This window comes from Lygodium microphyllum, chromosome 23 (assembly GCF_053477565.2).
Source record: "Lygodium microphyllum isolate KBCC chromosome 23, Lygodium_microphyllum_v1.1.10, whole genome shotgun sequence".
Classification (NCBI taxonomy): Eukaryota; Viridiplantae; Streptophyta; class Polypodiopsida; order Schizaeales; family Lygodiaceae; genus Lygodium; species Lygodium microphyllum.
The window spans coordinates 113,166,032-113,238,120 of record NC_141157.1 but is presented as its reverse complement, the minus strand read 5'-3'; the positions used below and the strand labels follow the sequence as shown (position 1 = coordinate 113,238,120).

Below are 72,089 nucleotides of genomic sequence, written 5' to 3'. Positions count from 1 at the left end.
GCACAATATTCACAAATACCCATATGAGAACGAGCTTTCAATTCCATACATTAAACAAGGTCACACCGACAAAGATCGACAAGCTTTGAAAAATTAGAGTGAACAAAGCGATGATGCCATATTTTGTTGTTAAGATCGCCAAGAGCTGTAACAACATTTGCAACATCTTCATTTAAAGATAACTCAAAAAGATTACCATTTTAAGGAGCAAAAACTATGCTTGGCCATCTTTCTCAATGCCACACTTGATATGGTCAAAACAGACAAAGAGTTGCAACTAAAAGAAGATTCCTTTGTAGATATGGGACTTGTAAAACTCCATGCAGAATTCTTGTTGAAGAAAGAGTACCGAGATATAAATCACCTATGCCTTTGACTTGGCAGGTTGTGTCATCAACAAGATAAACCAATTTCTTGACAGGCTTAGAATGATAATTATGTAACCATTGGGACTGATATGTCATTTTTTTGTAGCACCAGAATCAATAATAAAAAGAGATCCATCAAAAACATAAAGTATCCTTTCCGAAGAGATAGAATAACTCACACAATTTTCTTATTCAGTAGTGTTGTCATGTGTAGCAACATATACTCTATTGCGATCTGAATCATAACATCTCTTGAAACATAAATGGGTTGCATGATCACTCTTTTTGCAGCAGTCACAAGGAGAATAATCTCTAGATAAACGTGATTGTTTATTTGTAATACCATGTTCTTCATCATATTGTTTTGCCTCGCAATCATATGTAGTGTGACCATTTCTATTGCAATAAGAACAGTGTGTATGAGGAAACTTGAGACGAGAGAAGCTACCACCATGACAACTCCTATGTGTAGAGTTTGGAAAGGGATGCCTCTTTGAGCAAGTAAAGCTTGGTCGATTTGTTATGATTGTGTATCCTCTTATGAGATCATAACTATTTCTTGATTTGTCTGTCGTCGTTCATGTCGTTGTGATATTCAATCAAAGATATACAAGCTTGATCAAAATTGATCCCATCCTTGTTAGATAATATGGTAACAATATTATCATAAGCAGGATCCTTTATAGTATCAAGAAGTTGTGTTACCAATTGCTTTTTTGGAATAGAATCACCAACAATAGCAAGTTGATTGATAATGTTCTTGAATGATTTGATATGTGTTGTCATACAAGTTCCGATGTTGTATTGTAACTCAGTGAGCTAACTATGAAGATAAAGTATTTCTATAATAGATTTCTTCTCAAAATTTACTATCAAATACTCCCATATAGCTTGTGAGGTTGAAAGATTACATACATCAAGCATAAAAGATTCTTGAAGAGCAGAAAGAATATACTAACAAGTTGCTTTGTTGCATCTGACCCACTCATTATAAAGAGTTTTCCATTCTTCAAAGATAGGTCCTTCAGTTACAAGGGTATTATCATGAACCTAATCAATTGGTTGAGACAAACATTCATAATTACCAAGAACAATATCATGCAAGTCGTCACCTTCAAGAATTAGTAGAATCTTTACTTTCCACCTAAGGAATCCTTGCCCTTGAAAGTGAGGAATGGAACATTGTCTAGAAGGGAACTCCATTGATGATTATCAAATTGAACATAGCTAGCTGAGAGAATACATACAATATAAGATCACAAAATCTGCACACCATGTACGAAAGGATGAGACAAAAGTGCAAGACAACAAATCATACACATAAGCTATGTTGTAAGAAAAGATGTTTAGTTCAAAAAACATACTCCAAAAGAAAGATACCCAAGATAAACAAAACATGGCCAAGAATAAAACGACCTAAAATAGACAAAACGTATGAGAGAGAAAAAAATCAGTCCAACATAGACAAGAAATATGAACAACACTCAAAACGTTATCGCTTTACTTTTTGGCCAAGAATAGATAATGATTTAGCTAATTTTGGAAGAAATGTAGAAATGCAAGAGTGAGTAATCATGACAAAACATGTGTCGTAGAAGTCTGCACAAAAAATTATTGTCTTGTTTGTTATCATGTTTCAAGTCTAGTTTACCTGAACTTACATAACTTTTGACATAGAACTCCGAATTCGGCATAGATTTGCTAGGAAGAGTTTCACAAATAGAAATGTTTAGGGTGTCCAAGCAGAGCATATCTACAATTCAACATGTCTGCAATCTAAATGATGATCAATGATGATTGAGTGAATTTCTTCTATGCTTAAAATTCATAACATAAGATGCTCATAACATACACAATACATCAAATTTAAGCATGAAAAGAACATGAATCAATCGTTGAAGAGATACTACATAGATAAACTTCATGATTATCTTCTTCAAGGAATTGGTTGTAGTCGATTGTGATAGCTCTAATACCATGTTGAGATGTAGAGAGAGAATATATGTAGAGACGCAATAGGGAGAGAAGAGACACACCATATACACTCCCAAAGACTACATCATATTGATCACAATCTACATATATATAGGTGAGACCTAGTCTAGATAGGGTGAGCTATATAAAGCTTCAACAATGCCTAAGTTCTGGTGGGCCAATTCTTTCCTCATCACACTTCTTGCCTAGTGAGAGTCTGCTTATTATCCCCTTTACTTGTGATTTGGTGGCCGTGGATGTTGGATCCTTTCCTGAGGGAACATACCTAATTGATATACATCATTTCAATTTATCCATCCAAATAAGAGAGACCTTTGAAGAAGAGATAGGACTTAGCCTAGAGAGCACACCATTTGGCGGTTTACACATATGGGTGAAAAAGAGAAGGATATATCCTCAAAGACGCCTCTGTTCAACTAGATTTAGCATGGAATACTTTCATCAAGGAAGAATTACTATACTAGGTCCTGTATGAAACCTACTAAAATGGACCCCCCTCGGACTATTGGGGACATTCTGTCACCACTACAGCTCCTCACAAAGAAGAATAACACTCCTAAAATATGGGGTATCATTACCTTTGGCCAAATATGGAATGCTCTCTATGAGAAGATGAAGGGAAATAACGGCCTAAGGAAATCCTGCTATTTCAATCCCTCTTTCTCTGCTACCTACCATTGGAAGCTCATAAAGGGATGAGGATCTATTACAAATACTAGAGAGGCAAGGAGAGAAAGGCGGCCTTATAGAGCTAACCAATGAAGAGTCCTTGGAAGAAAGAGCATGTAAGGAATTGACCACAAGACTTAAAAATAAGTGGATATATAGGCTTCCTGAAAAGGAGTGGTATAGCTACTTAGACGAGAGGTGGTATATTTACTCAGATGGGAGATGGTATATAGGCTTCCCAAAAAGGATTAGTATAGTTACTTAGACAAGAGATGGAGGGGATTGAGTACAACATCCTTATAGATATACAAAAGGAGATTGTTGAAATAAAAAAGAAGGTATCCCTAGAGCATAAAAAGATAATGAGCACCCTACAATTTAGAAAGCTTATGGAAGAGTGCCTAAGGATAGAGTTTCACAAAGTCATTCATCCCTAAGGGGGGTACATTTTACTAATGATATGTTAGTCGTAAAAATGAGCATAAGATGTTGTAGTCCCCCCAATCCAAGTTGATGGTTATTCCATCGAGGGGGCATAAAGCTAGACCTGTGTCCAACTTTGTATGAAACACAGAAAATGTTTCCACTTACTTTGACAGGAGGATATTCTCTGAAGCTTAATGTGATCAGGGGTTTTTGTGATTACTTTTCTTTACAAATGATAACTGCAAATAGTTTTGTTTATATCTATGGGGCCTGGGAGCGACTACTAAGTCTACATTTGTGCAACTTTTGGAACATATATCAGGGGATGCAACATGTTTCTTGGATTTACTTAGATTAACTAATCGCTTTGAAATGAAATTAATATAGGATAAAATATTAATTGCACAGTAGTGAGCACTCCTCCAAACCTTATGTTGGAGGCCTTTGCTATTGGCTTCTTCCTTACTGTCTTCAGTATGGAAGCCAGAGACTCTCCACTTGCTACTCTAGCTCCTGTGGCTAGCACTTTCACTAAAGATTCAAAGGTCTTATGCACATAGTCATTCCAACTGATTTCATCCAGAGACATAGCTATGAGGCTCTCAAGAAGTGGTAGTCCAATCCTACTCATCAAGGCATTGTACCTTTGAATGGAGAATAAAGCATGGATTGTCTTTACCTACAGTCGCCTAATGTTGAGGTTGGGGATTTCAGCTAAGCCGACTCCATCATTTGTGTATACTTGGACCCTGTCCATCCATAAGATGATGAAAACATCTCTCTCGGGCCATCTCTTGGGCTTGTTGACCAACCTGAAAGCTCTTTCCACCATTGCGGGACTAAACTCAACTTCTACTCAATGAGTCTCTTCTCTTTGCCTCATGTCATAGTACCACAGTTCCTATCAACATCAAAAGTTTGTGGGAACTTTGTGCACTTGCTATAGTCAATGGTTTGGCTGACCTTCTCCATGTAGTTACTAAGATTACACTCGTCGATAATCTATTTTACTACTTTCTCTTCCATCACCATGCCTTCTAAGTTCTTAATGCTTTTGAACTCAAGTTGATTAAAGACCCTTGTTTATGTCATTAGGTTGTATTTGTCTTGCTCTTCTTCTATGAATGGAAGCTTGCTGCCTTTGTCATGCCGCTTTCCATCTTGGGTTCCTGTCATGATGCAACAACTAACTATTAGCTTACTTGAAATTACCTTTTATAAAAAGATAAGGGGATCATAAATATATGCTATGGGAAGGTGAAATGCTCAAGTACAAAATGAAAATTTTTGCTTCTAGCAATCCATACATTTCAAAAAAGAATTTCATGAAAAATTTTCTTAAACACAAATTGGATTTTATATGTCCTTTTCGCTTTTAAACTTCAATTTAAGGTTCAAGTCATGTCTTCTTTTCCATCTCACCCCCTCCCCCCAAGAGTGATGAAAATCATTCCTAGGATTGGAGGATGAAGGGTTAAGGGCATTAAGCATGTGCTTATTGTGCTCTACTTTGTTATGAGCCAATTGTAGAAGTTTTGGTTATACTCCAAGTGGGTGTGATGGTCCATATCATGAGGTCTAATGCGCCTACATGTGTAATGTATATCAAGATATCAGTTAGGAAGTCACTAGAGTTTATTATGCTAGCGATGTGCAATTCTTCCTCGGTCAAGATTTGATCTAAATAGGGGTGGGCCATAGCATGTTCATCTAATAGTTGATTGGGACTTATGGCCAATATTCTAAATGAGGTAAGAGCCACATAGGTTAGATTGTACTCAGAGGTTTTGATTGTCGATCTCTACTCAACGTTGGACATAATTTAGCCGCCCTCATGTTTCCATTGGAGATGAAGAGCATACCATTTACATAGAATTAAAGAGCCAAAGTCGGCTAGCTTTTTTTAGCTCTTCTAGGTCCTGGCTTGTTGCAGAGAATTTACTCCTGCTATAGGATATGATCAGCCATTGTTCATGAGATCGGTCTCTCGAGAGATCTCGTTGGTGATCAATTCCTCAACTACCATGGAAATGTTGACAAACATGAATTTAGATTCTTAAGAGATGCATGACAAGGAGCGTACATCTACTAAGACTCTTGAGGTTGTTGAAGTTATTGTGTTCATTGGCATTGTCTCTAGACTAGTGTACCATATTCGTCCTTTGTCTCTTAGGAAAATTTCAAAATCTTTTGCACATTGAGCAGGGTCCACGAGGCTGTTGGCCTCACATACTTGCTTAAACTGTTCAACAAAGCTATATTGGTCATTATCGAGTTGATACTTGTGGACTTGCTTAGCAACCACAAGTATCTTGGTCTAGCTCTTAGAATTCAAGGTGATTTCTAGTCAGGAGTCCTGATAGCAACGAAGTTACCAAGGCTGCTCCACTCCATTCTATAGCCGTATTGTCTAAGAGTTGCTTTATGATAAGCGTGCTCAGCATAAGATCAACCTCTAGTACTCTCTCCCTCTCAGTGTTTGGTCTTGTCCTATTTCAATTGGTGAGTGCTAAGATGTATTGGACTTAGTGTATTCCTATGTCTTGCCTCAACTTTTGAGCTCATTGTTCTTGGTTGTAGGTAGCTATGCCATGCAATGCTTTCCTTGCCAACTTTCACTCTTCCTCAAGATTGGCTATGATATCCTCAACTAGTCTACCATGATGCTCCATTTTGGTTTGCAGGTCATATCAGGTTATCATTCGTTGGATGTCGATTGGGAATTCTCTCAAGTTAGCCTCGTCATTTCAACATTGGTGTTGGCTACTGACATGTTGCCGATTTCTTGAGCAACTAGGGTGTTAACTAGATTGATCAAGCCGAGTAGAGTTGCATCCCTAATCATGTCTGTTGCTATTGCTCCCCAAGCAGCTTGACGATTCAAGTCTCTTAGTATTCAGTGATTGGTGTCCTTTGCCACTATTCAATGTCTGGAGGTCTCCTCCTACTAGTGGATTCATTCAACTTATCTTATCTTGCTTGAACTTCTTATTATTTAAAACAATCCTCAATGTTACGGGCACTCAAATGCTAGTGAGATACTTCTCAATGTGTGTACTCGAACCATCCAAGTTTGAGTGGTCTCCGAGTGAATGGGCGCTTGGTCATCTGAGGCCGATGTTTGAGTGGACTTTTGTGGGAGTTTGTGACTTTAGTCGTCCAAGGCCAAGGTCAGGGTCCTGTTGTTTTCAAAGTCTAACTAATATGGTTCATGTGATGTGGACTAAGGACTCAAATTATTTGAGATGTAGCAGGACTCAGATGACTTTGACTGCATTCGAGCACAACGTCAAAATTTTGAGAACCACAAAAATCATAATGAATCTCACACGAACCTTGATCAATCTCTCAATTATGATCCTAGAAGCAGTTATCCAACATGAAGGCATACTCAAAGCTTACTTGCGAAGCTCAAAGACGTAGTGGTAAATATCAACAAGAAGAAAATGGTTTTCAATCCTATAGCTCACTATGTCTGTTGAGCTCTCTCCATGAACTCAGAAATGAAAAATGAGCTATATCCCTGCCATCTTGGTGACTTCTTAAAACCCTCTCTCTTTGCTTAGTCCTTTACCCCCCCCCCCCCTTCTCTCTCTTTGCCATCTTAATGCCTTGAAGCTCTCTTTTCTCTTTTTTCCCCCTATTTTGGGCCTGCTATTATAGCATAAACCCAATTGTGTGTTTCTCTTTTTCCTTGTTTTTTCCTTACCTAAATGCACCCATATCACAAGCAACCACTTACACTAATCCAACCTACTTACTAATTCCAGAAAAACAAAAAACTTACTTGCAAAGGAGATTGAATATCTCTTCAACTCCCTCGCTTTCTACCTATCTCAAGAACCGGTTTAGGGCAAATCCTACTTCAATGCTTGACTCAGAGTGCGCAAGCACTCAAAGCTTGAATACATTGTCCTAGCAATGGAACCAAAATATGGGAGCTCAAGCTCAACTAGCAAGACCCATAGACCACTTATTGTTTCAAGCATTTCAAGCCAAGTGCAATGGCTACCTCTCACATAGTCGTGCGTACTCTCACACATATAAGTGTAGTGAGCTTACCTTTATGCTCAATCGATTTGGCTCCTCCCTCAAGTACTTCAGTAGCTTCAAGATCCAAGGTGTAAGCTCAAGAAAGCTTGATTCTCAAGCTCCAAGCTCCATGAGAGTAGAATTTAAATACGGAGGACATGTAGAAAAAATGAGAAAATTGATGCCAATTTTACACGATATTTAAAGCCTAATAGAAGTAAAAGATGCGGATTCGACGATTTTATTTGACCGTGGAAGATGGGAATGCAAATTTCGACCTTTGCGGTGGTTGTGGATTTTTCATAAATTTTCTAAGTTTTGGATGGAAGTAAGACAATTTCTTAGTTGTTCAGGACATCAAGCCAAACATGTCGGATTTTTCGGATCACAAATTGAATGCTAAACAGGGATGAAGCGAAAAGCCAGGCACTATGAAGGTTAAATTTGAGTAAAATTTTAATGGACATGGCCTTTTGGCTCTGTGGGGGGTCTTAAGCCCCAAATTTTTTATGAAATTAGGGGTGTGTGCGTTTTTATCATGGTGGCAATCAACAAATAGCAATGTCATGCTGCTACACAAACATAGTGTGAAAAACTCTAGAGTCCATCGTCATTTGGCTTTCTTACTGATCTAGAGCGTCAATGCCATATTAGTCATTAGTGTCAGTGTCCGTAGTGTGGATGGCTTAAAAATACTAGATTTTTGGACAAGTTTAGCCTATTTTTGATATTTTGGATATTATTTCTTGTAAATATCCAAAAGTTATAGATAATTTCTAGAATAGGATGACATGTAAAAAAAGCAAGTGGCTCTCAACCATTTTTTAGGGATTTTATGCAAAAAGAAGGATTGGCGAAATCGTACAACAACTCTATGTCTTTGTCAACCTGCATCAATGCTTGCAAAACTTCACCATCAAACTGTCTTTCTTGTTTCAACATATCAATGATTGGATCATGAAATTCACACTTCATGTTTCCAAGAACTTTGCCAAGTGTGAATTCCACTCTATTGCCAAGTATGTGATCTTCTGTGACCTTTTCAAGGTTTCTAGCAATCTCAAGATCTAATTGTAACCAATAACTAGGTTACTTGCCCCTTTTCTTCCCTTCTTGTTTCTTCTCTTGAGATACATCCTCCATAACATGCTCAGTTATGGCTTTTTCAACCTCTTTCTACTCCATATTCGAATCCGTGGTTTACTATTCCAAAGAAGAATGATACTTTGAGATTTATACAAGATTTACAACCAATTAATAAAGTCACCATAAGGAATGTTGAATCAGGCTCAATAGTGTGAATTTGCAAAAGCATTTGCAGGCATGGAAATTTATTCTATGGATGATTTATATTCAGGATATGATCAGTTCCAGCTTGCATTGGAAAGCCAAGATATCACTACCATGAAGACACTACTTGGATTTGTTAGGATGTGTACACTTCCACGGGGAACAACCAATTCAGTTGCCCATATGATGAATGCTATGCATAAAGTTTTGAGGGAGTATATTCCTCAATTGACCTTACCCTTTCTTGATGATGTGCCGATCAAAGGATGTGATATCTATGAGAAGAATGAAGAGTTGAATGAGCATGGATATAGAAGATTTCTGGCTGATCATATTGTTGATTATGACAAGACTTTGAGCCGTCTTGAAGAAGTGCATTTGACTCTATCAGGAGAAAAGTCAATTTTTGGAGCGGAGGAAGTATTACTTGTTGGGCACATGTGTAGACCATATGGAAGAAAGCCCTCACCAGTAAAGATTGATGCCATAAGCAGGATGTAGGAGACATGTTTGAATGTATCTGAGGTAAGAAGATTTTTGGGTGCATGTTTCTTTTACTTGATATGGATTCCACATTTTGCTCATGTGGTTGAAATTTTATATCAGCTCTTGAGAAAATGGCAAAATTTTTTATGGGGTAAATAACATACGACAAAGACAGTTCAGAAGTTAAAGAGCTTATTGATTTCAGCCCCAATGCTAAAGAGAACAAATTATGAGAATGAGCAGCCTATTATTATCACCATGGATACAAGCATAATTGGCATTGGTTGGGCAATGGGTTAGGGTGATATTGATGGAAATAGGTATGCCATTCGGTTTGGAGAAAAGGTCCTCAATGAACGATAATGATGGTATTCTCAAGTCAGAAGAGAGCTTTGGGGTGTAGTGACAGTCCTTAAGTATGATAGGAAGTATTTTATGGGAGCTTATGTAGTGGTAGAGATTGATTGTATACCTCTATTGGGCATGATAGCAAATTGCTCAATTCCCGATATTGCCATGTTACGGTGGATTGTATATATAAAGTCACTTAACCGTGATTTTCAGCATATTACAGGTAGAGAAAACCTCGTGAGTGACATGCTTTTGCAAGCAAGGTTTGAAGATGAAGAGGACAATGTGATAGGTGTTAAAAATGACTTTATGATAGCAGGGAATGATTATGCAACTACTGTTATTGTAGGTACAATTGTTGTAGCAGGGATTTTAGCAGTAAGAAAAGAACTTACAGCCATGAAGAAGAGATGGGCATCAGAGAGAAAGAATCACCAATGTTATGAACACAATTTTTGGAAGAGTTGTATGAGGATGATTGGCTGAAAATAGGCCAATATCTCAGCCTCATGAAAAAAAAGGCTGAGTGGTCTGAAGCTGAATTCAAAAGTATTAAATAAAAAACTTATGGATTTTTCTTGAAAGACAGATATTTATGGAAGAATGCAAAGAAAAATAGAGGAGCTCTAGTAGTGTATTGGGAGATAGGGCTTCTCAACAACATGTAATGTAGGAGTTTCATGAAAGCTTATGCCTTGGACATAGAGGAGTTTGGGGCACATTTGCCAAGATCAAAGAGAAGTATTAGTGATAGAACATGTATAAAGATATGGAGCATTATGTGGAATCATGCAGTGATTATCAGATGTATTCCATGGCAAAGCATAGAGATGGATTGCAAAACCGACCTATCCATTGTCTATGCATTACAAATGGGTAGTTGATTTGGTTACCATGCCTACAAGTTTATGGAATATGGTATATCTTGTGCTTGAATAAGAAGACTTGACAAATCAAGTGGAAGGTCGATCTCTTAGTACAAAGACTACTCAGGTAGTTTGCATGTTCTTATTGGAAGAAGTCTTTTGAAGGTATGATTGTGTTGGAAAAGTGGTTTGCAGATAGAGGAGAATTGGATGTGGATGAGGCTTGTGACTTATTTTTATGATTGAGTATCAAGTTGTCTTTAGCTTCAGCCTACAATCCTGAAGCAAATGGCAAAAGTGAAAGAGGTCATTAACCTATCATTAAGGCATTAGCAAAGTCATGCAAGGGCAAGATGAAAGAGTGGCTAAGAATGTTACCCTTTGCTTTATGGGATGAAAGGACCACTCACAGTGCAGTTACAAGGTATATGCCTACTGAATTAATGTATGGACAATAGACAATCATGCCTATTGAGAAGACTATTGCTACTTGGAGTGTTCTACCATGGGAAGAGAGTCTAAATAGAGAAGAGTTGTTGGTCCTACATATTAGACAGTTAGAAAGAAGGCCTGAAGATATTGAGAGAGCCATGAAAAATATGAAGACTACAAGGATCAAGAACAAAAGAGGTTTGACAAGCAACATAGACTTTGACCACGAGCTATACAAGAAGGGAACTAGGTGTTGGTTTATAACAGCAGCTTAGAAAATCAGCATAGTGCCAGTTGGAAGATGGCAAAGCGGTAGTTTGGTCTATATGTGGTAAGGTTTATTTTTTACAATGCCACCTATGCATTAAATGAGATGGATGGGACAACTCTAAGGATTCTAATGGTTGGAAAAAGTATCAAGCTCTTTAAACGTAGGGAGTCTTTAGCATATGAGTTAAAGGAGTTGGATACTAAGCATGAACATGAGAATATGGAAGAAGAAGAGGTAGAAGATGAAGACATTGACATGGCAAAGGATACTTCTTCTAACACTGCAAATCCATAAAACTTTGGCACATGCCACATGCCGGAGGATGTACATGTCAAGAGGGGGTGGATGACGTGCCACTACGCAGACATAGTGTGAAAAACTCCAGAGTGTATAATCATTCGACTTTCTTATTGATCTAGAGAGTCAATGCCATATTAATCATTAGTGCCAGTGTTCGTAGTGTGGATGGTTCAAAAATACTAGATTTGACAAGCTTAACCTATTTTTGATATTTTGGATATTATTTGATTTAAATATCCAAAAGTTGTAGACAACTTCTAGAATAGGATGACATGTAAAAAAATCAAGTGACTTTCAGTCATTTTTGGGGGATCTAATGCAAAAAGAAGGATTAGCAAAATCGTGCAACACGTGATCGTAGTTTACAGGCAGCAAACAACACTCTGAAAATTGGGAAAAGGAGTGATCTAGGAGAATTCTAATCAAGCGTCTTGGTGTTTTACTTCCCTTTTGGAGCCAAGGAAGCATCATATTGGTAATCTGAGCAGCAGAGAAGAAGCTACTGTTTGATGCACGTTTTTTGTCTACAAGGGATTTATCTTCTCAGGATGCGAAAATAAATTGATAGGCTTTACCTCTATGAGTATTCTTCTACATCTTCTATTTCTTCAAACCCCTTCTCTTTCATCAATTGCTCTCCCTGAATCTCCCTTCACCCTATTGTCTCTTACCCCCGTGGTAGACTTTTGTAAATCCACTAGCCCAAGCCTTTCTACTGATATAACCTCGATATGGCCTATTCTTCCTTGGGTACCATTGGCTAGGTGAGTGACATCATTAGGCTCGCATGTCCCACATTTATTGTCATCCAAATGAACCGGTTGTTCAAGTGGCTTAGAGGCTCCTTTTGCAAAAAGAATCACAGCTTGGTGCTCATTCGAACCTTCTCTATTTGGGTTTTGACATAAGTCAGTGTTGCAACCCAAACTAGGTAGGGTTTCAATTCAAGAACCATCACATAACTGTATCCTAGAGTGGTGCATATTGTCAAATGTATCATTATGGCCTTTTATCACACCTATGTGGAAATTGATCACAATATATTTGCATGGTGTTATTGACCTTGTATCTAATGCACCAGCCACATTTTGAAAGATCTTGGGTTTCCAAACCCATCTCACATCCCTTCTTACATTCTTAGGCTGCCTCGACTGCCCACATTGGTCCGATGGACTCACTGTGGATTTATCACTATTACCAGATAACCTCACAGCCTTATGACTTCTATTGAGCACAGGGTAACCTTTGGCATCATGCATCTTTTTCACACAAGATGTCTTTACTTGCCTTTGTCCACTCTGCAACTGCTTAGCCATAGGAACCATGCTTTTACTAAAAGGAATAGCATCTACCCGAAAGCATGATTCATCACTAAATTGAAAAGGCTTCTCAAGAGCCTTACTAGCATCACAACTAGGACCACTCATAGCACACTTATCCATACTCATAGGCCCGATTGTCCTATCAATGCCGCCATCGCAACTACCTCTCATGGGAGCATTTCAAGCCTTGATGGGACTTACTAGGCTTGGAATATTTTCATCCCCAAGGGGTATATTATCCTTACTATTGCCATTTTCTGCTTGGAGATTTTGGCTACCAAGGTTCCCCTCATAGACTGCCTTGGTATCAACAAGTGAGTTGTCTCCTTGTAGAAATTGTTGGAAGCTAGGATACACTTGTACTGAGCAGGAAAAACTCCAAAAGTTTTTCCAACATCTCTAAATATGTCCCTCATAATCAATGGCATGCATCTTTGCTTCCCTTAACGACTTAGGATTCTGCATTCCCACTTGGATTTGCATGTTAATCTCTACGCCACTTAAAAAGAGCTCGCATAGCACATCACCTGGCAATGCAGTAGCTCTTCTTGGCCAAAGCCTCAGAATATCATCAAAGGCTCTAGCGTATTCCTTAACAAAAGGAGAGGACTCTTGTCTAATCTGTATAAGTTGCCCTGAAACTTGGATCATAGGCACCTTCTTTTCATATTCATCTAAAAATTTATCACATAGCTCCTCAAATGATTTAATCAAACCTCTTGGGAGGCTCCAAAACCATTTCCTAGCTTCTCCCTTCAGGGTGCTAGAAAATGCAAGCATCCGATGAATATCATTGAACCCACTTGCGAGGCAAGTTAGGCCATATTCTTGTAAATGCACCATCGGATCCTCATTAACCAACCCATGAAACACTAGGAGATCCCTATAAAGAGGAGGGCATTTAGTCCTTTCCTTCGGGATCAGCATTGGGCATTAAAATCCTCATAATCATAACCTAGCCATAGTGTCTTAGGGTCTCCAACCTCTTCCATTTCCACCTTTACTGGTGTAGGGAGGTTAATATTATCCTTAACGTCCCTTTTTGCTAACTCATAAAGTGGTCCAGGGAGTTCTATAGCTCTTAGCATATCATTCCGATCCTTTCTTAGAGGATCTTCCATATCTTGCCCCTTCCTAGGTAGTTCCATGATGGCTTTATCTAGAAGCTTTTTCCCCTCATCAAAAGAAAACTTATCCTTAGCACTTAGGACCTAGGGACCGTGCCTCTTAAGCAACAGTTTTCCCTTTACAGCTAGGGCTTCTAACATCCTTGTGATACCTAAAATTTTGGCACAATGCCCCACCACATGGGATGTTTCAGTCATAATTGCACTCCAATGTCTGTTGATTTGTTTCCATGACACTACGGCTTTAGCATAATCACTTGTTGATGCCATGACCGCCATAGCTTCCAACATAGTGGTCCCATGCCCTCTAGGTTGATGGATGGTTATACATGATTTCTCTTGGCTAGAGACCACACCAAGGCGAACCTCGATCCATGCCATCGTGCTAGAGGATAGGGTAACCACTAATTGGTTGCTCTTCTCATCGCCTAAATTATCTTCTATAGAGGACTCATGCTCTACATAACTAACTAAGTCCATCAGTAAGTTTTGTATAGGAAAAGCCATGGTTTTCCATCCTTGAACAAACCCCATTTTATGGGCAGCTTAGCACACTACTAATGGAAATTATAAACTTAAGTCCCTTTACAACCTAGATTCAAAAACTGCCACTTATAGGCAACTCCTGAAAAACGCGCCACTAATGGAACCTAAAATGGACCGGCATTGGCTATGACACTAGCCGGACCTCATGCACACAACAGACAACCCTACCACACATGGCCTTACGGACCAAGAACATCTGAGACTCACTCTACACTAAATGCTAATGTCAATTTTATGTTTGTATTAGGACCATAGTCCAACGTTTACATTCCCTTCTCCTCAAAGGGAGATCCCATAACATATAGGTATAACACCCCGTAGCACAAATATAAGAAAACACCTCTCTGACTGACTATTGTGGCTCCACTGCGACTCTCCTACACCTCGAGGATTGGCCCTAAGATGTGTCGCTCCAACATAAAGTACACACGATATAAGCTCCGCTCTTTCATTTTGAACGTATTCCAAGAGATACCATGTGTTCTTACCAAATAATTTTCAAAGACCGATCAACTAGCCTACAGATTAGATTGCCTCTCACACACTCGAGCATAAGTCGTCATAACGAAAAACATGTGCTATGTATCGAGTTCTTCATATTCAGATACCATGGTTGATATACACATGCAAAAATGAATGATTCTAAGGTACTCGGACATAATTTTCAATCAAAAACGTGACGTACACAACTAGGTTTTTCAATGCTCATTTACTAACTCATTGCGACGATGTAAAGATAGCACCGAGCAACGAACTCTATATCATGATATGCATTAGAAAAATCAACAATAAACAACACTCAAGTCGCATCATTCAAATACTCCATCCCCTACTTTTAAGTATTACTTTCATTTCATAGGTGTAAAGGTTTATTTTGTCATGTTTTAATATATAAATAATAATAAATTACGAACTTTGATAAAGAGATAAGACAAACTACGACTAAACCTCATGCTTCACCACTACCATACATTCACAAACACTCGTGATTTTTTTTTTAATCGTAAAAAACTTATCTTTTATTTTTCTCTATTTTTTTATTTTTCTTTATTTTTTATTTATTTATAAAAAATAAAACATTTACTAAGTTTTTTTATTATAAAAACTGAAAATTACCCATTTTTCATATTTCATCTCACATGCATCATTTTTATCTAACCCAAAATGATAAAAAACTCTATTTTCTATGTAAAATACGTGTTTTTCAAATTTTAAGTCATTAATTATTACCATAAATTATTATGTGTTCTGCATTTTCCCATGTGCAACCCTCAAACATGATACAAGCAAGACTGAAACAAATTTCTAGCTCGTGCACACTTTTTTCCCATTGAAAACACGCAAAATCCCATTTTTCCTTTGTAAAATGTGATTTTTAGATTTTAGAAAATTATTTTTAGTATTATGGCATTATGTATTCTGATTTTTCTGACATAAAATCATTAAACACACAACAAACAACATTCCTACCAATTTTTTAAATTACGAGTTAGCATTGTAATTATTATTTCTTAATGTAATACTTGATAGAACATGGACTCATTGATCACTTTTTCTAGGCCCAATAATAGATCTTAGGTGCTAAAAATAGCTTTTAAAAAAGAGAAAAAGTAAGGCTCCCCTTTTGAGAGAGACATTCTTTCCAACTCAAATTTTGAGAAAAATGTCTCTATTATTAAATACCTTTTTAGAGGTCCTTTAAAAGCAATATCCCGCAATCACAAACCATTTTCATTTGTAACCTTTTCTATATCCATCAAACTAAATCTAGACTCTCATGTGCTCTATCCAAGGCAAAGGCAATCATATACAACCAAATCAAACATTATAAGTGGATAAACTAACTCTTTTTTACTCTCATAAAAAATAGAATATAAATCTTTTTTTCTCTATATACCATTTCCTTAATTATTATTATGTTTCATCCCATCAATAGGTATATCAAGGTGCTTGTGAATGTGTCATATGATACCCGCACTCAGCAATGTTAGTGACTCCTGCAGCTTATAAAATCATATTCTTACACCTAGACTATATTCGATATTGCATGGTAAGTCTATCTCTTTTAAGTTTTGAAGATCAGTACAAGTGTTTTATGATAGAATCAATTTCCTGTTTTCTACTGAATTTCATGAATAATATGCACTAAGACCTGCTGATATATTACATGGCACATTAGCCATTGCAAAGTGCAACCATTCTTTGTTCATGCTAAACCAGGTAGAACCATATACAGATAGTGTTACAAATGCAGTTCAAAGATGGATCATCTCCTGCATAAATAGGTGCGTGCATGTGGATGTGAAAATATGTAGTTTCCTTCAGCAACAGTGAGCATTTTTTGCTCTTAAAATGTTGTATATATGCATACAGCTATGCACAAGTCCCTTCAGCCAAAGCGCACCCCATCATGCTCGTTCTTGAACTCCTATTTTTGCTAGCTAATAAAGCCACATCTTCCCTCCAGTATCACAGGATTCATAAAATAGTTGTGCCAAAACATCAGATCAAAGCCTCTTCTAAAGAGGTTTTGGCCCATGTACATGATTGTCAAGCCAAAGATTTAATATCTGAATATCACATTCTGGTACCTGTGCCAAGTAAAATAAAAATCAAACAGATCAAACATACAGGGTAGCTACATTTCTTTCCAAGCATATGGTAGGTGGTGGTAGAAAGTCTATATGATACACAAAAGAGAGAAATGACAGTAAACCAAGAGGTAAAATTTGCCTACTTAACCTTACATTATTTGCAGGACTCTCGATGCCCTTTTACTCCCTCTTGTAGATATGAGAGGCCGCTTTTGAACCCTTCATCTTTCTATAAGCACTTTGAACAGTGCGCAGGAGAGTGCAATAAATCACTCTTCCCTCTTGTCATATTGATATGATTGGGAGCTGTTTGTTAAAGAGAAATAGGAATAGGCACTTAAAGAATCTTCATGATTAGGCTTCACTAGTGTTTGACGGACCAAAGTCTATTTTGTGTACACTGCATGGCTAAATGACCAGGAATCTTAATGACCAATACACTCAGGATGATATCTTCCAAAGTCACTTCAGGTGTACTTGGCTCCTGTACTCACTTCTGGGCTTCACAAGAGATCTCAGACAGGCAACCCTCCAGACTAGAGGCCCAACCTTGCCCACAGGAGCACTAGGCTCCCCTTCTAGAGAAGAGCTCAAAGCAGAAGTACTCCTGACTAAGGCATTGATACAAACGAAGGGATATGTTGTCACACACAAGGCCCCGATGTACAGAAGATCCACAAGCTTTTAGAGGCACATTGGAAGACCATCACACCCAACCTTTTTACCATCCCCCTTTAATAGATAGACTTACAAATCTACCAAACATAGGGGTCATGCATAAAAAATAAAGAAACTAACTTGGACAAAACTATCATATGTCTGACCTTGCCATGATCAAGCCTCTTCTGGCTTTGGTAGAATAAACTTGACAACGAGTGCTCCCCCCAAATAAAGACCTATCAATGGCCCAGCCAAAAGCACTTGAGTCAAAGGATCTGTGGAAGGGGTCAAAATTGCGGCTGCTATGACAGCACCGACAACAACATATCGCCAGATGGACAGCATCTTATCACCCGAAACCAATCCTGTTTGTCCCAAAAGCAGCTGTATAACAGGCACCTAGTGTATCCAAGAAACACATTCGAGAAGTATGTAAGCTATTCAGAATAACTCTGTTGAAAATAGAAATTTGTCTACAAAATAGTTTAATGTGTTATTAAGCCTTACTAAAAGTCTCAGAGCTTCAGAGGTATAGCAGAAGATGTATCAAGCCTTTTGTCAAAGTGTAGAAGTCTTTGGAACAAGAAATATAGAAAGCTGACACCACTGAGGCCTCAAGTCTTATTTCAAAAGGAATACTAAAGAACATATTATTTACTTATCCACAGCATGCACATAGCTTAAAAAACTGGACACTCATACAAAACAGGAATTGCCCACACATTGCCTAGCCTATGCTCCTAGTCAACTGAAAAAAGAGGAGCAGATACTCTGTAACATGGGGACTGCCCCACATGTCCATATCAATACACCTAGCCTACACTCCTGGCTTATATTTGCGAGTACAGCATGAGTCTAGTCTCACCTTGATTTTCTTGCCAAAATAAACTGCATCAAAGCTAGTCCATGAGAAAAAAATGAGAATGAAACAATGCATATTCATTTTCAAAGAAGTGAAATTACCACAACCATAAACAGATGCTCCATTTTCTCCAGATTTCCAACCAGCACATGAAACTACTTCTACGTGGGTGCCTAGACTGTTGAAGGCGCTAAGTTAAAGTGGACTTTGACTACTGTACACCTAAATGCTGTGTAGTACTAGCTCAAAGAGCTAAACCACATTGGACACTCACTGTTTGTGTTGTAAAGAATGAGTTGCATGCTTTAAAATTATGAATTCTCCTCTGCTTTCAGAACCTCTTGGCAACATCAGGACATGTGCCGTATGCAAATGAAAGAAGATGGTGTAGATGTTGACTATTACCCACATGAACCACTAAGTACTCATGGGAATAATAATATGACAAAATTGTGTGACGAAGTGCCTACATCCCTAGAAGGCGAGTCAAATTCTAACTAGTTAACATGTGCAGGTTGAAACCCTCCACAATGTTACTTTTAAATCTAATCTTTACAAAAAGCTTTCAAGCCTACTTACCTGAAAGGCCAACCCAGTGCTGAACATAAGAACGAGAACAAACTCAAAATACTGATCAATTGACCAAAGTGATTCTACTGCTCCTTCTGCATATGATACAAAAAAATTGAGTGCTGCTGGCACTAATACAGTATATGAAAAGGCAAGCCCAGTATAGAAAAGTATGGATGAGCCGAAAACTATAGGCCCCAGGAACTTTCTTTCACTTCGAGTCAACCCAGGAAGTACGAATGCTATTATTTCATAAAGAATCACTGGACTTCCAAGCAAGAGACCACTATAGCCAGACACCTGCAGAAAACAAACCATGGTTACTTTTGACTTCATAAGACTTATGATCCCATCAAAATCAGACACCGACGAAAAGACTGAAATCATGTGAAGATATACCTTGATAGTTGTGAAAAAATATTCGCCCGGTGAGAGCTGTAAGAATCGCACACCTTGTGAGTACACAGGTGCTTCAAGAAATACAATCAGATCCTTGGCAAAAGCAAAGCATCCTAAGATAGCAACACCAACAGCTAGTACTGAAACCAAAATCCTTTCCCTCAGCTCCTCCAAATGATCGAAAAGGCTCATCTGGACATCATCTGGAAGCTCCTCTTTGGGGGGATATAACCAAGAAGATAGACCACCAACTGTGGATTCAGCTTCATCCTCTTCATTTGGAGCATCACTGGACACTGCCAAGTAAAAGGATGCTCTTAGAATAACAAGGAAATGTGCATCAAGAGAAAGTCAGAAAGATATATTTGGAGAACAAAGTAGAATAAGATCCTATATGCTGCATGTTGCAAATGCTTCCAATAGTCGTAAACAGTGCAAGTTACTGTGCTGCTATGATACTATGGATATTTGGGCAATTAATAGAATCAGATTCTATGTTAGCACGTGAGAAGATTCAAAGGCCATACAACTGATTGGCCTACAGCCATGCATATTGGGGGGATATCAGCTCATCAAGGTAAAACTCCATGCTCACTTTGACTCATTGACTAGGAAATGAAAACCTGCTCAATAGAAATTGCCAATCAATAATCTTGATGGAGTTACTACAAGCATTAAAAGACCAGGAAGTCAAGAATAAAAAGGCCATTCAATGAAAGCCAAAAGAATGAGATATTTGACCACCTCTAGCAGTGGAGAAACTTACAAAATTGCCCATCACCTTCAAACAGTCAGGGCTGACCTTGGTAGTGCTTTTCCTTCTGCTCATTTGATGATTGTCGTTCTATTTTAGGCATACAAAGATGGTTTGACACTGTCAGTATACTATCAAAGAATGTTATTGTGGAGTGGTAGAATTGGACTAACTAACAGGGAGATGGATTGGACTATGCATAGGGTGTTGCTTCCTCTTTTCAGTTAAGGCAGTTTGTACTACTGTTCATAATGTAACAGGTCTCCTAGAGTGCTCGTGACAGCTATGATAGATTAAATGGTATCAAACCATTGATTGCCTTGTAAACATGATGCTGATATTCATCCTCTCTATTGGGAATAAAGGGCCATCGTGCCTTTTATATGTGCACGGGTGTGAACACACCCTTAGCACATTTGTACTTTCATATATATATCTATCTAAAAACCTAAAAAGGTACACTCGTCCTTGTACCGAGCATCAAGTGTCGTGATCACTCTCTCCTCTCTCTCTCTCTCTCTCTCTCTCTCTCTCTCTCTCTCTCTCTGTGTGCTGTGAGGAAGCATTGCGTGAAGTCATAGACTGCAGAAGGCAGGCTGTTGGAGAGTGTGACAGGCGACAGTTGCTGCAGGTCGAAGGGGCAACAGTCGTGACTGCTAGAGTTGCTGCTGGAGAGCGGGCGACCTATGTGACGGGTTCTTCAACAGGCAGCTGGACGGATTGATGAAGGCGTGTGTGGCCGGCGACAGGACTGTGTGACGACTGGTCGACGGGTGACCAGGACCAGGCTGGATTCGACGGGCTGCACGCAGGTCAAAACGTCAGGCGTAGGTCATGTGAGCTGGCAACGGACCAGTGGGGCAGCAGTCCCGCGACGACGCACTGCGAGCGTAGGCGAGGCAATAGTCAACAGGCGACTAGACAGCCAATAGGCGCGTGGCATGACAGTGACAATGGGAATGACGTACTCTTTGTCTCTTCACACTTTAGTGCACATGCTTTACTTGCAAATACGGATGATGACATGCATACTTGGATTCTAAATTCGGATGCTTCCTTTCATGTCACCCCTCATTGTGAGTGGTTCTCTGACTATACAGGGGGTTGACATGGTGTTGTCCATCTTGGGGACAACTATGCATGTGACATTGCAATTGGCAATGTACAGTTGCAGTTTCAGTATGGTTCTATCTTCACACTTCAGCATGTACAACATGTACCTCAGCTCAAGAAGAGCTTGATTAGCACAGGGCAGCTAGATGATGATGGATTTCATACCACCTTTGGTGATGGGAAATGGAAGATCTATAAGGGATCTATAAGGTTGTAAAAGTGATACCTTGTATCCTCTCCATGTATCTCGTGTGAGTGATCATGTTGTTGCCGTAACCAAGCAATCAAGTGTTTCTTTGTGACATGGCCGATTGGGACACATGAGTCAAACTCAAATGAAAGTGCTCTCTCATTTGGGTTACTTGCCTTGTCTTCGTTATGCTGATTTTGAACGTTCCATTGCAAGGCGGACTCGGGAGACCCTAAGCGACAAACCCCGGAACATTCCACGGGAGTGCCAACTGACGACGCTTATATTCGTTTCCCGACAAACCACTAAAGCATACTTAGGTAGCCGAAGACGGACACGTTACAATTGGTATCAGAGCGAACCAATGAATAGAACAATCCAGATAGGATTAAGCCAGGGAGAGTGAAGCAATGTTTTCACTAGGAAATAATTCTTTTCTTTTTTTTTCTTTTCACTCACTTGTGGACTGTTGCCGCTTCCAGACCTACGAGGCATGGAGCAGGTTCCTTGTATTTCACATCATGTTCAAGACGGCTATGAACTCTTCAAGTTATCACCGACGATCCAACATGATGAGGATCCTGGATCGACTTTACAAGCCTTCACCATTATATGTGGAAAGGCGTTGGACTTGGAGCGCGGGATATTGCTATATAGATGCCAACTGACTCGCCTATCTTCAAAACAACCTGAAGAGGCTAAAATGGTTGTAGGACTTGAAGGTCATCAAGTTATTCATCTTCCATGAGGCTCGTGTAAATTCCATCCTACACATCGAATCCCAGCAAGTAGAACAGAATCGCTACATCTATGACCAGGTGGTCAAAGTCTTGCCAGCTGATAGAATTAAAGTAATGAGGTGAAACAAACATCATGGCTATCAAAAATGGGGACTTCCCGAACTTCCCATGACTTATCGCTTCCCACAACCCGTTCGCACAAGACATCTCAGCCAAAGCTGTCCATTGCTGTCTACATTAGTTGGCACCTGATTTCCAGCCCTCTTCTCATAGTTTGTTGGAGCTAATCCTAACCAAGCGACTACTGTTCCTGCGCAGACCTACTGTCGTACTGCTTGCCACATCATCTGCAGCATGTGTTTGGCAGTTTTCTCTCTCCTCCAGCTATCGCCAAGCTATTCTACTTGCGTTTGGTACTTTTCTCTCTCCTACAAGCTATCCAGCCTGCGTTTTTAGTCTCTCTCTCCTGCAAGCTATCCTACCTAAGTTTTTAGTCTCTCTCTCCTGTAGTCTTGTGTTTTTAGTCTTTCTCTCTCCTCACTATCATCTACATCAGATCCAGCTTCTCACTACTACGTTTACTGGTGTTCAACATCCGGAGGCTACCTTGCTACAGTATACCTTGCTATGAATGGAGTTGTAGAACTGTCGAATGGATTCTCCATGTTGGAAAAATTTTTCATATTCGAGGATTTCACATGCTAGTTTATGCTCACTTAGCATAGATTATGCGAGCTGAAATTGATTTGTGAAGATAATTTGCATGTGCTTGGTCTCTGATGACTATTGTATACTCAAAAGGTAATTGGAATACTTGGGACAGCTTGCAAAAAGTTCATATGCCTTTGGGAGTGCTAAAATATCATTTTTACATCAGATTTATGTAGGTTGCCATTTTTTGTGTGCAAACATACTTTTATCATTATGGCTTCTTCATCAAGTTCAAAAAGTTCATGGTTCAATATTGAAAATATTGATGGTACAAACTTTTCATATTGGAAAGACTCCATACATGGTGTTTGCTCATGTTCAATGGTTGAAACTTGCAATTTCTGCACCAAAGAAGAGGAGGATGACTGTCTTTAAACTTATCTTGCTCAAATGAGAGAAAATGAGACCCCAACAAACCAAAATCAACTTTCTAAATGAGTTACTACTCATTAATCAAAATTTGGATTTGATTAAGAACTAATTAATGAATGGCTGATTAATCATAAGTGAGCTGCTCATTGGACTAAACTTAAGCACTGAGCCTACTCTACATCTTAAGTGAGCTGCTTATTGGTGAAACTTTCAAATGATCGTTATAAGCTTAGAAAAAAATTGTGAATTTTTAAGGCTCCTTTGGAAATTGCAAATTTCCCAAGTTACTTTTGCTTTGTCTTCACACCACATAGATAGTAATTTGTCCATTGCATGCACTATGCCAAATTCTTGGTTGGTGATGCAATCACCAGGATAGGAGCTATAAAGAAATACCCTAATACAGAAACCGTACGACAAAGCACAGATTGATAAAAGAACACAGTTAGGGTTACGTTAGCTCAAAGACAATGAACATAGTGAATGTAATATGATTACTAAATATATGATGCCCATGCAGCAGACACACTATGCAGTGAATGAATACTGAACCTCTAACTCCTGTATCTCAAGGATCAGGGCAGGGGTAATGAGCTGAAGAGTGTGTCGTACTCCGAATGGATCCTGAATATTCTTTATCTCAATATAATTAAAACAGATTATTGCAACACACTCCAGCCTTGTACACTTTCTATACAACTTTGTCGAGAAGAAAGTGAATTTTCGTAGTTTCATTGTGAGAAATCCCTCAACTTATGATAGGAATAGTGTGAGATTGCATGGGGACAATGTATGATAATTGTCAAAGAAAATGCTCCTTGAAATTGGGCTAAAATGCTAACTATCATTTTTGGGATTATTACGTTAACATAGTCTTGGATATTTCTAAATATTTTAAAGTTGATTGGAGACCAACATCATGATGAGCACGAGCACAAGCAAAGAGAGCATGCACATCAATCGAGGTGCTGAACAGTGAGAGTGTAAGAGTAAGAATCGACCGATAATTGTGTACCAATGTGGTACACACAAATAATAAAATAATGTACTTATACTTAGGGTACGGTACACTTACACCTGCTAGGATGAGTTCACCTGTGTGAAGTAATATATACACGGGAGAGCGTAAAGGGTGTTTACACCCAACAACCTCCCACTTAAAGGTCTGAAGTGAACCTTTAACCAACTCCCACAAGTCTAATGCAATGCTCATGTTGAGCCTTTGCAAGAGTTTTAGTGAGAACATCTACATGGTTATCTTATGATTTGATCTTAGTCAGGGTGATTAGGCCATCATCCAAAACCTATCTAATAAAATGATACCAAACATCAATATGTTTGATACATGCATGAAACATGGCATTCTTAGCCAGGCATACAGCACTCTAGCTATCACATCTAAGTACAGGTGTTCTAGTAGGCAGCCCAAAATCCTTGACCAAACGACCAAGCCAAACTACTTTTGAAGCTTCAATGGCTGAAATATATTCAGCCTTAGTGGTAGAGAGTACTACTATTTTTTGCAATCTAGAGCACCAAGAAACCGCCCCACCAGCCAAGGTAAAGATGTACCCGCTAGTAGACTTGCAAGTATTCAAGTCACCTGCCACGTCTGCATCACAATACCCTTGCAAATCAAACATACCCTTGCCATAGCAAATAAATTTTATTCATGTGCCCTTAAGGTACCGTAAGATACATTTCACTGCTTTCCAATGTGCTTTGTCAGGATTTGACATGAACCTATTTACAACTCCCATTGCATAAGCAATGTCAGGTCTAGTGGCAACCGTAGCATACATGAGTGAACCACAAGCTGAAGCATAAGGAACACCCTTCATAGTACTGGCTACCTTATCATCTTTTGGGCAATCTACTTTGCTAAGCTTAAGATAAGGTCGAAAAGGTACACCAAGAGGCTTAGCATCCGCCAGAGAAAAACGATCAAGTACTTTGCTGATGTACTTTTCTTGTGAGAAAAATAGGAATTATTGCTCTGTTGGGATAAAGTCTCAATAACCTCCGTGCATAGTACACGCACATTGTACATGTGAACACACCCTTTGCATGCCCTAAGTATAAATACATTTTATCCTTTGTGTACCAACACATTGTTGGTTCACTCTAATCGACTCGTACCTTTCACTCTGCTTACACTCTCTCCAGTCGTCACACTCTCACGCTCACTCCAACTCGACCTCCTCTCTCTCTCTCTCTGCTATGCCCCCTCTTACTCCAAAAACTGGTATCAGAGCAGACTTAGAGCACGCTTCTCGTGAATAAGACAAGCAGCCGTACAGAAGACGAGCTAAATACTACTCAATGTGACCAGGCAAACGTGTGGCGTGACCACACTACAGACTGGCAACAGACAGGCATCGAATTGCTGCAACTAGCGAACGGCGTGACCAGGCGGACAATTGGGCGACAAGCAAGTGACTGGCGGGCGACTAGGCGATGGGCGCCACACGACAGGTCAGCGCGCTCGAGTTGGAGAGCCACATGACAGGTCAGCCCGCCTGCAACCGAACGCCACGCAACAGGCATGGGAGCACAGTTTTTCAAAATCTGTGCAAATCTAGCTAGAAAATTTAGGACTTTTCCTAGATTTGATCTCATCTAGGCCTGATAGTGACATTCGTGTCAGAAATTGCTAACATTGCGAGTGGTGACCTCAATTAATTTCGGGATTTTGCCAAATTTGTCGGATTTTCGCTCTTTTGGGCAAAATTTCTTGACATTGGACCGCAGAAACTTGGAGCTTTTCGTGTATTGGCAAAGCTTTACTCAGTTGGGTCAAATTGACTAACATTTATGCAATTTTGGACTTGAAATTTTGGGGATTTGCACAAAATTTGGTAAATTTCTGCATTTTTGCCCTTTTAGTGGCTGGTTCATGTACAAACAGCAGAAATTTACTTCTGCTTGAGAAAGAACAGCAATGCATTTTGCTGGTTCAGCTTGTGCTTTATTAGATTAGTGCATTTACTCTTGTGTTTGTGATAAAATGGCTGCAATTTCTTCCAACTCACACATCAAGAGTTTGATGGAGATCGAACGGTTTGATAGTCATGGCTTTGACCTTTGGAAAGACCGTATGCAGGGGATTTTGTTCCTAAAGGATTGTGAGGATGCTTTGCAGAAAGATAAACCCGCACTGATGTCTGATGCAGATTGGGCCAGAGTGAATAAAAAGGTTGTGGCTTACATAAAGATGGGTGTCACTAATGACACTCTGACAGACATTAAGGGTTTAGATACAGGTTATGCAATATAGGAGAAGCTGAAAACTACTTATGAGATCACCACACCTATTAATCAGGTGCATTTAATGCGCAAGTTGGTGAATATGCGACTGGATGAATCAAAACCTGCAGCTGAGCACTTGAGTGCATTTACAGGGATTCTAAATCAACTCAAAGATGCAAATTTGGACTTTGATGATAAGTTGAGGGCGATCTTTTTGATCATGACACTGCCGGACTCGTGGGAAACCTTGGTGGTTTCACTCAGCAATAACCCCAATCTCTCATATGATGGGGTGAGGGGTTCTATCTTGAATGAAGAAATTAGATGTATGCCTAGTGGAGAAGGCAGCAACTCAGCTTATAATGTAAGAGGCAGGGCTGAAAAGAAAAATGCAAATGCAGGGCACAAAAACAGGAGCAAGAGCAAAGGAAAGGATAAGAGTGACATTACTTGCTATCACTGTGGTCAGAAGGGCCACAAGAAACCTGATTGCAAGTATTACAAGAAGGAACAAGAGAGAAAGAAGAATGCAGGAGATAACAAGAAGAAGGAAGATAAGACAGATGCATCGGAACAACCAAAGGGAAAGAGAAGGCCAATGTGGCCTCTAACGTGGTCATAGAAGAGCTTTCAGATACAAAGGCTGATGTATTATGTGCAATTGATTATGATGCCCTTGTATATCACATGCAGCATATGCAGATTACCAAGGCTAATGTGATTGATGCACTCTTATTAGTTGATGATGGTGTCACTCAGACTTGGATTGTAGACTCTAGTACCTCTTTCCATGTAACTCCTTGCTTAGGAGTGTTTTGCTATGTTCAATGCAAGCAGTTATCGAAAGGTGTATCTTGGAAATAACCATACTAGTAGCATTGATGGGATTGGCACAGTACACTTGTTTTTAGACAATGGTCAAGAGCTTGTGTTGAAATATGTCAGATATGTGCCTAGAATTAAAAAGAGTTTACTATCTGTTGGTCAGCTTGACTTGCATGGCTACATCACACTGTTTGGTGGTGGTTTGTGGAAAGTGAAAAAGGGTTCCATGCTGATTGCAAAAGGAACCAAGAAGGGCACTTTATATTGTTTGCACTATAAAGCCTTGAATGGCAAGTTTCTTGCAGTTGCTGAAATTTGCAGCCACTTAGAGTTATGGCATAAGAGATTATGCCATATGAGCCAAAAAGGACTTGATGTCCTTACCTCTCTGAAGAGGATTGATGGAAAAGACTCTAAACTTGATTTTTGTAATGAGTGTCACTTTGGAAAGCAAATAAAAAATTCATTTTACTCTGGTGTCTCATGTTAGTCCAATGTCTTCTGATGTATGTAGTATGTAATATGCCCGTGAAATTGTTGGGTGGTACTGCATATTTTGTCTCCTTTATTGATGATTGTTTCAAGAAGATTTGGGTGTACTTGCTGAAAAAGAAAAGTAAAGTGTTTGCTGTTTTTAAAACTTTTCATGTATTTGTGACCACTCACACAGGTAGAAAGCTGAAATGCTTGAGAACTGATAATGGGGGTAAGTTCACATTGACTGAATTCAAGTCCTTTTGTGCCTTGCATGGTATTAAGAGGGAGCTTACAGCCCTTATAGCCCTTCTTCAAATGGGGTGGCTGAAAGATATAACATGACTTTATGTGAAAGAGTGCGGTGCATGCTGTCCACTACTAATCTCCCTCGTATATTTTGGGGAGAGGGACTCACAACGGCGGTTCACATTTGCAACCGCTCTCCAAATAGGTTCTTAAATAATGGCATCCCTAAGGAGGTTTGGTCTGGCACATCGGCCTCATATGACCATTTACGCATATTTGGCTGTGATGCTTTTGTGCATGTTAGGGATGAGCTGAGGAACAAACTTGACCCAAAATCCACCAAAGGCATCTTCATGGGCTATGGTGATGAGTGTGAATTTGGCTACAGAGTGTGGTTACCTCAGTCCAAGAAAATTATTCGCAACCATAATGTTGTGTTTAATGAGGCAAAATTGCTAAAATGCACTTTAGCCTCTAATGAAGATCTGAAAAAGGTGAAGTTTCTAAGTTTGCAGCCACCTATTACTTCAGAAAATGAGCCTCATGGTGCTGTACCACAAGCTGAAACTGATGATCAGCTGGTTATTTTTGAGCCACATGATGATGGACAGCAAATAGAAGCACAAGGAGGTCATGGACAGCAAGATAGACTTGCTGATTATGAAAATGCAAGTGCTGGAAATGAAAATGAAGGTGATGTACAGCATGAACAGCATGCTGAAAATGGTTTACAACAACCAATAAATGCTGAAAATAATATACCTCCAGATGTAGACCCAATTCCTGAAAATGTTGATGATTGGGTACGCAAGTCTACACGCGTAAGAAGGCAACCACATAGGTTTGATCCCTCCTTGCATTATGTGATGCTTACAGATGAGGGTGAGCCTCTTACATACAAAGAGGCCAAGTCATGTGAGTTCAACAGTAAGTGGGAGCTAGCTATGCAAGAAGAGATTAAATCTCTATATGCAAATGATACTTGGGATCTTGCGTCATTGCCCAAGGGAAGAAAGCCACTTCCAAACAAATGGATATACAAAGTCAAGACAGTTGATGGGAAACCCAAGTACAAGGCAAGGCTAGTAGCCAAAGGGTATGCACAAAAGGAAGGGATTGACTTCCAAGAGGTCTTCTCACCTGTTGTGAAGATGACTACTTTACGTGTGTGTTTTGCTCTTACTACTGTTTTGGATTTAGAGTTGTATCAAATGGATGTAAAAACAGCTTTCTTGCATGGTGACATTGATGTGGAAATCCACATGAAACAGCCCGAGGGCTTTGTAGTTCCTGGAAAAGAGCAAATGATGTGTAAGCTAAAACGCAGCTTGTATGGGCTGAAGCAAGCACCACGGCAGTGGTACAAAAAGTTTGACACTTTTATGCTATCTCGTGAGTTTACACGCAGCCATCCAGATCATTGCTTGTACATGAAAAAGAATACAGATGGCAGCCCCATCATACTTGTTTTGTATGTGGATGATATGTTACTAGCTGGGAAAAGAAAGACTAGCTTGGATGCTCTTAAAAATCAACTGAAATCAGCTTTCTCCATGAAAGATTTGGAAAATGCAAAGCATATTTTGGGCATGAGGATTCGTAGAGATAGAATGCAAAAATTGTTGTTTTAATCTCAAGAAAAGTACATTGGAAAGGTACTGGACACATTTAACATGGCTGAAGCTAAGCCTTTTGGGGTACCCTTACCTCCTTATCTCAAGCTTAGCAAAGCCAACAGCCAGAAAGATAATGTGGAAGCAAATGCTATGAAGGGAGTTCCTTATGCATCAGCTTGTGGCTCTCTTATATATGCTATGGTTGCTACTCGTCCAAACGTTGCTCATGCAATGGGAGTTGTTAGCAAGTTTATGTCAAATCCTGGCAAAGCACATTGGGAGGCTATCAAGTGTATTCTTCAATACCTTAAGGGTACACAAAGAAAAAGTATTTGCTATGGGCAAGGTGCACTTAGTTTGTAGGGTTATTGTGATGCAGACATGGCAGGTGACTTGGATACTCGTAAGTCCACCAACGGGTATATCTTTACAGTTGCTGGTGGCATTGTTTCTTGGTGTTCCAGGTTGCAAAACATTGTTGCACTGAGTACCACTGAAGCTGAATACATATCAGCTACTGAAGCTTCTAAGGAAGCTATATGGTTGAGCAGACTTGCACATGATCTCAGCATGTCTATGGGTACTACAGTTTTGGGATGTGATAACCAAAGTGTTGTGTATCTGGCTAAGAATGCCATGTATCATTCACGAACAAAGCATATAGATGTGCGATATCACTTTATCAGACAGATTCTGGAAGATGGTCAAATCACATTGACTAAGATTAAAACACAAGATAACCCTGTAGATGTCCTCACTAAAAGTCTAAGCAAAGCTCAGTATGAGCATTGCATTTGACTAGTGGAAGTTGGTTAGCTAGAGGTTCATGTCGGACCTTTAAGTGGGAGGTTGTTGGGATAAAGGCACGGTAACCTCCTTGTATAGTACACGCACATTGTACATGTGAACGCACCCTTTACGAGCCCCAAGTATAAACACATTTTATTCTTTGTATACCAACACATTGTTGGTACACTCTAATCGACTCGTATATTTCACTCTGCTTACACTCTCTCCAACCGTCACACTTTCACGCGCACTCCAGCTCGACCTCCCTCTCTCTCTCTGCTGTGCCCCCTCTTAGTCCAACATTGCTCTCTAACTCGTGTTACATGCATGCCCAAAATATATTCAGCTACACCTAAATCCTTCATGGAAAAGGCTGAATTCAGCTGTCTTTTCAATGCATTAATCTGGCTTTTATGCTTACCAGCAATAAGCATATCATCCACATAAAGCACAAGTATAATAAGGCTTCCATCATCAACCTCCTTAATATACAAGCAATGATCCGCACTACTTATTTTAAATACATGTGAGAGCATGAAGGCATCAAACTTTTTGTACCATTGTCTAGGAGCTTGTTTCAAACCATACCAGCTTCTCTTAAGCTTACATACCAAATGCTCCTTTCCATGTATAACAAAGCCTTCGGGCTATTTCATGTACAGCTCTTCTTCCAGATCACCATGCAAAAATGCAGTTCGAACATCCATTTGATCAAGTTCAAGATCCATAGATGTTACAATGGCAAATAACACTTGAAGAGTGGTCATTTTGACAACAGGAGAAAACACTTCCTGAAAATCAATGCCCTCCTTTTGTGTATAGCCCTTAGCCACAAGTCTGGCTTTGTATTTGGGTTTGCCATCCACATGTTTGATTTTATAGACCCATTTGTTAAGAATGGCTTTCCTATCCTTGGGCAATGTAACCAAACCCCAAGTATCATTCTGATACAATGACTTCATTTCTTCCTACATAGCTAGCTCCCACTTTTTCTTAAATTCACATTATAAGGCCTCTTTATATGTAAGAGGCTCACCTTCATCTATGAGCAAAATGCAATCCAAAGAAGGATCAAATCTTTATATAGGTCTTCTGACACGTGTAGACCTTCTTACCCAATGATCTATGTTATCAGGTAATGGATCCACATCCAAGGGAATGTCAATGACCTCATTGCTTGGCTCCTGAACTGCATGTTCAGGTTGTTGTAATACCATTTCAGGCTGCTGTAATTCATTTTCAGCATGCTGATTTTGGTGCTCAAGTTTAGCATCCCCTTGCTGCCCATTTTCATCTGGCTCAATAATGATACGTTGATTGTCATAATCAGAATCAAAAGAAGCTGAATTTTCAGTGGCTAATGGCTGCTCAAGTAACTGATCATGCTGAATTTTAACTTTCTTTTTGTCTGAGTCATTAGATGTGACATTTTTCAGCAGCTTTGACTCATTAAATACCACATCCTGACTGCGTGGCACCTTTTTCATGCTTGGAACCCAAATTCTATAGGCCATTTCACCTTCATCTCATAACCCATGAAGATGCCTCTATGAGATTTCATGTCAAGTTTGGTTCTGCTACCAACAGGTACATGTACATAGCATTCGCAGCCAAAGACTCTTAAGTGGTCATATGAAGCAGGTTTGCCAGACCAAACCTCTTCAGGGATGCCACTTTCAAGTGCACGACGTGGAGATCGGTTGCTAATATGCACCACGGTTTTAAGTGTCTCTCCCCAAAACGATTACGAGAGATTAGCTCTGGGCAGCATGCATCGAATCTTCTCACATAACGTGCGATTCATTCGCTCAGTCACACCATCAGATGATGGATTTTAAGGAGCTATAAGCTCTCATTTAATCCCATTTTCATCACAAAACTTATTGAATTCTTTAGATACATACTCTCCCCCATTATCTATTCTTATGCATTTTAACTTTAAGCCCTTTTGAGTATTAACCAATGCATAAAACCCTTTAAAAGCATCTAATGTCTCACTTTTCTACTTAAGCAAGTAAATCCATAGCTTCCTAGAAGGTCATCAATAAAAGACACAAAATAGCAGAAACTACTATGAGTTTTTATTGACATGGTGCAAACATTAGAATGGACTAAATCCAAGATACATGCCTTCCTAGAGGCTCCATGAGAGTATGGACTCTTTACATGTTTACCAGGAACACAATCATCACAAAAGTCGAGCTTTGAGTTTTTCACATCAACTCTTCCAAGTAAAGAAAGTGCCTGCAAACCCTTTTGGCTCATGTGTCCAAGACACTTGTGCCATAACTCCATGTGTGATTATACTTTAACAACTGCAACAAACTTTCCAGGAAGTGCCTTGCAGTAGAGAGAATACAAAGTCCCCTTTTTACTAGTGACTAGCATAGATCCTTTTTGTATTTTCCACATACCACCACCAAAAGTAGTGAAGTAACCTTTGTTGTCTAGCTGCCCAATAGAAAGCAAGCTCTTCTTGATGCCAAGTACATACCTAACATCATGAAAAATCAATTCCTGACCATTTTCTAGAGCCAGGTGTATGGTACCCATTTCTTCAATATCACGTACATGATTATTGCCAAGGTAGACTTTTCCAAGATTACCTTCTGCATAAGTAGAAAAACACTCCAAAGATTGAGTTATATAAAAAGAAGAACCGTTTTCAACAATCCACAATTGTGACAAACCATCATGAGCTAACAACAAAGCATCTATCACATCTGTTTTGGTGATATACATGTCCTCCACTGTCATAGCAAGCGGATCTGAAAATGCAACCAGCAAATCAGCATCTTTATCATCTTCTATTTCCTCAATAACAACACTAGATACCACATTTGCTTTTTCTATCTATTTAGGGGTAGAGCTACCATCCTTGTCATTCTTTTTGCCTTTTGCATTAGCCTGCTTCTTGCGTTCTTGTTCCTTTTTAAAGTACCTACAATCAGGTTTTTTATGCCCTTTGCGACCGCATTGATAACAAGTTACATCTTGCTATTTTTTCTTGCTTTTGCTACAATTTTTGTTTTTATTTGCAAAATATCTTTTTTCAATTCTTCCTCTTACATTGTAGGCCAATCCACTGTTTTCACCACTTGCCTTGCGTCTAATCTCTTCATTTAGAATAGAACCGCACACACCATCAAATGTCAAGTTGGGGTTATTGCTCAATGACACCACCAATGCTTCCCATGAATCAGGCAAGATAGCCCTCAATTTAGGATCAAAAGCTAGCAAACCTGCATCCTGTAACTAACTCAAAATACTAGTGAAAGCATTCAAATACTCTAAGGCAAACTTGGACTCAACAAGCTTTAAGTTGACCAACTTTCGCATGAGATGTACCTGATTGACAGGAGTTGTATTCTCATAAGTAGCCTTGAGTTTCTTCCAAACTACATAGGCAGTATCAAGCCCTTTTATATCAACCAAGATATCATCTGTGACGACCATTTTAATGTAAGTAATGGTCTTTTTATTCATTTTAGCCCAATCCTCATCTGACAAAGCAACAGGCTTATGTTCTGGTAAAGCATCATCACAATCTTTTAGAAAGAGTATACCCTGCATATGATCTTTCCAAAGATCAAAACCATTGCCATCGAATATACGAATCTCAAAGAGATTCTTTGTGTCAGATGTAGATGCACTGCCAGCCATCTTCAACAATAAACAACTACAATAAAGAGTTGAATTCTTTCAACCAATACCAAGGTTGCCAAATGTAACAGCAAGTGCACACTCTTGTACTTCCAAGGTGTCCAAGAAGTAGATGTTTAGCTGCAATTTCAGTCTCAAGTACTGATTACAGCATATACACGAATCAAATCTGATACATTTGCATTAATAACAGCTCCCACTTCAATAATACATCACCATAATGCCCAAATGCTATCTTTACCACTTTCGCTGCATAGTGAGTATTCAGCAATACATATACCACGAGAAGCTGCCTTTTTCAACATCTCAAGCATCCAAAGCTCAAAAAACTCCCACTCAGCAATGAATCTGCTGCAAATTTCACTATCCAATCTCAAATCAACTCAAAATACATCACTGATGTGAAAAGCCCCAAAATTTTTGCAGTGAATCTGCACCAATTGCATCAATACATCTTCCTGAGCATCAAGTGCGGGCAAATGTTGCAAAATTTCACGAATTCGGCAAAAGTCTCGAATTTCGGAGTCCAGGAGTGCACAAACTTCGAAGAGATTGGCTCAACAAAGCAAAAATTTCACTTGCATTTGAGAATCCCCAAAATTTCCCGGGTCTGTGCACTCAATGTCTGCAATTTATGGTTCAGAAGTCATTGAAATATGTGTCCGGCACCAAATCTAGGAAAAGCCCTAAATTTCCAAAGCAAATTTGCACAGATTTGTGTTCTGTGCTTGCACATGTGAACACCCGAAAGATAAGGAATAATAAAACTGAAAATATCTGATTTATTAAAGAGGGTCATTGACCTACCCGTCTGGCCTTCGTCGGTCCGTCCAGCCCCGCATGCCAATCGTGCGACCCATCAATCGCATGGCCTGGAACCCCACCAGCGCCCGTTGCCCATCTGTCGATTGGGTTTGTCCCCTATCAATTGTCCTCGCCTGTCCAACTGTCCGCTCACCTGTCGTCTACCTTCACCACCTATCGACTATACCTACGCCTATCATGAAGCCATCGCTTGTCACTTAAGACTGCTTCCTGCAACTGTAGCTATGGCTATCGCCTACACCTATCAACTGTGAGTGCTAGCTATTGCCTGCACCTGTCGACTGTTGAGTCCTACCTGTGCCTATCAACTACAAGTGTTGCCTGTTACGTCTACCAGCTTGGACCGTCAAGCTCTGATACCAATTTGATGAGCACGAGCACAAGCAGAGAGAGCATGCACATCAATCGAGGTGCTGAATAGTGAGTGTGAGTGAGAGTTGACCGAAAGGTGTGTACCAATGTGGTACACACGAATAATAAAAGAAAGTACTTATACTTAGGATACGGTACACTTACACCCGCTAGGGTGAGTTCATGTGTGTGAAGTAATATATGCACAAGAGAGCATAAAGGACCTTTACACCCAACACATCATAGGTGACAATGTCATTCATCACTTGTGGATCAATTGCATTGCAATAGCTGAAAATACAGCCATTTGTGACTGATTTAAAGCATAAGAAGTAAGATTGCAACTCTTCTTGTTAGTTATTTTCCTCGTGCGCGCGTGTGTGTAAGCACCTTACACCTTTTACACCTCCCAACATTAGATAAGAATCAAAGGGTTAGGTATACACCCTAGCCTATATATTCAAGCCCTATTAGTTGTACTTTCATATCACACTTATTATTATCATTTTATCTTTCAATTTGTGTATGTGTAATCTCTCTCTCTCTCTCTCTCTCTCTCTCTAATGGAGTTCTTGTAAAGAAATGCTCTACCATAGAAAACAAAACACTATCACATGACATGCATAGACTAATAAAGAAACCCAATTAGGGTTAGGGTAACTCAGAGACAATAAGCATAGTGAAAGATAATGAATGAATACTGAATAGAATACAACAATAGAATACAATGCTCCATGAAGCAAATACACTATGTAATGAAGAGTACTAAACCTCGAACTCTTGTGTCTTGAAGACCAAGGTAGAGAGTATGAGTTGGAGAGTGTGCTACACTCTGATAGATCCTAAAATGTAGCAAAACAGCCTCCAAATGTGTATGGCAGAAGCAAACGCAGCAATAGATGCCAAATCAATGATAGACGGGTGGTAGACAAGTTGAAAACTGCAAAAATGATAGGAAGATAATAACGTTGTCGTAGCGTGTAGGGTTGAAGGTCACCACAGGGGTTTGGCAAGAGAAGAATGTATGGGGGTTCAAGAGCTTTTACTCCGGAGATGGTAGAGATAAGAAAAGGGTTGAAAGTTTCAAGCCAAGTTCTTAAAGATAAGAGACATCAAGTAGATTTAGGGAGAGGAGTAGACAGAAGAGAAGGGGTTCGAAGAGATTGAAGATGTAGAAGAATACTAACAGAAAATATAGAAGAATACTTACAGAGATGAAGCCTGTCAGTTTCTTTCAGCATTATGAGAAAATATAACCATAATAGACAAAAAAGTGTACAAAATAATATCTTCCTCTAAACTGCTCAGATCACCAATCTAATGCGTTCATTAGCTCCGAAAGTGGGGTTAAATACCAAGACACCTAGCCAAAATTCAGCCAGATCACTTCTTCATCTCCCACTTCGGAGTGCTGTTCACTGCTTGAAACCGGCGATCGCGCATCGCGCGATTTCGTCAATCTCTCTTTTTACATAAAACCCTCTCAAATTGGCTGAAAGCTACATGCTTTCTTTTACATGTCATCCTAATCTAGAAGTTGTCTGTAGTTTTTATGGATTTTTACAAGAGACAATATCTAGAATATCAAAAATTGACTAAAAACTTGTTCAAAAAAATCTAATATTTTGAACCATGGACACTAACACTAATGCCTAAAGTGACATTGGCTCTCTAAATCTAAAAAGAAGCCACACTCTAGATTTTTTTTACACGGTGTGTGTGTAACGGCACGACAACATGGCAATTGATGATGGTCAAAAACAACAAAACACAACATAGGAGGTCATGGCAGCAGCAGTACGCAGCAATTGCAGCTATCCAAGTTATTGCTAGCTATAGACGGCAGCAAATTTGACTGAAATGCATGTTTTCTAGCAATGAATAACAACAAACACAAAGATTTGGTGTAGACAGTAGTCACCTAGTTGACGAACAGTGAGGTGATGGCTGGAAACAGTTAAATTTGTGATGAATGGTTGAGAAACGTGAGTCAGATGCAAACGCCAAATGATAGAAGACAATGATGGACAGCATTGGCTGAGATATCCTAGTGAAGATACACAAGGATGCCGACAATGGCTAACACTACCACAACACGGTAGAAGAGGTGTCGATTGGGACTGGCAATGGCTATTTAGGGCCAAACACAATAGTGGAGGAAGTGCTAGGTAGCAAGGCAACAGCTAGAAGGGCACTTGCCAAAAGTTGGAGCAGTAAATGGAGTGGTAGCAGCAATCACAAAGGCTGGATGAACAGCCACGTGGATAAAGGCTGATAATGAAGATCTTCACGTGAACCTAAAAACCTGCACAAAAGGGATAAAAATTGAATGGGGACAGCCTATCTATTTATAAATGTGGATGGACCCTCCCAAATTAGGGATTTCACAAAAACTCTCTCGAACCACGCATCAATTTTGTGTTTTTCATTAAATAAGCATGTTTTGGGGCTCTCTAAGAGGCTAATCAACATGGAATGCATTTCTTAGCTCAACAAGTGTCACTGCAAAATGCAGGTACAGCTGATCAAAACGCAATGTTCTACGGCTACTCTCAAGCTGAACAACTATAGATGAGTTGCCAAGCTAGAAATAGTTTACACCAATCCAAGAAGATCAACAACAACAGTAGAAGGTGATGGCAAACCAATAACAACAAAAAAGAGCACCACAAGACATAAAATGGACATCTAATACCATGTTAGAAGTGGGTGCAGTGATGGAAGCGCGTGAAACTGTTGTAGTAGACTGCACAACACAAGAGAGAAGAGAGAGACTACAAAAGAAAAGAAGAACACTGCAAAGAGAACTCAGAAGAATGCCGAAAATGGAATCCATATGCAAAGACATGAGACTATCGAATACAACAATGAATCATCAGTTGAGTGGGCACTACCACTAGCTCCCTCTCTTCAAGAAATCTATTGAAGGAGTATGTAGCACAAAGAAGGGAATATCTAGCCTATAAATAGTCCAAAAATATGATACATGCATGTCAGTCAATATAAAAAATTGGTGCAATAAATGTAGCCATCACAAATACCAATCGGCCACAACTTAAGCACAAATAAACTGGCAACCACATCAAAGTTGGTACACAACCCACAAATATAGCACACACTCACGCATGAAGTAACTAATCTACTAACAATCTTTAGCTAGTAAAAAGAAGATTACTTTGTCCAAACCTCTGTAGTGGTCCAAAACTTGCAAACACAAACAAGGATAAATTCTTGCAAACTCATTAAGAGAAGATCGGGCTCGAGAGTTGAGCCAAACCCACAAAACAACTTGGTCAAGAGTGGAACCAATGTGGGGATCCTCCACTGGACAAGGTATCAAGGTAGTCACAAAAGCCCACAGATCAAAGGTATCCAATATACACTCTACTTTGCAAGAACAAAGGAAGAAGTTGGATCTTTCTTAGACAATTTTGCAAAAGCATGCGTCTACACAGAGGGTGCCATAAAGGCCATGTGGGGTCCTTCAATAGGAATCCTATTAGAAGCATAGAGAGAAGCAAGGGAACAAGACTACTCGTTTCTTTTGGATCTGTCAAAGTGACGATCTCTAGAGGATTGATGCTCTAATCTTCAATCTTCTTTCAGTCGATCTTCGCGATATAGATGATTGGAAGCCTCATATGCCATACCCACACACAGAGAGAGACAGACAAACAAATAAACACAGAGAGAGAGAGAGAGAGAGAGAGAGAGAGAGAGAGAGAGAGAGATGTGCAAGGGAGTGAATCATGGATACAATGAGTGGAGACTGCATACCCAAACAGTGCAAGTGCAGCCTGCACTTACATGAGGGCAAGAAATGCATGCTGTACTGGGAGAGTATTTGTGCTGCACCTCCTCCATCCTGTACATTTCAGGATTCCTTTCTTACTACCTACAAATCTTGGATATTCACCTTGTCCCTTTTCCAGCTTTGATGGAAATAATCACCATGGGAACAAAAATTTGCTTATGTCATAAATGACAATATATCCTAAAAAGCTACATCCGTAGTACATACACATATGTATTTTAAATCTCCTGGAACAAAGATGGCTGATTTGCAGATATACAGCTCACATAGAAGACATATTGGGACTTTTCAAGCTTAATTGTGGTTCACATATTTCATCCAGTGGCAACAACCTTGGACTGTCTATATGGCATATGTGCACATGTAGATAAGCATCTACTATCATGAGAAGGATCTCTCTCAGATACATGGCTTATCTCATCGAAATCCTTGCAACAACCATCCAATATCATGCAATTTCTAGCAACCCTTCTCTTGAAAAAAATGTTCAATGACATGCCACCCTAATTTTTTCTCCATCTATATATCTCGTATTAGTCTACCCATTCACCTATGCTTTAAATTTTTCTTCTTTCCTTTTAAGTTTAGGCTCCCTCTTTTGCTCTAGTATTGTGACTCTTATTCACAAATTAACCTCCACCCCCAAGGGGTGCACCTATAAAAAAATCATCTATGTAATGTGCATTCAAAGGGTATTAAGAAATACCCTTTCTTTACATGCTATAAGGCCATAAAATGGCCTCTTTTAGAAACAATGCCAACTAATAGATGACAGTAAAACTCATGACAAGCTCTCTTAGATGCAAGACTTTTCTCATGAGAGTCTTCGCAACAACACTCGAATTAGTCATGCAATTTCTAGCAACGAAACCAACAAATAGGCCACTAAATAGATGACGGTAAAGAACTTCAAATGTCCAGCAATATGCATTCACCATTACAGCAGAGGGCGCCAGCTCAAATGTATAAGAATGCTTCCATTGTTGAATGCATCAAAGAAATGGACCTTGTGGTCCAAGGAATAGCATTGAAATTATCTACTTTCACATCAGACAGTAGTCATTGATACCTGGCCGTTCCTCAACAGCTGATGCGATTCCTCCATCATCCCTGTCGTCCGCAGAGCAAAAGACGAGGCGTAAATGGCGTTTGGAGGAAACGATGTGGCTGTTCTTGTTGAGAAAGTGCAGATTGTGGCCTTCCTGGAGGGAATGGCGGCTTGGCCATACAGCCAAACAGGGAGAGGGCATCCAAAAGCGGGTGGTGGCTGGCGAGCCAGCCCTTGCTAAGGTCTCCGGGAGAAGGATGCCCCTGCAGAAAGGGGCAGCCCCAGCCATATCCAGCTCAACGAACAATTTTACTGAAACCGCAAGGAGCTCCTTCAGAACGATCGCGAGCCTTGATGATACCTGGCTTTTTTTCCCACATGAAACTCAGCTCTCGATGCTCCAAATGAACACGTATCACAACAGCAAATATCTTTCTTACGCAACTCATTATCTCGCTATATATATTTAGAATATATTAATTAATTCGAAATAATGATGATGTTGGGCTTGCTCTATGCCCATCATGATCACTTTCACTAACAATTTTTGTTAACACGTAAAATTAGAATATTAAATTTTAAAATAAAAACTTCTAAAAAATTCTAGGAAAATATTTAAGAACTTGGAATTTGGTAGTTTGCTTTTGAACTTGTGTAAGGGGAGGCATGCATGATCTTTGGTAGGCCACAACTCTCGTAACGCTTTGCATAAGGGGATCCAGTAGACTTACCCGTCCTCTCTCTCTCTCTCTCAAACATGTAGGGCTTGGCCTCGCTTTAGCTTTCTAAGCCCTACATGTCTTCACTTTCTTCTTCATCTTCTCTTTGTTAAACCTACATTCAAAGACCAAGCAAAGCTACCATGCACACCTCTCTCTCTCTCTCTCTCTCTCTCTCTCTCTCTCTCTCTCTCTCTCTCTACACACACACACACACACACACCGAGTACCTTGCTCAAATGCATACTCTCATCAAGGTGAAGGGAGTGAGCCTTGAGTGAAAACACGCTAACAGAAGCAAGAGCTATGGTTGAAGGAACGAGAGAGAGAGAGAGAGAGAGAGAGATGTAGAAACTCCAACAGTCACAATATGTGATCGGCTTTCTCTTATTCAAATGTCATTGAAATATTGTAGGAAGTGATAACTAGATTGTGCTTGACATGCTATCAAGGGCATGGTTTGATGATGAACTGGACATGATGGAAGATAAAGTGGATGATGAATTAGCTATTAAAAATGCTTATTTTACTACATGGGCTAATTGGATAGCTATTCTAAATGCAAGTACATGTTTCATAAATGATGGTATAACTACCATAAATACAAGGACATCATTAAAAACTGCAATAGTGGTTGTCAAGTTGCAGAGGAGGTATGGTCTAGAAAATCTCCCTTATATGTGCATCTTAGAGTCTTTGGATGTGAGGCTTTTTGCCATGTACCCAAGGACAAACTCCTAAGTTAGTGAAATGCATATTTCTTGGTTATGAGGATGCCGGTGAGATGGGTTATGGGATCCGCATGCTCGAAATATCATCCATAGCTATTATGTTGTCATTCATAAGGAGAAGATGCATAAGCAACGTGAGCAGGTAATTGAGGTACGTAGAGTGATCTTTTAGGAGGAGCCTTCTATTATCATATAGCCAACCAAACAACCTATAACCGATGCTCCAGTGGCCCATATTCGTGATGTTAGATAGGATATATAGGCCCCAGAACTTGTTTTAAAACGGCCTACTAGAGATAAACATCAACGTGATGGATTTGTACCCTCCATGGACTATTTTATGGTGATAGATTCTAATGAATCCTTTACTTATTGTGATATACTGAATTTGATTAAAAATATTCTTAACTTCTCGCAATATGGACTTGAAGAACTCTAAAATCATTAAATAGAGAACATCTCGAGTGACATTTTTTCCAGATTAACAAGGACTGTAGCCACTCGTCATGGAAGTTACACGTGAACGAGAGTTATGAGCCATAGTGTTAGTGTCAATAGTATGGATGGTCCAAATATATTATATTTTTGGACAAAACTATCATATTTTTTATATTTTGGATATTATTTATTATAAATATCCTAAAAAGCTATGGAAACTTCTAAAGCAGGGTTTCGATCGCAATTTACAAGCAGCAAACAACACTCCGAATGGGAAAAAGAAGAAGGAGCAATCTGGAAGATTTTTTACCAAGTGTCATGTCGGTGTTCTGTGGGGTTTACCCCCCTTTCAGAGCCAACAAAACCATCATATTTGAGATTTGAGTATCAGATTGCATCTTGGAAGCTTTAGATTATTGTTGATTTTGTCAAATCCCCTCCATAAAGAGCTCTTCTTCTTAGCCACAACCCTTCTTCTCTAGTTTAGCTATAAATAAGAGGCATGGGGAGCAGTTGAGAGAGGTCCAAGCAAGAGGGGAGAGGCCCTTCTCAGGAGTATAGAGCAAGAGGGAGGAAAAGAGAGGGAGGTAGAAGGATACCCCCCCCCCCCCCCCAAGAGGCTGCGAGAGGGAGCTAGAGAAGGGGAGAATTAGAGAGAGAGAGAGAGAGAGAGAGAGAGAGAGAGAGAGAGAGAGAGGAGATCTCGAGAGGCTATGAGAGTGGGAATTAGAGAGGGGGTTAGAGAGGAAATGAACTAGCTCAACCTCCCCTTGTCTTGGTCTTCAACTCGACAAGTTGCTCTCACGTTCTCCCATCTCAAATTCATTCCACATTCTCTATCTCTTGAACACGCTTGTGAATGATGGCTCCAAAGCAACTAGGCAAAAAGACCATGAAATCCACCACAACCGATCAAAGAACAGATATTTCTAGAGATACGAGAATGCTCGAGGTTGCCATAATTGCCACTACCAACGGAACATCGGATGTGGCAAACACAAGTGCAAGAAAAGACAAAATTCCCAATGACGTCATGCCAAACCAAGTTATTCACAACTCAATAATAGGCTATTATTTTCATACCATCATATAACATTATAAGGTTTTTTTCAAAATTAAGTACATAAAATGTTAGCTTTTGCACTTACGCTTACATGAGATGTCAGTTTCATCTAGAGAGTGTATTAATACAGGCACAAATGGTTAATTGCTACCTATAATTTGTAGATAAATTAATCGAGATTACAATTCATAGAATCATGATGGAAATAGTTGCAAGAGGTTATTGCACGAAATGAGTAAAGGACGTTATGTGCACTCGAGATTAGTAAAATAACTCGATATATTTATTGCCAAATACGACAATGATTAGGAGTTGATTAACGCTTAAAAAGTGAAAGTCTATTCAAAGAATCTTATAAATCATCTCATTAAATTATTGTCGTAATATTTTTCTAAGTATCAACTAAAGAAAATTCACTTATATTGGGTAAGTTAGCCCTAAACAGGAAATTGGTGTCTTGCTTAACAACGTTGAAAGATTTGTACTCAACACTTCTTTATGGAAAGAAGAATCCTCTTTAGAATGTAAGGTTACCTTGGGTTAAGGATCTACATTGGCTAAGTAAAGTTGTGAACTATACGATGGTGTGATTTCCATTGTTTGAAAGGATTGTTTGTGTTTGTTAGAATCTAGATCTCTGATTAAAAACATTGACAAACAGGATAAAAGGAAAGATCGTGCTAGGCTATTCCCAAGCTAACTACAAGACCCTACTCCAAGGGGGTTGTGATTATTGATTCAAGAAGCTTAGACCAGCTCTATAGCTGAAAGGTATGTCCATAGGGATAGTCTCGAGCAATAGGAAATGTGGATACCAGGGGGGCTCTAGCCATAAATTCCACATTGCTCCTAGAATTTGACGAGCCCCTAATTCGCGACCCAGGATGGAATCCTGGAACCCTAATGCTAGTTACAAGGGAGGAATCTTGGTGAACAAAATACCATTGTGGAATTCTGTATATCTTCCCAGGATCAAAAAGATGGAAATTTTAATGAACTTCCAATATAATAGAGGAATTTGTTTCTTATTCAAGGGTTGTTTGAGTTGTATGATTGTCAGTTAAATAAATTACGTGAAGAAACCTGTGATTTAATGGACTAATTAAGGAAGCTAGTTGTATATGTTTCAATAAATGTGATGTAGGTAATTAAAAAACTAAAGATGATACCGTCATCAAAGGAAAGCGGGTGGGCGTGACCCCTGATGGGTCCATCCAACAGTAGGGTAGTCTCGATTAGCTAGGAGCTTTTCTAAATTGGCGATAGAAATAGGAAGACGATAAATTGACCAACTAGTCATTAGGTAGAACCGAGTTGCATTGTTTTAGGGGGTTGGAATGGGATTTTGCCTTATGGGCAACAAGGTTGATGTACCGCACTCCCCTCCGTCTCCCATTCTCTTTGAACTAATTGCAATGGAAAGTTGGCTTCAGATCGAGTAATCCTGTAAGAAGTGGAAACTCGGAATTACTAGAAACCCAAAATTTTAGGTCGATCCTAGTGGGCTCGATTGGAACTCTTCCGTTGTGATGTAGACTCAGTAGGGCCTAAGTGACAAACCTCATGATACTCCAAGGGAGTGCTGGGCAGTGTCATTTTGGAAAACCTACTAATGGACTACTAAGAGGTGTGCCTTGGATTGAGACTAACGAACACCTCACACTTATAAGGAGGCCATACATAGAGGTGATAGTCACTCTTCGAAGAGGGCCATGTAGTCTTCAATTTGATTCACTATTAAAAAAACATTTATAGGATTTGGTTCCTTTGTCCAATGGAAAACATACATTGCCATGTAAGTGGATATACAAGTTGAAGAGTATCCTTGGATGTTCCAAGCTAGCATACACAACCAGATTGGTTGCTAAGGGTTTTAAGTAAGAGCATGGTATTGACTATGGTAAAGTCTACTTTTACAGTCAAGATGACTACCCTATGATTGATTTTGGCCTTGCTTACGCAGTTAGATTTAGACCTTTATCATATGGATGTGAAAATGGCTTTTCTGCATGGGAACTTGCATGAGGTATCTATATGCAGCAGCCTAAGAGCTTTATGAAAAAGGGTAGGGGACACTTAGTGTACAAGTTAAGAAAGAGCATTTATGACCTTAAGCAAGCACTTGGGGAATGGTACCATAAGTTAAGTGCTTTCATGCATTCATCCATGTCTTCACACAAAGCGAGCTCATGATAACAATCTTATTATCTTGGTACTTTATGTCAATGATATGTTGATTGCTAGGAGAGCTCATGATGAGGTAAGTGCTTTAAAGACTCAGCTCAAGAAGAGCTTTGAGATGAAAGAAATGGGATAGGACTAATATATTCTTAGAATATGCATCACAACAATTTCTCTAAGGGGCTTCTTTACCTATCACAATAGGCGTACATACAAAAGGTACTTGAGTGATTTCATATGTACGATGTTAAGCCTATTAGCTATACTATACCTTCCCATATAAAGGTTAGTCAAATGAGTAAAAGGTTGACATGGCCAAGATTCCTTGTGTATCCACAATGGACAGTTTCATGTATGCCATGATAGCTATTGGCCCTCACATAACGTTTGCAGTGGGAGTTCTGGTACACTATATGGCTACACTTGGTCAATGACATTGGGATGCCGTAAAAAGTATCATAATGTACCTAAAAGGCATTGTAGATATGTGCATTTGCTATAGTGGCCATGATACAACAATCGTGGGTTATATTGACTCAAACTGTATAGGACATGTAGATAGTAGGAAGTATAATTTTAAGTATGTCTTCACTTTTGTTGGAGGTGTTGATTCTTGGATGTTCAGGATACAGAAATACATGGCCTCATCTCTACTAAAACAAAGTGCATATTGCAACCACTAAGGCTTGCAAGGAGGCCCTATGCTTAGACCATCTGATGGTGGTAAACCTTGTTATTATTGTTACTCCTACACTACACTCGAATTCTATGAGTGCTATTCAATTGGCCAAGAATTCAATTTTCCATGTGAAGACAAAGCACATCGAGATGCGCTATCACCTTATCAAGGATGTAATAGAGGATAAGTATTTTGAGCTTGTTAAGATCTCAACTGATGGCAATCTTGCATATTTGCTTACTAAATGTCTCTTAGCGGAATGTTTTGCTTTCCTTAGGAAGATGATGGGCATAGGATGAGATGGCATCTATTTCTCATTCTATTGTACTTTATGTATATCTATACTTTATCACTTTTTTAGTGTTCTCACCTCACTAGAGACACATTCACCTTCAAGTGGGAGGTTGTTGGGGATAAATGCACTTATGCCTACGTCACCATGTATCTACTATACACACTATGACCACACACTTGTACACTACAAATGGAATGTGCCCATCAGTATCACTTTATTCTTTATTCTTTTAGTGACAATTGAATAAGGAAGGCTAATCAGACATTATGATTTTTGAGGTTTCCATATCTTGTGTCTTTCTCTCTTGCTCTCTTGCTCCATCTACCATAGCTCACACCTCTCTTGCTTTTTCTTGCTCGTGCTTCCACTAGGCTTCACCCTTTACCAAAAAGAGGAGGAGACATGTACCCAATGTCTCAAATCATCTTGAATAGAAGGAATGACTATGCCATAGAGATAGAGGAGGAAGTGGGATCGAGTGAAGTAAAAGAGGAAGACAAAGTAAAGAGCATAGTGGGCTTGATTGGCATGGACAGTAGCCCTCATGAAGAGTACAAGGATAGAGAGGAGAGAGGAAGAGGAGAGCACTCAAAGGCACAATAAGAAATACGTTGTTGAAGAAGAGACTAGTGACACAAGGAATAAGGAGACCTAGGAGGACATTTATGACTAGAGACTTGTGCATTAGAGAAGGACAAGAAAGTTACGATTTGAAGAGAGATTTACTCAACAAGGTGGATGTGACAAATGGTCAATGATGGAACTATGTTGTAAGCTAAGGACTTCTTGGAAAAGGTTAGTGAACCTAGCTAAAGCAAAACCAAAGAAAGGGATTGTACATGTGCAAATGTGGAGTATCTTCTAGATATATGCATTGCTTATGGAACCATCATGGAGAAAGTATCAATAAGGCATATGTAGATGGTGGTACTCATGTATGTGTAATATCACAAGCTTGTGTAGATTTGGAAATGGAAAGCCTATTGGTATTTTAGATCAAACTCATCAACCACTCAAGAATTAGATGCTTAAGAATTGTCTACAACTTGGAGATAAAAGCATTTAGCATTTCCACTAAAAGTAAATTACCATGTGATGCTTGTAGGTTCATGAGCTTTTGCATTAATTTTCAAAAGCAAGATGAATGCTATGCTAGGGTAGTGCTTTGGTGGATATGCATATCTTGAGTGTAATGGTTACTTTCGGCCCAAGCCAAGTGCCAACACTTAGCAGTTGAAAGCATGTATTGAAATGGCAACCATCAAAATGGACACAAAATTTCATGAAGAGCTTGGTAAGTTGGGAGGAGGAGACACCTTGCTATCATCCACATATGCTAATGAGTTGGAATCTAAGCATGAAATATATTGGGTTGGATTCCAATGCCAAATGTCACTGCTTGGCCTTACTGTCATGGAATGCAAGATGAATGCTATGCTAGGTAATGCTTTGGTGGACATGTATATTTTGAGTGCAATTGTAACTTTGTCTTGGATTTGGTTGGCCTAGCACTTGCCAATTGAAAGCATATGTTGAAATGGTAGCCATCAAAATGGACACATAAATTCACGGAGAGCTTGGTAGGTTTAGGAGCAAGAGACACCTTGCTATTGTCCACACATCCCAATGAGTTGGACTCTAAGCATGAAATATATTGGGTTGAATTTAGCCCTTTAAGACCAAGTGTCAACCCTTGGCCTTATTGTCATGGAATGCAAGATGAATGTTGTGCTAGGTAGTGCTTTGGTAGACATGTATGCCTTGAGTGCAATGGTTCCTTTGCCTTGGATCCTATTGGTGGAATTGGGTGCTATTGACCTAATTGCAAGTGCTTGCTTGCCTATAAATATGTACTATAGATATGATGCATGATGAATGTTGGATGTGGTCTTCATGCAGCAACTTATTCATAATTGTTTTCATACAAGTACATTTCAATGGCCCCTAAGCAAAAGAGGTAGGTGAGGAAACAATTGCAACTAGAGGCAATCATGGTAAGTGTTTGGTCAAAAGAAGGAATAGTGTGAATGTCTCCATTGATTGATTTGGTAATTTTTTGCAATTAGGAGTTCAAATTTAGGAGCATAGTGCATCTAGACTTGTGTCTCCCCATGATGACGATTTCATTGATAGCCAAGTAAAAGCCTAATACATTTGCTACTTGCATGGGTGGGATACGTTGTCAAGCGTTTTTCTGGAAACTGAAAACCCCTAGTAAAATTGTAGTTAGGTTTGATTTGTGCTAGCTTAGTTGTTTGTGTGATAGTTTGTTTTGTTATTTCGTAGTTGGATTTCTTTAGCTTAGGATTTGCTTCTGTCATTTTGTTTGAATTGTTGAGTGTGAAACTTGATAACCTTGGACGAGCTTGGTATTTTTTGGAACAGAATGAAGCTTGTGTTTGTCAATAGCTGTAGAACATTTTGGATAAGGTATATTTTCTTGTCAAGACTTTTGCACATCACGAGGATAATGGATTCTCGAGCACTTCACATTGCACTTGTTGATGCACTGCACTCGAGGGTTGTCTCCTGTTCTTATCAAATACTTCCATGCCATGGGTTGGGATTATACACGTTTTGCACCATCATTGAGCACTAGCACGGCATGAGGTCCGCTGCAGCTATATGTAGTAAATTTTAGATGCATGCACATATGAGAGAGCACCTTTCATTGAGCACGCACATTTCTTGCACGCACGATATTTGGGATGCTCATCACAAAGTTAGGAACCTCTGTTTGAGTAAGGTTGGGTGAGTTAGAGGGTCATGAAGGACGCCACCAATTGTGAGATGGGTTTGTTCTTATCTGGTCAACATCTTGAGAACCATCATTTTCTAGAGTGTTGGTGAGATTATGGGCGGGAGGAGCGGAGTATGTTATATTCTTTTTGAAGAGAGTTGAGAGGTGAGGATAAGGATTTAAATAATCAAGGAACTTTTGTTTGCATTTTTGCATGATAAACGATCACATGTAGATAGACTAGGCACAATTTCTTCAATGCATACATTATTTTGTGTGAAGCATCGGTTGAGTGGTTGCATAGCATCGATTTTATATTGCATATTATTTCAAATCATGAATGATTGGGCACGGAGTTCATTTCAAAAAATCATATTCCTGCTAGGGCACACTGCATAAAAAACAGGTTCATATCCAAAGAATATTCATTTTGAAGACTCAAGGATCAAAGGAAAAAGGCTGTACATTTTACATCACCAGCGAGTATTTCTTGAAGAAAAGAGGACATGTGTGGTGAAAGTGTGTGCAATTACAATAACAATAGGCCAAGGAAGGGAATAAGTCGTCCAAGATAAACGATGGAGAAAAAATGATGCGATTTACAAAAGTCAGTATTTTTTCCCAATTATGATGGATTTTTGTAATTCTGCCCGAAATGCCTTGTCAACCAGATGTGTTCCGATCGTTTTGAGTACCCAAACAACTATATTCGGAGCTCAAATGACGAAGTTATGATCCAAACAAGTTGCAAACAGGCATAAAGCAAAAAAAACGAAAATAGTGAAAAGCAGTAGAAAAGCAAAAGCTAAAAGCTGAAAGCAAAAAGCCTAATGTGTGTGAGTGTGGATAGAAAACTATATAAGGAGATGAGAATGGAGAGTTAAGGGCCTTCCCCCTTGATTACAATTGTATTTTATGAGAGAGGAGAGTGGAGGGTCGCATGCTCGAGTGAGCTCTTGTCATGCCAATTTGAAAGTTGGAGCTTTTGGGTGTCAAAGCGCCGAGCATTGGCTCAAGGTTGTTAAGGTATGAGAATATTTTCACTTGGTTTGTTTTCGAAATATTGGTATTTTCGTTGTATTGTGGTTGTGTGATGCTCTACCCACATTCGAGTTTTTTAGTTGTTTTGAGCTTCAAGAGGCATTGTGTTTTGTATTGTTTTTAGTCTTGTTTTGTGGTGTTTTATCAAATATCTGAATTTTTCAAATTGCGTTGTGCATTCGACAAAGTCAATTACCCCACCGGCACTCCTTAACATCTCGTTATCGGGTTGTGAGTGAGGCTTGCTCTTGATCACTGCTCACGTAACAACATGTTGAATTTTGAGGAACAAAACATTCTAATTTTAACTTTATTTTTTGGATTTAAGGTTTCAACCAGGGTACAATAGGATATTTCTAATTGTAATCCTATGACAAGTTCAACTGGCTCTAGTGGAGCAAACTAGGAGATGAGGGGAGAGTTGATTAACACGATTGATAATGAAAGGTGGTGATGTGCTGTCCAAGTGTAGGATTTTGGATGTTTCAACATGTCCACCCATCCCCTTATGCTGTATGTTTCCATATCCAAGAGTGCATGCCTTGAGGAGTAATATGTCTCTCTTGAAGATAGCACTAGAGGGGGAGACATATTGTCTTGAGAAGGGCACTTTCAGTATGTCAGTTGTCTTGCCGACTGGTTAGGAGGAGCTAGTGATAGATGATATTTTTGCAAGGTGGGATGCCCATTGGCAAGATGTAGAAAGGGAGTTTGAGCATGAGTTGAGAGGGAAAAGACATCTTGCCTTTCTTTCAAACAAAATGTTTTTTGTCTTGGAAAGGAACCACTACATGGTGGCTTGGATGGAGCTGATCTTAGTGAAGTTTCAAGACTAGGGGTCATGGCACTTAAGGGTTCTTGGCTGGCTAGGTGATGTTCCCTTGCTAGCCAGCCTTCTGCACATGAATGAGTACGTGTTGACATGTTTGCATCTATGGTTTGATTAAGGGATTTATATGGCATCTCTAATCTTATTGCATTGAACCTTGAACGCACATTGAGGCTAAGAAGAAGCTCAAATAAAAAGGCACAACATTGTGGTATCCATTGGCCCGAGAGGACATGCACAGCTAGTATATCAAGTATTCCTATTTTGAGTGCTATCTTTGTGAAAGTTTCAAGAAGAAGCATCCTTAATCCATGGGCTTACAGGTTCAATTTAAAAAATTGTGTACAAAGGTAGGAGAGGTCACAAAGAATCTCAATGGGGATCAAAAGACAATCAAGGAGCATGAGGTTTTGGGAGATCTAAAGCACAAATGTAATGACTGCATGCAAAATGTGAGTTTCCTACCGATCCTATAAGATAGTACATATGTTTGTGGTTATTGTGTTCTAGACTACATGCGCTTAAATGCTTGGTTGGACCTTATGGGATTCATAGGTTCTCAACATCATCAATCCTTCATTGGGGAGGGAGTGGAGATAGACTCTATTCTTGTTGTGATTTGATGGCCCTGAGACCATAGTGACCATTGAAAAATTGAACTTGATTGCAATATCATCGGTTTCCATTGACAAAAAAGTCACATGGCTTAGGATGCTGGAGAGCTCAAGGGTAGTGCAGAGTGCTTGTGGGATGCCAAGCACAAATTCAGAGTTTAGAGTGTGAGCTCTTAGCTAGTCACTTAATTTGGTAATTTAAATAGAGGGTTGTTTGTGTGAGTTCTCTAAATTTCGATCTGAATTTGGCTTGGGTGCAGGTGGTTGTTCAGAGAGGTGATATGGGATATGATTGATTAAAAACATTGAGGATGATGAAAGATGAGGTGAAGTTAGTAGCAACCACTGGGTGTCCATTTATCCTTCTTGTTGAGCCCTCCTATCAAGAAGGTTGGATCAAAGGACAAGGCTAGAAAGAAGGATGATGGTCCTGCGCAGTCCTAGTTAGATGCAGCCTCTTGATGGTTTCTCTATAAGTAACTTGCTAAATGGGAAAGTCCTTGTTTTGTATTTGCTCTTTTCCTCTAAATTGTAGAAAAGTTGGCCTAAGCACTCCTTTACTTTCTAGTGTTGGTACTTCCTGCACTTGAGGGATCTCAAGTTGGTGGTTGATTTGTCGGTAGCTTGCAAGCCATGAATTGACATTGCAAATGAGGAGTCTACCATGTATGCGGAGGATATGGAAGGGATATCCAAAAATGAAATTGATAATTGTCCATGGTGGCTAGACATGCTGAAGCCCAATGTTCTACTTAGCAATAAAGAGAAATTTGATGAGTTCAAAAGGCTTGGGGATGGTGCTTGTTTGCAAACACAAGGTGAGAATGCCATGGCCTTTGAGCTTTGTCTCTATGACTTTGTTATGCATGTCTTTAAGAACATGTCTCCTTGTTTTTCCTTCTAGGTGATCCTAAGAGGGGAGAGAGGGGTGCAAAAGGAAAAGAGAAGTTACCACAACAAGGGCAACAAAAAGAGAGTAGTAGAAACTCACACATTTGGATTGCTTTTTGGTTGGATAGTATTGGCCTCATTTAAAATTGTTTGCTTTTTTTAATGGTCTTCTCAGTTGGGGTGCCTGATGACTTAGTTGAAGAGCCCTCGATAAATTTTCCTTCACACAAGAGTCCTGCTAGAGGTTTACTTCATAAGTCTCTTGAAATTGGTCTATTGTATAGCTCTTTGTTTCTTTTGGTTTATTTTCTATCCTTTTTATTCTATAGGGCACCAATCTAGGTGCCCTTGCCATACTCTCCTCCACTTGCAAGGGTCAGGATTGTGACCCATTACTCTACTCATATGGGTGTGGTGACTATATCACCATGGGGAAGGACTTTGCTTCTTCAATAAGGAATGATGAGTTTGGAAAGATTCATTCGTTACTTTTGGGAATAAAAAAGCTATGGGTTGAGTATAAGAAGAGGAGGAGCATCATGGCTTGGACCATTAACTTCATCCTCATAGATTTTCCTATTGATGCTTTGTTTGGTAGAGACAATATCCATCCTAGAATAGAGTTGCTGATAATCAAATTTGCCATGGGCTTGGGGTTTACTTTGGTGTGCTTGGTTGACTTAGGATGGGTTGTTTGTTTTGTGTCTATCTCTGGTGGGTTTCTACGTGGGTTGGAGTGCTCTCCCCAAATTTTCTTTGTTGAAGGGATCTCATTGTTTAAAAATTTTGATCACATTAATGCTTCTATGTTGTTCACCCAAGGAACCTCGCCTTCCTGGATTGAAAGGCATGCGGTATGTTAAGATCTAGAGAGTGTTTGTAGGTTCATTGTGGAGAATATTGTTCACATGAGGGTGATGGTGGTTGATGGTATCTCCATTCAAGTGGGTTTCAATCTTATGATGTCTTTTGCACATCGTGTATGGCTTCTCTATAGCTTATGCTAGTGTTCTTATATTTGTGTTGGCTTGTCATAATAGATAGATGCATTCTTTGTGTGCACGCTTCAACGCCATGGTGGCATGGCTTCTATATGGCCCATGGAGTGCTTGACATTTGTAGAGAGACAAGGAGTAGACTTTGGCCATCACATGCTTTAACACTACTTTGTTGCTGGGCATGGGGATATCAATGGAGATTGGCATGTCTTCAAGCTGGTGTTGTAGCATGATGTTGGTTTCATGTAAAATTTTTTGGATGCATTATGTCCCCCCTAAGGGCTAGCATTGGAGATGGGTTTTGGTATAGCCCCGTTGATGCAGGTGTGCACGGCTTTTGGGCATTCATGCTGCACATTTGATAGTGATCTTGATGTCATTAATCACATTGTGTGGCCTCTAGTGGAGAGACCTCTTTCACCTCCTATGGGTGGCAGTGAGGATGATAGTATGGAGAGGGAATAGGTTGATGAGGCCTATGGGTGCCCCTTTGATCAGTATGGCTTGCTCTTTAGAATGCCCAAGATGCTCACACAAATATTTGATGTTTTGTGCTAGTCATGCAATGCACATTATCGTTATCTAATGTATGAATGACTTTTTTTGCTTGCATTGCATGGATTTTTTTAAAAATGGAAGTGCATCATTTCATCCATAGATTTGTTTTAACATATGGCTTACAACTTGGACACTACAAAAATCTATACAGTGAAGTGCCTTGTTATGTAGAGACAGTTGCAACCATTATGAGCATGGATGCATGTTATGACATAGCCCAACCAAAGGTCTAGAGGCAAACACTAGGCCAAAGGCATATAGCTGATGAGAGCAAGGAGGGTTCCTCTCATTAGTATGTTGCTAAAGGAAGGTGTCGTGTATCGAGTTCAATTGCAAAACAATGCTGATATGTGACAATCTTTGCAATAAATAATGTATATTAATTGCACCTTATCATTGTCTAATGTATGTTATCATGCATCCCTATCTTTGTCTTTATTGGATAGAAGTTTAGAATGTTTATCTAAGTCTATGTTGCTCGGTTTCTACCTTTTCTTTGTTGCACCGTGTGCTTGGGTTAAAGTTAAGCTCAAGTTGGGGACAACTTGAACACCTCTTGGTCCTCCACCTTAGTAGCGTCACCAAGGAGGAGGGGATAGTGTGATGAATCTTAGTTGCTCATTTTTCTTGCGAGCTAAACTATCTGTGTAGAAGAGCAATGCCCATGTGGCTTTTTCCCACTCCCTCTACTAAACTTGGAGGTGAGATGGCCCCCTTTTGGGTATTTGGGTTTATGTGTCTAATACTTTAAAATATCTTCAAATCCCTATATATACTAAAATAAGTGAAGGGATTTCCATTGTTTTGAAAGTTGATGAAAGGATTGCTATAATTTGAGTGAATGCCAGCTATCCCATTCAAGGAGATGTCAAATTTGGGAGTCATTATAAGCATCTATTTGGTCCATTATTGTTATTGGGGATTTTAACATGGTTGAATACATTCATAATTTTAAAAAAAACAAGGGTTAAGTTACTTTTGGGAAAGAAAAAAGCTCATAGCTCAAATACAAAGCAGACCATAACCTAATGGATTTCGATTCTAAAACCCTCTTTATATGGTCTAATAAACAAAAGATGGCTCTCTTAGGAAAGCTAGATTGAATAGAGCCTACATTTCCTCTAGACTTCTTTACTCTCATATTAGCTTCGCTTTTAAAGTCTTCAAGGATTGTACAATGTCAAGACACTTTCATGTACAACTCTCCCCATATAACAACAACAATAGAACCAAAGTAGGGTGGTTTCATGGTAACCCAAGTCTACTCATGCTAGAATGTCCTTAGAAGAGTGTCAAAGATATATGGAGATGGGAATTTTCCTCCTTCTATTCACCATGATGTCAAAAGAACTCAACAAGTCCTCAAGGAGGCCTACTCTAATATTCCTAATTCTAGAAGGAAGCTAAGAGCCTGAAAATATGAACAAGCCATCCAATTCAAACAAGCTACAAATGAGGGTGACCATCTACCTTAGGAAGTCCTATTCAAGCTCAAAATTGAAAGGAGAGGAAATTGAAACAAGGTAGGTCATATTGTACAATAGAGCTTGGGGTTGGGGAAGATAAGCCTATTAGAATGATGATATGTACTCATATGAACATGTACTTAGAGAATATCTAGACAGACAATATTTAGATATTTAGGAGAACTAGATAAGATAGATCTAGAACATGTGGAGGATACTTCACTAAGAGAACCTACCAGATCCACACCTTTATTATATATATATATATATATTTGTACTATCACCTATTCCAATAAAAGTGTGTGATACAAGTGTGTGGCTCAGTCTCCATCTCATTGTCACATTGTCTCTCTCTCTTTCTCTCACCATCACTTTCAATACATGGTATCATAGCACACCAAGCTCTTGAGGACCTTGGTTATTAGCTTCTAGCTTTTTTCTACTTAGCTAATCCTTAGATTCATTTCTTGCATGTAATCCAAATCAATTGCCTTATGTGTAGATAGTAGGATTTGAATCCACGTCAAGGTAAACTAACCTTATCCACATGCACCTTATCCTCATTATCTTGAACTTATTTTACCTTGTCCACCTACTTCTTATCTATTCTTATCCTCTTCACCTACTATTATCTTCTTCATTATCATCTCTCCTTAAGATATATATATATATATATATATATATATATATATTATTGTCATTCTTATCTCATATTATCTTTTCTCTCTACCTACCTACCCCTTTAGTCCTTTTCCATAATAAGGTCTAAACCACTTCTCTCTCACCCTCATTTGTGGCCCACCCATCCATTACCCATTAAAGCGATCTCCCACATACAATCCATTTAATTCTCACCCAACCTTATCCTCAAATAATATTTTTTCTAGCCACACATAATTTTTATCCTTTCTCAAACCAACCTCGCCCTCTTCTCATTGAGACATTGAGTTATCCATGCCACATATACTTCACTCATTTCAACTCTACCTCAAGCCTTTACATTACCTCCCATTTTCCTCCACTTTTATTCATCCTTATCCACAAACCATATCTCTAATCTTATCCTCACTTACATAGAATACCTTATTACTTTATGCCAACACACATATGCCTCACATAGTTTCCTAGCTCCTTGTCCTTGCCACATGTTTGCTCTCACCTCTTTTGTTAAACTTTGAATGTTCTCCCTTATCTAAAGTCCTTGTTAAGAGATATTTCTATTTCATGCACCACGTATGTTCCATGCTTATATCCACATTAAGTCCATTGTTCGATCTCTCTTTTTAACTAGTGGAATACATAGAAAATTCTTTGATGGAAAACCCCAATCCTCTATTAGCTAAAGGCACCTCATATCCATGCCTCTCTCATGACTCTTCCATTTTGTGTTCTCATGCTTTCAGCTCATCCATCCAAGTAGGTTCTAGCTCTCTTGGTCACTCTCAATACTACAATGTTTGTCACCCTTGTCAATATCTCCTCTCGCATCCTAAAATAGAGGACTCTATCTCAATTGGAACAACAATTGAAGAGGGGGACACCCTTCATACCCAACATTTGGAGGCCCAAGAAGGCAGTGTTCATGGCCTCTTTATTAAATTGTGTTCTACAAGACATTTGGATGATACTTTAGTGGCAAGAATATGGCAAAACCTTGTCACTCTCTCAGTTGCTTGACAATGTGGATGCTTCTACCATTCCTCATCAACTATTATTGAATATTTCTACCAACCTTCAAGGTCACTCCCTCATCACGCACATTGCTTCCACTTCTCTTATATCTTTGATTTCTATCCTATTTTCTTACATTTGTCACTCCACATCTACTCAGTATCTAAACTTCGCTTCAATCTCAAGATCACATCTTGGTCCTTATCTTACACTCTCTCTATGGGCTCAATATCCTCGTATCCTTATGGTCACACACACTCCACTTCAACAATAATGTACCACTATCTCTTGAACAAATGCAATCGCACACACTCTTGGCTTCCTCTTACATATTCAAGATTCTCATAATGTTTCCACATTCACATTAGAATCCTATCTCCATGAATTCCTCATTATCCCATCACTACTTCTCAATGTGCAATTCTATATCCCTACACATGATGTTATCCTCACATTACATTCCATAATATGTTTATTTAACTTCCAATCCATCAAATCATCATTTCTATCTACCTCAACCTATCCAACCATCCACATAGTTACCTTCCTCCTACAATTGTATTGCTCTAATTGTATACCTAAATCTCAACCATCAGTCTACCTTACATGGCAGTAGCCTCATCAAAAATCACAAGTACTCTCTCTTCAAATTTTCTCTAAGTATCATCATGAAATGATCTACCTCCTATCTCACCCAAATCATCATCTACAAATTGTATCTTTCTCAAATCAACCAACTATCTTGGCCTTTCAAAGGAGGGGAAAGGAACGGATAAACTACAAAGAAATGCATGAGCACATTGGTACAAACTAATTTCTATAGATAAAGGAGCACCCTGATACTCAGTATACTATCACTAAAGATGTTATGCCAAACTCTTGGAGTCCTCTCAAAGATAACATGCTTGAATTTCCTTATCAATCACTTCCTATCTTACACTTATGTACTCATCAACAACCTTCTAAAAGATCGTCACAAGCACCTTATCAATCTCTCTCTTACTATGGTATCTAGTCACATTGGGATCATATTTCCATCTACACATATGCTCTCACCATTGTTTCACTCCACCACCATCAAGTTTCAATTGCTATACATCATCTGTTTAAATAATGAGACCATCTCTTATCAAGTCTATCATGAAGTAAACTATGCCAATCACTCTTCATCAAGGTATCCATCAACCAAACCCCAAAGTGAGAGCGAAATTTTGGTTCCGAGAAGTGCTTAAAAATAGCTAAAAATTATGAATATCAAGGGAAAAATATTCAACGTCGAAGGCGGCGGCTCGATCTAGGACGATTTTAAGTGCCAAAGTGCTTTAAAGGTGCCCGAGTGACACTTGTTGATTTTTCATAATTTTTCAGAAAGTCATGCGGGTTGACACAAGTTACTGGCCAATGCGGGATGCCGAGCCGGACGCCCAGGATTTTTCAGAGCTCAATTCCAAGTTCGGACGGGGAAATGGCCAAGAATTGGTCAAGATTTGAAAAGGTGGACATGAGTTGGGCCAAATGGTAAGTGACCTTTGGGGTCTTGGGGGGCATTTTATGCCACAACAAATCGTGGCATCAAGAAGAAGAGCAAAAACGTGATGAAAGAGAGAGACATGTTACGCCCGAAATTTGCGCCATGTGGGAGGATGAGGGTGATGGTGGGCTGTAAGCAACCCACCCAACTGATCATTGGCCTTGTTTTCCTTCTCCCTGCTGATCATATCGCCGCCTCTCGCCCATCCAATGGCGGTCTCTGAAGAATTCTGATTTCAGTCTTTCTCTCTCCTCCCTCTCTCTCCCCTAAAGGCAGATTCATGTGGTGAAGAGGAAGAAGAAGAATGGATGATGGATGCTTGTCCAATGAAGATCGGATTGCTCCGTGGTGCAAGAGGAAGGAAGATTGCTGATTGTGGACTGTCACGAGCATTAATGGTAGCTGGAAATCAGTCCCGAGATATGGCAAATAAAAACTTGCAACCCGCAAAGAACGGTAATCTCATTTTTACAAAGGAAAATGGTGTTTTTATGCAATTTGCTTCATGAATACTTGTTCCCATGAGATGATTATGCATTATAATGTTGTTTGAAATGTCTTCCAACTGTTTATGATCAGAAAATCAGAAAATCATAAGTGTTGTGGATGAAATCAGTAGTGTAAAACCCGTAAAACACGTGAGATATGGAGAAATTGGGTGTTTTTGAGATATCAATGGAAAATGTAATAAGACACACCAACTAAATTTGTGTTTTTGTTGCAAATGAACCTAAGGGCCACAGCCCACAACTCATTTTGAATTTTCAGTCATTTAATATTGCAAAAAATACAAGAAAAATAGGGTAAAATGGGAAAAAATAGAGAAAAAATGGATTTTGAGTGCCGAAATTAAGAAAAAATAAGATTCATGTTTGTGCATGTATGGGGGGTCTGAAGTATGAGGTTTAGCCTCAATTTAGCCCTACCTTGATGTTTAGAGTGAGTTTTATGGCTTTTTATACAAAAAAAAAGTGAAAAATGAACCCTAAACCTATGCACCATGCACAACCTAAACGGATGAGGGGGTAGAGTGTATGAAAAGTGTTTAAATGCTGAATGGAATGATGAAAAGCTTGCTGGTTTTTATGCATACCATATAGATTGGACGATAATTAAAGGTTAAGAACCTCGTAGCACGAGGGTTTCTCGGTGCTAGGTTCATGCAATGCAGCATACGAGCAATAGTCAAAGTCATTGAAAGAATGCTTTTGCACTAAGCACCAATGCTGATTGTCTTAATTGTTTGAGTACGTGGACATTCACAATTTTCATGAAGCATGAATGGTAAAAAGTATCAGACAATACCTCCTAGATGCATGGCAATTGCTTTCTAGAGGAATATGACTAACGTTGAGTAAGTAAGGTTGTCCTAAGCTGTAGGCTAGGCGTTGGGTCTAGGGGAAAGGAAGTGAGGAAGCATGGTATATCTCGTGGAAATATGCGAATCATAAAAGAGAGGAGTTTGTGTTCGTATGTTATATATGTTTAGCGACGCATCGAGGGGCCAATCCCCAAGGTGTAGGAGAGTCGCAGTGAGGTAGCGGCAATCAGCCGTGGGAGGACCTCCTATGTTTGTGCTTCGTGCTATTTGGCAATGTGCTGGGACTGCCTCTGAGGAGTGTTAGTTGGGTTAGAGTTGGACTAGAGATGTGATACAAACGCAAGATGTTTAGGAAGATGATGTATGTGTCATCCACGCTCCTGGCCGCGAGGCCGTGGGGTTGTTGAGCGCATGATAGAGGTTCGGCTAGTGCATGAGCCAATGCTGGACCGTTTCAGGTCCCATCAGTGGTGTGTCTGTCGGGAGCCGCTTAGAAGTGGCGGTCCTCGAATCCTGGTTGTCTAGGGACCAATTAGCAGTTTATGCCAAAGGATACTGAGATTGATCCGTTATTCATCGATAAGCATCGTCTAGCAGAAATCCAAAAGCAAGGGAGAGACGAAAGAGCTAGGCGACGTGCTGAAATTTTTAGGAGATATTCCCCTAAGCGTAGCGGTGCTGAACCCTTACGAGGGAGTGGATCTAGTGGTCTTGGTGCCACAAGCAGTAAGTCAGGAGAAGGAGGAAGCTCTAGTGCTCCCATTCCTTCCATAAGCCAGTCTACATCAAGTGCGGGAGGGGTAACCCCACCGTCCTCTATTTCTAGTGCAAATCCAATTCCTGTCATGGCGCAGCCTATTCCAATTCCTGCAGGAACGACGGATTTGCCGGCTCTAGGTTACCCGCTACCCATTTTTAATGGGCTAGTTGAGGAAGATGCAGACCTCCACATCAGGGAGTTTCAAAAGCTGATGTTTAACTGTCATAGATCGGATGCCGTAAGCGCGCGTAGTGAGCGCCGGAAGGTCCCCAAGAACAAAAGAACTCTACTTTTTGCACAAAACTCAAGGTAGAAAGCATGCACGACATGAACAAGAGACCAATTGGGTGCAATCTCCCCCCATGCCTTGTGTGAGCGCTCCACAAAGCATGTATTTTATGTATTAATCATCTTCAAGCTCAAATAATAGCCCAAATTACAAAATAGCACGCTTTTGGCTTTTGAGTTTGCTTTAGTGCCAAATAGAAATAAAGCTAATGGGTGGGCGTCCAAAGAGTCACGCATACCCAATACAATGTCCAAATACAAATATCATAATCGTGCGCCCATGCGCATACAAAAATAATAAATAAATATCCAATGCCTTAATAAATAGGCGCGACAAAATATAGACGCCATGCCTAAGGTATGGGCCCATCAAAATATAAGTGATAACTCGAATACACACTATCCTCCAATGCTTTCCTCCGCCACTGCTGCTATCTCTACACATCAACTGAAGCATTCACAATCGTTAGTAAAATAATACAATTAAACCGACAAAAGTGAATACCTAGCAGTCTTCAGCTACATAAATAAATCAATTGGTTAGAAATCAATCCTAACCTTAATTTATCACGAGTGCGCACTCTAAACTCATAAACGTTTATTAATTTAATATGTATTTTGTGGAATCACCCGCTATGGAATCACCCATGTACACACTAAATTAATGAAACGCCCGAAAAGGATAGGCATCCCCATCGACTTCTCGCACAAAGAATCCACTTTGTGTATGAGCCTTGGTAATCAAAGTTTACGGAATCCACCGTGGTACGGAATCCATCATGAAATATGCCTCCTGGTATCACAGTGTTTGGCAATGAAAACAAAAGTTGATTATATCTTAAAGACTATATGGGAGTATGAGTGATAGTTCGAGATACATCAAAGACTTGTCAAGTGTAAGACAAAGGCTACATATGATATACCTATCAAGTTGCTAATCATGTATTTTGCAAAGGTTGTAAATGGTTAGGACTAAAAGTACTAAGAATAACTGAGTGCCCAAGATAATGTCCATTGCTCACGAAACAAGGGAAAAGTGTCCAACTATAGTGAATGTGCAAAGGATAAGGAGAAAAGTGAGACTTTTGTGTGAAGCTAGTCATGGACAATTGCTTGTGGAAAAAAATGTGGAGAGCTTGCGAACAAAAGATGTATGCTTCTTATGCTCAATAGGAAGCTCTGAAGATAGGGTAGAAGGGAAAGCCATCAAAGCTTATGACAAAAGGACTTGAAGGAGGGTTTTAGGAGTGATCTTTGAAGTTTCTTTGCTGTCTGAAATAGGGAAAAATAGGGCAACATGCTGCCTATGAAGTTCATGAGCTTCAAACAAACTTTTGGATGCTTTTGTTGATGGAATCGAACTATTTGACACTAGAGAATGTTTGAGTAACATCAAATCTCAAGTTTAGAGTGGATTTATGGGCAGCAAGGAGTGTTTTCTTCTTGCTATAATAAAACTATCATACAAGGCTAAAGTGGTTTTTGAAGCCCCATAATGGTTAAACAATGATTTTGATGAATTTTGATGCTTCGTATCACTTCCTAGATTTTGATGCTTCATATCACTTTTGCTGGCATTAATACACATCACGTACTACAAACATTTAGATGTATGTATGGATTTATGAGGCATATGTCTTTGATTTTGGTCTATGTATAGCAGAGATCTCGATATATATTGGAGAATTTTTGAGCTAGAGTCTCAGATTGTGTGTTGGTGGGCAATTGTCCTAAGTGTATTAGCATGCCTAGGATCTGGGCATCTTATATGATTATATTAAGCTATTTTGTTGGACCATATATGGAATAGAATCATCGGATGTTGCACTTCTATTATTTTCTTCCAGTTCATTTAAACGCTTAGTACTATTTCCTTCTTCTTGCTTCTTGTTTCATTCTCTCTAAACCCTTTTGTCTCATACCCTTATGGTAGACCTAACTTACATGCTTCAACAACGTGTTAGCATTGCACTCATGAATAGAGCTCTATGACATGCATGTGATTTGTTAGGTTGAATTCAATATGCATGAAGGTGAATATACTTGCGAGTGACTCCAATAGGTGCCATTCCACACTTGTTGATAGGAACACATGTTCATAAAGTTCTCAAAGTTAGAATTGAAGCTCACTAGAACAATTAAAAATGAAATACGCAACCTTAAACTTCCTCAAAATGTAAATTTTGTTGTCTTGTAATGAGATGGAAAATGTTGCGATATATAGAAGGCCCAAGTGAAGATTGTTGAATGTTAGTATACATTTTTAATTCTATTATGTAAACCCTAGAATTTGTCCTTTCTAGTGAAAGTTCTCATTTTCTCTTTTCCGTTTATTGACTTATAATCAAGACCTACAAGACGGAAGTATTATTATCCAATCATGGAGCTTGTAAGTTGTTGGATACCACATATCATCCTCTCTTGTATTATAGCGTATGCATACCTGTATGGAGTTAGAAACCATGGAAAAATTCTTGAGTATTGAAAACAAATGAGGTTGGAGGGGTTGAGATGCCAAAAAAATGGAGCTATGGGATGTGCACATAAAAAGGGTATGAACAACAAAATATTAAAATATCTACTAGATTAATGAATCTTTAAATATAACTTTTAATTTTAAATGTGACTAAAAGAAACTCATTTTTCGAAAGTCACATCAAGGGTGTTGAGAGCAAAAAAAAAGAGAGGTGAAAAATATCATGTCAAGTATAGACCTTTTAGTTGGAAGTGTCTTGAGAGGATAATAAGTTTAGAGGCCCCTTTTCACCTTTTTGCTAGAAGTAGATAAAGTTACATTTGGCCACACATGACGTTATCTTATTGAAACATTCATTAAACTAATCATTAGTAAAAGCTAATCAAATGGCATGTTTGGCCTCAAAATTAGCCCTAGTGGAGAGAGAGCATGAGTGAGTGAGTGATGTGACTTAAATTTTATGCTTAAGTTAAGCTTTATCCAAAAATTGATGATGCTTTCCTCCTTTTGGATAGGTGTCAAATGACTCTTTAACTATAATTCTAAGTATTTGAATGAGAACATTAAAATTCAACTATTGCTAACAGTTCAAACAACTCTTGGGTTTCTAGTTCAATATCAATATTACTTTGAGCATTGGATAATATAGAGCTGCAAAGAACAACTAACAAGGCTTGAGAGACTAGACCATAGAACTGTTGCATTATTGTTGATATGATGATGTACTCTAGTCTCTAGTCTCCAACAAACCCATGATCTTTAGAGAAAACTCATACAACTCACTTAGGATTGAGCTTCAAGGTAATGCAATGCATTGAGTGCTAACCTCTTAAGGCCAAGGGGTACCAAATGGCCACATTTTTTATGAGAAATAAAATAATGATTTTATTAGAGCTTCTCTTATATAATAACATAGTCATTGTAGGATGCTATATTATTTTATGTTCTAAATAATCTTATCCTACCCCATGAAAATCTATTGGAAATGTCAAGGTTTCTTTTGAAACTTTTTGTCGATTTCTAAGATGCACCTATGAACTTAGCTTGGATTTTAAACATCACCATTGATGCCCAAAGTTTTCAAGGATTCATAATAGGGATTTGATGATACCTACAAAATTGTAGCTAAGTTTTCGAAGAGACTTTTTTGTCTTGCTTAGGACAATGTAAATCTTTACTCCCTTTTGACACCCTCTTAAGCCTCCTTTGGTCCATATATAATTGTGGAAGAGCCGCTCTATCTTTCCCCATGAGGCTTGGGATATTTTGGGAGTGGCCACACACACTTATGAGGCAATCAAAATGATTTTGATCACCATCAACTTCCTAATGAAGGATGATACTTTGCTTACATGTCCTCTCACCTTCTTCTCAAGCTTTTGGTAGAGCTAATCAAACTTCTATTTTGTTGTGATTGCTACCCCAAGTAGGCAGCCTAGGTACCTAAATATTGTTCTATGCTTAGTTATCTTGAATTAGTTCTAGCCTAGATATTGTGAGAATTTGGAAAGACTTTTGGCAAAAACCAACTAGATTGCTCTTGTTGATAGAAGAGAATACTCATCTTTACTATGTAGCCTCTTGTTCTTAAAAGATATGTTTGTATGACCCCTTGATCCATCTGGAAACTAAATCCCAAAATGTGCTCCTCTTTAAGTGGGAAAGGAAATAGAGTTCGGATGAGTGTTTGATCAGCCTACATGGAAGTTTAAATTTATGGCTACCTTTGGGCAAGAAAAGGGAATGGGGACTACAATGAGCTACACAAGCTAATGCTACACTTACAAAGAAAGTGGGGAATTGGTCAACATCAAGTCGAGCATTTGATGACCACATCCTAAACTTTGTAGGCTACAACAATGGTAAGAGAGGTTGGAATTGCATGAAGAAGGTCAACATAGAATCGAGAAATCACATAATCTTTCTTAAAGTCGAAAAAATGTGGAAGAAGAGATACAATTTAAGAGAAGTTTCTACATGGAATAGGAGGATGTGGTCAGTGTGGCGGCCTTTACTTCCCATAAGCGAAATGTTTTACTATGGAAGTAGGCTACCAAAGGCATCTGCATGCAAGCTAAGTTGAGCAATATTTTCAAGGTTTTGCCCACCTATTTGCTGTGTAAAAGGAATGAGGAAGATAAGGAACACACCTTTTGGGAATGGCATGAAGTGAGGACTTTTAGGACAAGGTTAGAAGATGGGTTCATAGAGTAGGATTGGATACTTGAATCTTGATGAGGTTTATCCTATTCGGGATGGATTGGATTTGAATGAGGTGTCTCTCAAGCCATAGAACATCATAAGAGCTATAGTCATCAAATACATATCAAACTTTGGAACATGAGGGGAGATATTTTGTCAATGTTGAGAGGAGGATGCAATAATCACACTCAAAGGAGCGAAGAGACATGCTTTAGCACACAAGGTTTATGCTAAAATCCTAAAAACCACCCACCCCAAGGGAGTAAGCTTTGGATGATTCTATTCTTTGAGGAAAGGTCTTCTAGGACAATCTTCAAGATCTTGTAAATACATTTCTAACCTCTTTGAAGAAAGTTGTGCTAGGAGAGTCTTCAAGATCTTGTAAATAACATTTCTATCCTTTTGTTTGTAAGGAATGCAAGTCGTTCTAGAGCATTCACCGGTTGATTGGATGGACTCTTAAGGTTTGCGAAGTCCCCATGTATATATAAACGGGGAGAGAGACAAAGAGCTTCCTTAAGAATCAGCGAGAGCAGCATGATCGATTAGGTGGGCAGCGGTTCTTTAGAAGGTCAAAAGCAGAGAGCCGGTTGGGGCTTTCCCCTTCCATCGGTCAGGCATTCTGGTGCACTTACCGATGTGCAGAATTCAGGCAACCCATACACTGGATCGACCCCCCATAATAGTTTTCTACCCCCCATAATCGTTTTAGAAAACTGGTTGCGTCGTTTTCATAACCGACAGGGTAACATGGGCTTGCAGACGATGATGGCTTGACACTCCTGTATGCTCTGCATCAGACGCATCCTTACGAACACACATATATATATTGAGACAGGTATCAATCTGGCTCCTGAGCCCTTGTTGTACTGCATTCTGCTGTTATCAATCATAATAGCATTGTCAGATCCATCGGAGTGAACTGGTTTTCTTATAAAGAACAGCCTTATGAATATTGCAATTGCCCTTTCTTTCTCTTCTTTGCTAATATGTCTCCTTGCCTTTGCTCCCCACCCAGCGCAGTGTAGATACTCTAATGACTTCTCCGTGACATGGGGCCACAAAAACATGAGATCACTCTATACCGACCATGTCTGGCAGATGGCTCTGAACAATGTCACTGGTAATTTCATCATCGCTCTGTTTTTACTTACAATTGCTCTAATGTCGCTGGTAAATTCATCATCGCTCTGTTTTTACTTACAATTGCTCTAATGTTTGGATACGAAACAAGCATCTTAAGTGGGAAGAAGATTATTCTCAATGTGGAGAAACATCCTAAGACAGTTGGGGTAGATGTAATAGCGTAGTTTTTTATACGTGATTTGAAATTAGCATAATAGAAGGTCGGGGGTAGATATAACAGCATAGTTTTTTCAAATGTGACTTGAAATCGGTGTAGGGATGCGTGAATGGTAGCTCAATATTCCAGCAATGAATCGTGTCTAGAAGATGCTGAACCTTAGCATCCTCATACTACTATATGAGGAAGTCAGCTTCCAACATCTCTAGACTCACATGTGATTCAATACCTTGCATGCATCAAAGGATACCTAAAGGATAGCAAGACAGCCTTTTCGGTGGGAAGTGCGTGGTGTCTTCCTTGTGTCCATAATCCTTGAAATAGGTACTTACTTTTTGTCTGTCATTTTGATACTGCAGCTTCAGGGTTTGCATCCAAAAGGAGGTATTTGTTTGGAAGTTTTAGCATGAACATCAAGCTGGTCCCTGGGGATTCAGCTGGCACTGTGACAGCTTATTATGTAAGATTAGCAAACTAATCTGGTATCCTCTTGATTTCCTTATTGATGGTAGAATGCCTAATTTCTGCACATTTTGTTATTTTGTGTAGTTCTCTTCACAGACTACACATTGGGATGAGCTGGACTTTGAGTTTTTGGGCAATGAGACAGGCCATCCATACATATTGCAGACAAATGTATTCTGGAATGGGACTGGAGGAAGAGAACAGAGGATGTACTTGTGGTTTGATCCCACGGCCAGTTATCATAATTATTCTATCCTTTGGAACCCCAAACAGATCATGTAAGTCGAGAATTGTCCCTTTCTTTCTGCTTTACAATTTGACCTCCTGGGAATGTTTTGGCAATGAGTCATTGTCAAGATGAATGGCTGGCATTGCTATGTTCAAGGTCTGTGGGGCAATAGCTTTCTTTGATCATTGCTTGTAAGCACCCATTGCAGATAAAGTGGATGTAGGTTCTTCAGAGTGTTTTAGGAGAGGGAATGGAACTGCAGATGTCTGCATATCTAGAACATGAAATCTGGCTTACATTCTCAATACATTAACCAGGCAATGAGATGGTTCTTTCAGTCACACACCCAAGTATGCCTTTTTCTGTCTCTGAAATAATATTGTGTAATGCAAGTGCAGCTTTATGGTGGATGGGGTACCCATCAGAGTGGTTACCAATCATGAAGACAAGGGCATACCCTTTTTGAGCAAGCAGCCCATGGGAATCTATGCAAGCATATGGGATGGGAGTGCATGGGCCACCAGGAGTGGGTTGGTCAAAATCGACTGGAGCCGAGCTCCCTTCGTAGCATCTTTTGCCAAGTATAAGTTTGACGCTTGCTCTCCTTCAAGGAGCTCCACTTGTCCCAAGATGAGATGGTGGAACACTCCCCCATTCCAGAGCTTAACAGCCCATCAACAATATCAACTGCAGTGGGTCAAGAAGTTTTACATGACTTACAACTATTGCACGGATAGAAGAAGGTATCCAGTCCCTCTCCTGGAGTGTACTCTATAAACAGGTTTTGCCACACCACAGCCAATCAATTCACCAAATACCAAGGTCTGCTTTTATAGTAAAAAATTCATACATTCATTCAAATAGCTTTAAACCAATAAGACTTGCGATGGTGCTTCGATGTGCCGTGATTGTAACATTCGAGAAAGGTTTGTGTCTCCTGCATCACAATCTATTGTGACTTGTACTCACTAAGTGGATCAAATACTTGTTCTTCTGTTCGGATATTATGTTGTCCTTAGAAAGGGTTTTGTCCACCCCTCGGCTTTGCTAAACATGCAATGATTATGTGTCAAGAGACCACTTAATTTGATGCTAATCTTCATTCAATAATTGTGTAAGGACACCACCTTAATTTGTAGATGCCAAAGATGCTTAAGAAGAAGAAGGCTTTACATATTTAAGGTTGCTAATGTGAGGCTTGGTGAACCTTTGCCATAAAGGACATAAGTAATGTTGTCACTCAAACATTGAGCTTTAGATTAGTCCAAGCCGAGTGTGCCAAAAAACTTGCTGTTTTTGTAAGCATAGTCCACACCTTTGATATTAAGCTTTAGATGAATTCTTGCTGAAATTGGCCACTCGTATTTTTGGAAGCTTCATCATCTTTTATTGGGGCCATTGGGGGATATGAACCTTCCTTCAATTCCAAGCAAAGAAAATGAGAATGGAAAATGAATCATCTTGTAGGCAATGTGATAGCTTGTTCAAGTTGACACATTAAAGAATCGAAAGAAGTTAGTCCCTCTCTTGTATTATTGGAGCAGCTCGAATGAGTGCATCTTGTAGGTCCATTAGGCATATTGATTCCGATCGAGTGTTTTTGGGTGGATTCAACCCAACACAGAATTTTGACACCTGTTGTGTCATATCCATTGGAGGTGTATACGTTAGGAGTGAAACAAACTTCGAATAATATACTTCAAGAGATAATCCTAGCTGCTTCAAGTTATAGAATTCATTCATCTTTTGTGTGCGGTAGGTAGGTGGCAGATACCTTCCTCACGCAGCTTCTTTAAGCTTACCCCAAGTGATTGTCCCCTCCGAGATCGCTTGGTCTCTGCACCACTGTTTTCGCCAAAGTCTCGCTTCGCCTGTAAGCTTAAGTTTGGCGAGCATGGCTTGGTTAGCAGGTGCAGTTTTTGCTGCCTCAAAATAGTCCTCCATGGACTCAATCCAGATCTCTGCGTTGGCTTGAACACTCATTCCCTTGCCATCAATCTCGAGTGGCTTAATTTGTTTGAGAAGGAATTTCTTCTCTTGAGCCACAGTTGGAGTTAGTGCAGGAGTCAGATTTGGAACCTGCGCTTGGGGTTGTGTTTGAACAATAAGATTTTTTATGTTAACATCCTATCATACATTCCCATATTATGTTAATATGACTAGCACAGCTTTTTAGTTAAGTGATTTAATCACTTAACACCTTAGTTAACATTTATGATCAAGATAGATAATTGCAAAAAGTCTTATTTATTCATGAGAGCATAACCCTTTGAGCACATTTATTTGGATAAGTAGGACATGCTGATTGATACATCAGTTTGGGAAAAATAGGATTGTGTTACAATCGGGTACATGGACGGAATAATAATATGGAGTGGGGTCATGGATTTTTAGAAAATGGTAAGTCATAGGAAGCTTGGGGTATCCCTTCCTTTGATACTCGTTCTTCTCATAACGCCCTAACACTTTGATTTTGTCAGCAGAGATTGTCAGAAGTGGAGCAGCGGTGGAAGCATAAACATGTGTTGAAATAAACTACTGAAACACAAGACAAAAAGAGAAAAGAAAAGAACACGATACAGATGAGAACTCAGATGTATGCACGGAAAATGGAATCCATATATCTGAACACGAGACAGTTGCATACAACAGTGAGTCACTGGCTGCGTGGGCACTGGCATTGGCTCCTCTCTCCACAGAGTCTGCAGATGGTGAAGATGATGATAATGACTGAGGAAGAGCCACTGAGTATATAAAGACTGAAAAAGTGGGGAGCAATAATGCTGGTCGGACAGCATTAAAGCTGGCCGACTGGTGCATAAAATGCTCCACTGGCATAAAATGCCACACCAGAAAAAAACCTAAAATACCTAATAAAAATGCCCAGCCCAGATCAAGCTCAGACTCACACATGAACTGACAAATACTCTGCTAACACCCTCTCTTAGATCATGAGTGATCCGATACAATACAATAGTACAATAAAAAGGGATCAGAAACTATACAACATAGAACCACCAAGTAGAACCATGGATACCCAAGCAGTGGGTGATCAAGCCACCACCAAGGTGCCTCGGAGAGAACCTGATGTCGATGTCGATCATACCAAACACCTGAAAATAGAGAAGATCATAGAATGTCTCTGTGTCCATCACCAATGTCTCGCAGTAGCATACAAGACCATCCTGTCAAAAATGCCCCTGAACATAGGTGACCATGGATTCCCCGCCTTTGGCTAGATCGCCAAAGTGTCCACTCATGTGAGCTCCAGACGAAAGCCTCTCACTCTCGGTCAGATAACCAGCTCAGCATGAACCTGGATGTCAATCCCAGCTCCAGGATTTGATTCCGTCAGACTGAAGTCGATGCGTCAGGGACGTCCCTCTCTGGAACCTGTGCACTTGTATAAAAATATAGATGAGGCGCGTCTGCCCCATCTGAACACCCGCTCACACTCCCTCTCTGGCACAAGAGAGTCGTGAGGGATGATCGCATCACCACCACTAGAAAGCAGCCGAGGAACGGGCCACCAAGCCCTTCCCGCGATCCAAAGAAGAGGATCCCTTCCGCGCCTTGGACTTCACCTTGGTCGGAGGATCGGAGTCGGAGTCTGATGAAGGAGAGGACTCATCAGTAGAGTCAGCATCCCGCTTCGTCTTCTGCTCCTTCTTCCTGGAAGCCGCTAACTTCTGGCAGTCCTTCCGCAAATGTCCCTTCTTGCCACAGTGGTAACACTGGGCCTTCGACTTCGTCTTCCCGTTACCCCTCTCTGAAGCTACATAAGCCTCACCTCCATAATGTGTCGGAAGCCGCCCCTGTAATCTCAAGGATGCCTCATGCTCAAGAAGCATCGAGATCATATGTGTAAAGCTGACAGGAGTCGATGATGTCTGTGCCCGCAGAGCATTGGCCACTCCATCAAACTCCGGGGGGAGCTTGTAGAGGACCGTCCCGACAAGATGCACCTCGGGAAGAGCAGATTGCATGTGCTGAAGCCGGTCCTGTACCTGCGTAACACGAAGAAGAAAAGATTGAATAGTATCTTTCGGCTCAAACTTCATCTGCTGGAGCTGGCCATAAAGTGTGACGGCCTGCATGGTGGAAGGTGCCTCGTACATCTGCTGCAACTTCTGCCATACTTCAGGAGATGTCCTACAGGAGGTAACCGCCGGTAAGACCGCTTTAGAAATACACCGAAGTAACGCCGAGTAAGCACGGGCATCATCCAAGTCCCATGTGAGCACCGCTTCC

At 39.6% G+C, this 72,089-nt stretch overlaps 2 protein-coding genes across 4 annotated transcripts; one reads left to right on the top strand and one right to left on the bottom strand.

The window, feature by feature from the left end:
- Positions 1 to 16,523: 16,523 nt before the first annotated feature.
- On the bottom strand, positions 16,524 to 40,766 carry APG2 (Sec-independent periplasmic protein translocase). 2 transcript variants are annotated; one of them, XR_015688054.1, is made up of 6 exons: positions 40,371 to 40,766; positions 19,567 to 19,862; positions 19,177 to 19,467; positions 17,900 to 18,134; positions 17,002 to 17,072; positions 16,524 to 16,941 (listed from the first exon to the last, which is right to left on the bottom strand). XR_015688054.1 is itself a non-coding variant. In XM_087663971.1 (5 exons), the coding sequence occupies exons 1-4, from the start codon at positions 40,636 to 40,638 to the stop codon at positions 17,910 to 17,912; spliced, it is 1,080 nt and encodes a 359-aa protein (XP_087520097.1). In that variant the 5' UTR covers positions 40,639 to 40,766; the 3' UTR covers positions 16,526 to 17,072; positions 17,900 to 17,909. The 2 variants fall into 2 exon arrangements, 1 of the variants encoding a protein (XP_087520097.1); XM_087663971.1 differs by having other exon boundaries at positions 16,526 to 17,072.
- A 25,497-nt stretch (positions 40,767 to 66,263) lies between these two features.
- LOC148016635 (xyloglucan endotransglucosylase protein 2-like) lies at positions 66,264 to 68,930 on the top strand. Of its 2 annotated transcripts, none has more exons than XM_087664173.1 (5): positions 66,264 to 66,679; positions 66,860 to 66,964; positions 67,504 to 67,604; positions 67,694 to 67,887; positions 68,237 to 68,930. In XM_087664173.1, the coding sequence occupies exons 1-5, from the start codon at positions 66,628 to 66,630 to the stop codon at positions 68,613 to 68,615; spliced, it is 831 nt and encodes a 276-aa protein (XP_087520299.1). In that variant the 5' UTR covers positions 66,264 to 66,627; the 3' UTR covers positions 68,616 to 68,930. The 2 variants fall into 2 exon arrangements, with proteins under 2 accessions (XP_087520299.1, XP_087520300.1); XM_087664174.1 differs by having other exon boundaries at positions 66,267 to 66,679; positions 66,865 to 66,964.
- Positions 68,931 to 72,089: the final 3,159 nt, after the last annotated feature.

Bases quoted from the DNA above. Each gene is read 5' to 3' on its own strand.
- APG2 (XM_087663971.1), bottom strand. From the start codon at position 40,638: ATGGCTGGGGCTGCCCCTTTCTGCAGGGGCATCCTTCTCCCGGAGACC. The intron at 19,468-19,566 runs GTATATCTTCAC...TGTTTTCTGCAG, and splicing joins ATTTTTTCACAACTATCAAG to GTGTCTGGCTATAGTGGTCT. The intron at 18,135-19,176 runs GTAAGTAGGCTT...TGGATACACTAG, and splicing joins GCACTGGGTTGGCCTTTCAG to GTGCCTGTTATACAGCTGCT.
- LOC148016635 (XM_087664173.1), top strand. From the start codon at position 66,628: ATGCTCTGCATCAGACGCATCCTTACGAACACACATATATATATTGAG. The intron at 66,680-66,859 runs GTATCAATCTGG...CTCCCCACCCAG, and splicing joins ACATATATATATTGAGACAG to CGCAGTGTAGATACTCTAAT. The intron at 66,965-67,503 runs GTAATTTCATCA...TTGATACTGCAG, and splicing joins GGCTCTGAACAATGTCACTG to CTTCAGGGTTTGCATCCAAA.